Genomic DNA, 72,089 nt, shown 5'->3' on the forward strand with positions numbered 1-72,089 from the left:
TAAATTCTAATCTTAATCTAATACCTAAGATGATGACAACAACAACAACAACAAGGGGATGACGGTTACAAATAATCCGTGACCCGTTTGCCTAATTTGACCCATGCTTAATAAAGTCTTATCTTAATCAAATACCTAAGATGATGACAACAACAACAAGTGTAGATTATCTTTTTAATAGTTAAAGCTATATATTATATGTTCCTTCAATCATGCAGTAGCTATATAATGTACAGACAAACGAAACGTGAGAGGTTACCACGTCTAATGGGGCTTTTGACATGCAACATGTTTTGAAGCATTCTTGATAATGTTATTATCTTTCCATACTTGATGTAAGAATTTGGATTAGAGACTACTAACAAAACTCCTCTCTCTTGCAGTGCTAATGCAGCCTCAAGTGCTATTACCACCTCACCCATAGTCGGGCGGTCTTTGGGTCGAGTCTGCAAGCATTTATCTGCAAGTTCCACAAATGCTTTCAAGCAATTAGGCATGATTTGAGCCTTCATCCTTGAACAAGGGCTTAGCGCCATCAAACTCGGATCAATTATATGGTTTGATGTTCCTTCTTTGATGAACCGTTGGGCCCAACCAACTAGACCAAGATCATTCTCAACAAGATTTGGATCAACAGCAGGCCTCCCACATAGCACTTCCAATAATACAACCCCAAACGAGTAAACATCAGATTTTTTTGTTAATCTCCGGGTCAAGAAATAGCTAGGATCAAAATACCCAAATGAACCTTTGACATCTGTGCTCACATGAGTGCACCCTTGGTCCATCTGACTAATTTTGGACAATCCAAAATCAGATACCTTAGCTGTGAAATTCCCATCCAAAAGTATATTTGAGCTTTTAACATCCCTGTGTATGATATGGTGGCGGATACCTGTGCCAGTGTGAAGGTAGTCTAATGCACGTGCAGCCCCTATGCAAATCTTGAGGCGATCTACCCACGAAAGAGACTTCTGACTTGACCCTTTGACTTTATGCAGCCGTTCTGCTAGGTTTCCACCAGATATATACTCGTACACAACGATCATCTCATCAAACTCATCACAGTATCCAATAAGAGACACCAGATTGCTATGTTGAAACCTAGAAAGCATCTTGATTTCTGTCCAGAATTCGCTTGCTCCTTGTTTAGAACTAGAATCTAAACGCTTGATTGCTACCATCGTTGCACCATCATCCATGACACCTCTATATACGTTACCGAATCCACCTTTGCCTATGATCATAGATTGATCAAAACTGTTTGTTGCCAACTGCATCTCAGAAAGAAGAAACCTGCGGCACAGATGTTCGGTTGACAAAGATAATGGTTTCTTATTCTCCCCTAGGCTTGTTTCGTGAAGTTGCCTCAACTTATAAACAATTATATTGAGCAATATCAAGACAGCTATCACACCAGTGAATGCTTCTTGCCCAAGATTGGTACCAATATAGCAGCAATCATGCTTTTCAATTGATGGGTTACGGGTATCTAGAAAACTAACAAATGGTATGCATAATAACCTATGCAGGAACATCATATAACATCCTCTGCTTGAAATCATCTTCCACAGTTACAGTTGACTGCACATGAACAACTTCCGCAAACAAATAATCTACAGATAAGTCTGTCTGTATGATCAGTCAACTGTGATGAAAATAGGTGTGAATTTAACATTTTTGATATGCAGACGAAAATTATAATATTTGGCTAGTCTATGTGAGTGGTTGCTTATAAACATAAATTATATATGAATGAGACTGACATTCCTGGGACTTTGACATTTCTGGTTGCGTGTACAACAAGTAATGGTAAAAATTATGGGGAAATGATGGGCACCTAGACTGCAGGAAGTAGTGGCGTTGGTTGGGCGGATGAAGCCAGCCAACGCTGGCTAACCCACTCTGTGGTGGCGTTGTGCTTGGCGTTGCCCAGCCAGCGTCGCTATGAATCGCTATGAAGTCTGGGGGGATGAGCTGGCTAGCCAGGATTGGTGTTCATTTTTTACCGTTAGCCATAGCCGTCTGGCATGCGGTTTAATGGTAAAAATCATTTAAAAAAAACTTACAAATTTTTACCTATAAATACCCCCCCCCCCTCCTCCTTCAATTTTTTACAAAATTCTTCAACCAATCTAACCACAAACTTACAATTTTTTCCAACCAAACAATAAAACCGAAAATGGTGAACTGGACGGAGGAGGAGGAGGAGATCGCGCTTGTCACTTCGATCGTCGACGCACAGGGTACGTTGCAGCACGGTCAAACCGCGTATTGAGGACAAGCGTTCCAACAATACCAAGAACACGTTGGTAACAATCGCCACAGCCTAAACGCCTACCAACACAAGTGGCGCGAACTAAAACCGAAGCTGGGTCGGTTTAAAGTTTGTTTCGATCGTGTACCTGCGGGGGACCTAAACCACGACGATCGAATGGAGATTGCGAAGATCGAGTGGAGACACGACGGGAATCCAGAATTTAAGTGGGTTCCACAATTTAATATTTATAGAACTTTGTAATTTTTTTTAGGAAGTATTAACTAGTTTTTTATTTTTTAGGATTTAATAAGTAGTTTTTTTTTTAATTTTTAAGGATGTTATGTAATTTTTATTTTTAAAAAAATAATATAAGTTTGTATTTTATTTTATAAATCTCATTTATATAAAAAAAAAATAAAGTCACCCAAGCCAACATAGCAGCCCAACGCCGCTAACACACGCCGCTTCCACACTCCACTTTTTTTGGGGTGGTCCAGTGAAGCCCACAATCGCCACGTGTCGAGCAAAGCTTCCAACGCAAGCCCCACCACTCCCCGCAGTCTTAGGACATCTCCACGACGCCCATAAACTGATGTGGATGAGAATGAAGATATCAGACCACTTCCAGATCCTGGTTCACAATCTAGACCCGGTTCATCATCATAACTAAAAATTCAATTATTTTGAATTTCGGTATCGAGTTAAATGTTATTTTAGTCCATGTGGTTTGGGTCATTTTGCCGATTTATCTTTACGTCAATTTTTTTTACTTTATTTTTTTAAATTACATGGATTTTGTCTTTGTTTTCTTGTTGATGCACTTTTGTGTCTGTAACTAGTCTTGTATTTACGATATATTTTGTACGGTCTTTTGTCGTTTATCGAGTCTGTATTTGCCGTCGACCAAGTCGGATATCCTCCTATCCGCTTGTGTCCGACTTGTTTGTCTCTGTTTTGATATGTAATGATATATGAACGATGCATGTTGCATAAAGGGTATTTCTGTCTTTAGTTTAAGTGTTTTTAAGTGTTGCTGTTTGCTGTCTGTTTGCAGCAAACAGCTTACAAAATGCATCCTTCGACGAAACGCTTTCTGTTTCGTCGAACACATAACGACGAACAGAATATTGACCATTTCATTTTGTTTCGTCATGATCAACGACGAAACTGACTTGTTTCGTCATCTGATTGGGCTTCTTCAGGCCCAATGTCTGGCCCAGTCTGTTTCGTCGAGCCGATGTTGGTTTCGTCGAACTCCTTAGCCCAGGCTGCTATATAAACACCCTGTGTTTTACTTAGAAACTAGAGATGAGAGAATACCCTTAAAGTTACTCTGTCAAAACTGTGTGTGTATCAGTTGTGGTTCTCATCCCGTTTAATCAATTCTCATCCCGTTTAATCAATCGATTGTATTTCATTGATTAAACTGTGTTGTTCTTTCTTATATGTTTGATTTGGCATAGTTACGTGGATTCCGCACACGTAACTCTGTTTGCTATAAACAAGGATTTGGTTTTGTTATCGATCCTCTGATCTCGGGACCTACAAGTGGTATCAGAGCATTAGGCTCTTATCCTTGTTTAAAAGCAAACATAGTTCGGTTTTCATCAAGTATTTGTGGTTGTTTTTCTGAAAAGTGTTCTTGAAAAATTCATATTTTCCGGAAAAAGTTCCTTAAAATCTGCCTAAATATTGTTGTTTGCCTAAGGGTCTGTTTGGTATGGGGTAATGGAATGGACGAAGGAATGGAATGTACGAGGTAATGGAATGGACGAGGGAATGCAATGGATCATTACCATTCCATGTCTTGTTTGGTTACCATGTGTGAATGGAATGAGTTATTATTGTGTATTGTTCGGTAGGCAAGAAAAACGGAGTAATAAAATCAGCGGTGAGTGGTGGTGGTCGGTGGTAGTGATTGTGGGTGGTTATATGTGGCGGTGGTGGGTGTCGGCGGCGGCGATGGGTGGTGGTGGTGGCGGCGAGTGGCGGTGCGGCGGCGACGACGACGAGTGGTGGTGGTGGCAAGGTGGTCGTTGGTGGTGGGTGGCAGCAGAGGTGGCGGTTGGTGGCGGCGGCGGCGGTTGGTGGTGGCGGTGGTGGTGGCGTCGACAATGGTGGTAGGCGGCGACGGCGAGTGTCGTTAGCGGTTGGTCGCAGTTGTGGGTGATAACGGTGGCGAGTGGGTGGCGGCGGCGGTGGCTGTCGGGGTGAGGTAGTGGCGGGTGGCGGCGATGGCGTCGGTGGTGGTGGTGGGTGGTGGTGGTGATGGGTTGTGGCGAAGGTGGTGGGTTGTGGTGTTGTTGATGAATGGTGCAAGAGGGGATGGAATGGAAAAAAAACATGGGGGTGGAATGAATGATTTTGAGGGAATGGAATGCATTTTGGAATGGGTGATTCCATTCCATTGACCAACCAAACATCATTTCCTTCATTCTGTCGTAATCATCCATTCAATTCCAACTCTCATTCCTGCATACCAAACACTACCTAAGAGTTTTATCAAAAACCTTGTTAGATTGATTGTTCTTGTGATAAACCGGGTTTTTAGTGAAAGTCTTGTGCAATTTCGTGTTTCGGGAAGTTAGTCAGTGACCGGAAAACTCATAATTTCTGGGTTTGGGCTTCACATCTTCAAAGAGACCTTCAAAGTGTTCATCAGATTTTCTTTGCATTTAGAATTAAAAAAAATTGAAAAAGAATTAAAATGGATTAAATATTGGTGACCATGCTGGTTGGTAAGCCGAGTATGTTGTAGGTTGAAATTGGGTGTACCTTGTCAGTAAAAAGATAAGGTTTGGGTTGAAAAATCTCACTAACCATTTCACCAACTCTCTGTTACTTTATCGACGAAACCGGTTAACGACGAAACGAACAAGCGACGAAACTCAAGCGTTTCGCCAAAAGCATCTTCGACGAAACAAAAGCGTTTCGTCAAAAGAGTCTTCGACGAAACACACTCTGTTTCGTCATAAGCCATTTCGACGAAACAAAAGTGTTTCGTGGAAAGCGTTTCGTCGAGTGTGTTGTCAGTTTTAAACAGAAGGTTTGTAAAAGTGTGATAACATTGTGTTTTCAAGTATTTGATCAGGTATTCTACTTCCTACATCAAATATGAGCTGCACAAGTCCGTGGGATTGGAGTGTGGACCCACAACCAGGTCAAGATCAAACTTCGGCAGCCGCGTGGGCAAGAAGTATGTTTCCTCAACCATCCATAAGTGCAAGTCAATGGGCCTTGGTATCAAATCAAAATCAAAGCATTCAGAATCTTTTGCTTAGCGAGAGTGAAACAGGCAGCAACAATCGCCCACCAAAGCTGAATCACATGAACGACTTTCCATCATGGAAGGGTCGTTTCCACATATACGTTCAAGGGAAAAGCACCGAACTTTGGACGTGTTTCACTACTGCATGCAACCCTGCCCTCGAAGTAGCAGCATCAACTACAGCGGGTTATAATAATATACTTGAAGATGACAAGAAAGCCTATGACTTAGAGAAAAAGGCATTTGCTATTCTTACACAAGCGCTTCACAAAGAAATCTATCATCAATTCTCTTACTGTAAAGACACGAAAACATTAAGGGATGCCTTGGTAGCGAGAGGAGAAGGAAATGCAGCTACTAGAAAGTCACGCCATGATCTATTAAAGAAAGAGTTTTAATCATTTCAATTCTTGGAAAATGAAACCCTAAATGATATGACTACACGTTTTTATCATTTGATTAGTGAAATGTTTGCTTATGGGGTTATGGCTACACAACAGGAAATGGTAGCTCGATTTGCTGATGCTCTACCTCCAAAGTGGAGCCCATTCATTAAGCTTTTAAAGCATATGGGCGTTTTAGATGCTCCAAATGTCAATATTTATGAATTCATTCAGAAGAAGCTGGAACACAAGAATGATGAAGAAATTTGGAAAGCTAAACGAATTCCTGCTCCTCAAAATACCGAAATGTATCTTGGAGGTTTTATCCAGTTAGCTAGTTCCAGTTCAGCTCAGCAACCGAAGTTACAAACGGCGTTTATGTCAAATACAAGCTCTTTTCCGTTTCCACAATCAGTTCCACCTCCGGTTTTCGATCCGAGTGCCTATCATCCGCCAGCGCATATGAGTGCTCCAGCTCAGGCTTATTCTGCACCTTGTTTGAGTAGTCCTTATATTCCTATTCCAACACCCCAACCTCCACCTCAAGTTAATACTACTCAACCTCAGTTCAATCCGAGGGCTTACATTCCTGTTCCATCACAACCACAAGTCCAACCACAACAACAAGCCCAACCACAACAACAACAAGCTCATTATACCAATAATCCTCCACCTCTAAACCCTAACACGGTCCGAGTCGATACTTCAAACCTCTCACAAGTTAGCATTGAAGTAGCAAAGGAGCATATGGAACTCATTAATACAATGGTCAGTGCTTACTGCGGTTTGGTCGCAGGTCAAATTGGAAACATCAATATGACCAATGAAGATTATCAACAGATCGACCATGATGAAATGGAGTTGATGGATATAAAGTGGGCGTGCGCAAGTGCAGTTAGAAGGGCAAGGGATTTCATGAGTCGAACGGGAAGAACTTCGTTGGAAAGTAAGAAGGATACGAAGTACGGGTTTGATAAAGATGTGGTTACATGTTTCAATTGTGGCGAAAAGGGGCACTTCAAACGTGAGTGCACCCGACCAAGCAAACAAGGCAATCAGAACCCATTCAGAAATCAGACGAGTACTTCCAATGTCAATCAAGAAAATCGTGAAAGGAGGATGGTAGCAGTGAACAAAAACCAGAACCAGTCCGGACCATCAAACACCAATCGAGCATTGACCGTTCAAGCTGACGAAGGGTGTAATTGGTCTGTACAGTTTGGGGAAGGTGATCAAGGAGGAGGAACAGCGTGTTATGCAAAGATCATCAATCAGATCAAGGACGTACATAAGGAAGAATTTTCTGAAAGTGACGACAGTTCAGGTTATACCGAGAGTTCTGATGAAGAAAGTTCTATTTCGGGTGATAATCATTCTGAATCTGATGTGAAGGAAGAAGAAAGTTCTGATGTTGATGACTTATTAAATGAAGCAGAGGAGTTGAAATGTCAGAAATCAGTTCTGATCAAGAAGGTTGTTGTAGCATCTAAAGAAATGGAGAAGTTCTTCTCTGAAGACGGATCTTTTTCTTTTCAAACTGCCTTTATGGCAAATGTCTCAGCCTCTACGAGTCTCCTAGTGTTTGTAATTCTTATGCAGATTTGAAGCTTGAATCTGAAAAGCTTCATAGTCATAATCAAAGTTTGGTTATTGAACTGTCAAAGTGCAAAGAGGCAAATATGGCTTTAGTTAGAAATGAAAAGGAATTTAAATCTGTAATTGAAACCTTAAAGAAAAGTGTTTCCGAAGTGAACAAAGTTGTTTATCATAAACAAGTTAGTATTAATGATTACATTAACATCGTTGAGGAAACCAAAAAGGAACTAGCCATTGCCAAATACGAGCATGATGCAATCAAGCAAAAGTTGGAGAGTTATTCTAACTCCCGATTTGTGCTTGATCACATCATTGACGTTCAACAACTGAAAGGAAACAAGAAAGGCGTAGGGTATGAGAAGTGTCCGCCCCCTTTAAGACATAATTATACTCATATGCCTGATGAAGAGGATATGCCTCGATATGAACCCAGTGTGCCTCTTAATTATGAGGAATTTTTCTACTGGCCTAGGGTTCAAACCGGACAGTTCTTCAAGAACATCATCTGAGCAACCAGAAACTTCAACATCTACGAAACAAAGTCCTCCAATCATTGAGGACTATGAGTCATCTGATGATGAATCAGAATCAGATATAAGCGATCAGGATAAATCACTTGACAAGATGAAAGGAGTAGAAATTCCAATCGAGAATCATATTCTGTGTGATCCTCCTACTCCTGCTGTTCAACCAGTTGTCAAACAAGTGATAGATCCTGTCAAGAATGACAAGAAATCTGTGTCTACCATTAAGAGTAATAATGTGTTGTACACTTTGGTTGGTGATTCTAAATTCTATTCAGATCACGATTTTCCAATTAAAAATGTCAATCCATCTTCGATTGATAAAGTTTTTGAAGATAATACAAACAAGTTTTTGGGAAAGACAATTCCAGGAGTCATTGTAACTCAATGTGACCCAATTCCAAAAGCTGAAATCAGGAAACAATTTGGAAATCAAAAATCACCAACAAAGCAACAACCTATTGCTTCTAAGGGTAAACAACCAGAAAGGCGAGCTCAAAAACCTAACGTTTCTGAATCAAAATTTGAAACAAAAGGAGCTCGTTATCAGAAGAAAAACAGTAATGTCAGATTTGTAGCATCAGAGGGTATGGATAAAATTGAGACTTCTGAAAACAAATCAAACACCGATTTTGTCCAACAAGTCAAAATTTTAAAACGTAACAGTCAAAACAATTACACTCAACATACAAATGGGTGTGATGAGAAAGCAAGTACCTCAGTTCTACGGGTTCGACATCTGTTGGTCGATCAGATTCTCCTAAGTTTGTGGAAAGGAGAATGTGTTTTAAATGTGGGGAGTTTGGGCATATCATTAAGAACTGCACAAACACTCCAAAAGATAAATTTGTTGAGAAAGCACCTCCTGAAAAGGTTCACCCTCAATGTCGTCCCGTTTCACCAAAACATGATAAAAGAACTGTTAAGGAACAAGAAACAAAACAACGGCGTCAAAACATCAAAGCTGTTGAAAAGGCTTTAAAATCTGAAGTCAAAACAGACAAAAGGGAACCAAGTTCTTCACAACCATTAAAACCAGAAGTTTCAAAATCTGTTTACAAAACTCAATCTGGTAAACAAAAACAAACTTGGAAACCTAACACGGGTGATAGTTCAGGGGGAGCTGTTGTTTTTGAAAATCATCAAGAAATCGAGATCACTTTTCGTGATGCTCAGGGACGACCCAAGACCACTAAGGCTTGGGTCCCATCCTCAACTGATCTTTGAATGATATGTGCAGGATGTTCCAGGAGGAACTATTAATAGTCATTGGATTGTTGATAGTGGAGCATCTAGGCACATGACCGGCGACTTACGGCTTCTATATGATGTGAGAAATATTAGAGGAGGCTATGTCGCATTTGCTGGAGACAAAGGCGGATACATCACTGGAGAGGGAATAATCTCCAATGGTGTTGTATGTTTCGATAAGATCAATTATGTTCGACAAATTGATCATAATCTTCTCAGTGTGTCGCAAATCTGCGATAAAAAGTTCACCGTGCATTTCGATGATGCCGGTTGTTATGTGCTTAAACCTGGTTTCAAAATTCCACAAGAATGGATTCTCTTATCGGCTCCAAGAGTTAATGATCTTTATATTCTTGATATGAGCCAAGCGATTACGACATCTGCGCAAGTCACATGTTTTGTCTCAAAAGCCACAGAGAAGGAGTCTATATCTTGGCACAGAAGAATGGGGCACATTCACTTGAGGAAAATGAACCATTTGGTGAAAAACAATCTTGTGAATGGTGTGCCTTTGAGAAGTTTTCATCTACAAGATATCTGTGTTTCGTGCCAGAAAGGGAAGCAAACAAAGAAGTCTCACCCTTTGAAGAAAATCAACACTGTTAGCATGCCTCTCGAACGTCTTCATATGGACCTGTTTGGTCCTACGAAACACAAGACAACATTCGGGGATGCTTACTGTCTGGTGGTTACTGATGATTATTCTAGATTTTCTGGGGTATCTTGTATGGCACATAAGAGTGATACTCCTGGCATCCTCAAGGATCTTCTTACAATGTTGGAAAATCTCTACACGTTGAAAGTTAAGAGGATCAGAAGCGACAATGGAACTGAGTTCAAGAACCGTGTGATGGATGAGTTCTGTACTTCTAAGGGCATTCTTCATGAATACAGTTCTCGCTATACTCCACAACAAAACGGTGTCGCGGAGAGGAAGAATCGGACGATAATTGAAACTGCAAGAACGATGTTGGTAGAGTCGGAGCTCCCTGTTCAATTCTGTGGGGAGGCTGTGTCGACTGCTTGGTACACATTAAACTGAGTTCTTACAGTTAAGAGGCATGGCAAAACTTGTTTCGAACTTCTACAGAAAAGGAAACCAGATCTTTATTACCTAGAACCGTTCGGTGCTCCATGTACTATGATTGAGCCGGATGGAAAGTTTCGCGCGAAAGCTATCGAGGGTTTCTTCCTTGGATATGCAACTCCAAATTTTCGCGTATGGAATCTGGCAACCAAAAAGATCGAACTATGGAGTGAAGTAAGGGTTCAAAGGTACACAAATCCTGTTAGAGCTCCGGGTGATCCTTGGATGTTCGATTACGACGGGCTATTCGACTCCTTTAATCTACCAACCTTTGACGAAGAATCTGCAGCTGCTAGAATGTTATTCGATAGTGATAACGCTGCTGGCTCGCCATTGGTTAGACTTGTTATCGTTAACCCCCAAGGTTCTAATTCGGTTAACAATACGGTACAAAATGAGGTATTTGAAGATGCTGCTGATTACAATGAGTCATCGGAAGATGATGAATATCATGATGCGGCAGAAGGATCTTCAGCTCAAGTTGCTCCTGTTCAAGGTGCTTCTTTAGAAACTCCTCATGTGCAGAATGTAGATACTGCTGAAGGGAATGCATCCACTTCTACACATATTCCCGGTGTGGAGTTGGTGGTTGATCTTAATATTAACAATTTGGGTATTAATGCTCGTGTTCCTGAAAATCCTAAAATGAGGATTCACGATACCCATCCACAGCAGAACATTATAGGAGATGTCCAACGCGGTGTGCAGACGCGTAATCAGCTGAGAAATAACCAGAATGCTGGTTTATATTCAGCCATTAGAGAATTTGGTCTTCAAAATGATTGGTCCTTTGCGTGTTACGTTTCACAAGAAGAACCGAAATCTTGGAAGGAAGCCTTAAAAGATAATTCTTGGGTTGAAGCCATGCAGGACGAACTGCAGCAATTTCAAAAGCTAGGTGTTTAGAAGCTTGTTGAAAAACCGGAGAATTACAAGAAAATTGGCACTGGCTGGGTTTTTAAATGCAAGAAGGACGATCTTGAAGTAGTTATTCGTAACAAGGCGAGATTGGTTGTTCAAGGATTTCGCCAGATTGAAGGCATTGACTACAATGAAGTTTATGCACCAGTTGCACGTCTGGAAGCTATTCGGATCTTTCTAGCTTATGCTTCTTTCAAAGGATTCAAAGTCTACCAGATGGACGTCAAAAGTGCTTTTCTTCACGGTATAGTCCAAGAAGAGGTGTACGTCGAACAACCTCCAGGTTTTGAAGATCCTATTCACCCCGATCGGGTCTGATTGCTCAACAAAGCTCTTTATGGTTTACATAAGCACCTAGGGCTTGGTACGCAACCTTATCCAATTATCTTCTGGAGAATGGATTTCGACGAGGTCTTATTGATTGCACACTCTTTATCAAGGAACAAGATGGAGATCTTCTGCTGGTGCAGGTATACGTTGACGATATAATATTTGGTTCTACTAATGAGTCTTTGTGCAGGCAATTCAAACGTGTTATGCAGGAAAAGTTCGAAATGAGCGCTATGGGGGAGATGAATTTCTTTTTGGGCCTACAAGTTCAACAAACCGAGTCTGGGATATTCATCCATCAGACTAAATATGTTGGTGACATCTTGAGCCGGTTCCAGATGTCGGATGCAACGCCCATTGGTACCCCACTTCCACAGAATCACGGGATTACTCTGGTTTTGAAGGGTGAAAGCATCAACTCCTCATACTATCGCGCTATGATTGGATCTCTCATGTATCTCACTGCTTCGAGGCCTGACATCATGTATCCAACGTGCCTGCTTTCAAGATATCAATCCAACCCGAAGGCCTCTGATCTGTCAGCTGTTAAAAGGATTTTTCGCTATTTGAAGGGTTTCCCTGACACCGGTCTTTGGTACCCTAGGGATGATAGCTTTAACTTAACTGCATACAGTGATTCTGATTTCAGTGGTTGCAAAATTGATGGCAAATCAACAACAGCAGGATGTCAATTCTTAGGAAATCGCCTGGTTACATGGAGGTGCAAGAAGCAAACATGTGTTGCTACATCAACTTGTGAAGCAGAATACATTGCTACCTCCAGTTGTTGCTCCCAAGTCTTGTGGATACAACAACTAATGTGCGACTAGGGTTTTGAATTCCTATCTACTCCTATTTTTGTTGATAACAATGCTGCCTTACAGATCACTAGAAATCCTGTGCAGCATTCCAAGACCAAACACATCGAAATTAAATATCACTTCATACGTGATTGTTTTGACAAAAGATTAATCGATGTCGTTTATGTCACCACCGATCACCAACGTGCCGACCTGTTTACAAAATCTTTTGATAAATCACGTTTTGATTATCTACTTTTGGTCAATGGCATTAAGGTGATACCTGAGTAAACTTCTTTGGCTAATCGTTTTTGTAAATATTTTCTTTAAAAACTCTAAAAAAATACAAAAAGATTTTCGTTTTCGTAACCTTTTAGCATTTTAGGGGGAGTAAATTCAAGAAAATACAAAAACATTTTAAAAACCAAAAAAAAATCAAAAACATTTGAAAAACCAAAAATCCAAAAAGATGTCTTTACTTTCTGTCTTTTCGTTTCAAAATTGAAAAATAAAAAATTAGAAAATCAAAAATGAGTTTCTTGGATAAAGGGAGATGATGATACTCACTGGTGTGGTCGGTCAACGTGTTCAAAAATGTAAAACAAAAAAATTGATGAGAAATGATAAGTATCTCTACTAACGATGTATCGGTAGGCTCACAATCAAACTAAAATGTGCAGGATGATACAAACCTAACAGACTTCAAGTCAGGTGGGAACCATTCATTGGCATATGGTCTTAGTACCGGAATTTCGTTTGATTGATTGCCGAGGTTCTGAGATATTCGGTCTTTATGCTGCTTATCATCTGGGTATCATGGTTGTGTCTTTTTTCCGAAAAATAACGGGGATGCAAGTCTAGATCTTCCATGATACCATACATACGTGTACATATTGCATTCGACCTCAATAAGTGATCAACAATCACATGTCCCTCAAATAAGTGATAAAATATCACATTTATCTGGGAGTTAAGTTCGTCTCTCTGCTGTACGAAAGTACTGACCTGTTCACGGACTTGCTCCTGTGCCCTCATGCATCGAAAATCAAGTTCCTCATCAATAAGTGATTCTATCACATAGGGCTTGTTTTCAAACAAAATAAGTGAGTTCGTCACATTCTTTTATACGGTCAAACAGATGATAATCGGTATACTCACCGGTAAGATGAACTCTCGTGCATACCTTGATACGGGAATGTGTCGTGAGTGGATTCACATTGACTTGTAAGTATAATCCTTACCGTAAATCGTATCTCCTAATTGTGATTACGTTTGATTAGCTTGAGTTTATATGGACAACAATACCGATAATCAAGGTAGTATACTTATCCAGAGCTTTAAACAGAAATCAAAATCATGTTGACTAAGACCGTAAGCTGGTATGATTCCTTATCCTTGAAACTCGCAAAAAGTTTGCACTTGTACAGTCATTTATTGCTTTCAATAGCTTTTCGTTTAGTTTTCCGCGCTTTAAATTTGTTTTTAGTGTAATTTGTAAAGTTTGTTTTGATTAAGCCGAAGTTGTTGCTTGGTGTTTTCTGCCGGAAGCCTGAAACCTACTTCATAAAACGTCCTTGCATTTGAAAACTCAAACAAAATGGAAATGTGTTCAATTAATCAAATTTGTTCAGTGTGCAAAATTTTCCTACCTTAGTGTTTTTGGAAAAATGATGTCGACGAAACAAAATGTAAGGTCGACGAAACAAATTGTATCAACGAAACGAAGGCTGGTCAAAGTCAAAGGTCAACCTTGGTCAAACTTACTTTGGTAATCGACGAAACAACTTGTTTCGTCGAGGTTACGACGAAACGCAATGGCCCAGCTTTGTTTCGTCGTGGGCTAAGTTTTAAGGCCCAAGTCCAGCCCAACTTATCCGTTTCGTCGAAGCCCAATATCTGTTTCGTCGAGATAAGTGATTCGCCGAAGTAAGGCGGTGTACTTAAAGGGTCCCAGGTCAATTATTGTTCACTTTTTCAAACAACACTCTGTTCATCTTCTCCAAACACTCAACTGCCATACCCCTTCACCATACCCATTCACCATCTCTCAAAACCCTCATTTTACCTTGAAATCTTACAAAAAATCAAAGGTACAAAAATGTTCATGATCATGTTTCTAACATATTGAACCGTCTGTTTTTGTCCGAAACCCTCGGAGACCCTCTTTAGTTGTTGTGTTCATGCTCTAATCATGTGTGTGTTTTGTTTTCTCATAAAGACACATAGATTTAGGATATATATGATGATACATGCTTTGATTTGGGTTTGGGTTTCTTGTAACACAAAACAGGGGATATGGGTTTGTTTGTTGTTTGACGTGTTTTTTAGTGGGTTCGGTTAAAATTGATGTCGATGTTGAATCTAAGATTATTTTCTGTTTGTCTTGGGTAACATAAGTATCAAATAGATGGGTTATGTGCTTATTGATCATCGGTTAAACATGATCGGTTAAACTCCCTTGTTTAGTAAACCCCCAAAATCGACGAAACGGAGAAACCCTAACTGTTCAAAAACCCTGATCACGACGAAACGAGATGAACGACGAAATGAGATGAACGACGAAATGGATCTGTTTCGTCGAGGTACTGTCGACGAAATGAACTAGTCGAAGGTCAACTCTGTTTCGTCGCACATAATTCTGTTTCGTCGAAGTCACTCCGTTTCGTCGTCCATGCCTTAGAAAAATTTTCAGTTTGGTGCTTGTTTACAGAACATGTGTAATTGTGTGTTAATTGTCCACTTGATGGTATATCTTGTACACATACATGTCCAAGACACATACTGTATCTCAGTTACTTATTGTGGACGTTTTTAGTTTCAGATGGCACCAAAAGAAGGCAAACGGAAACCCGCGACAAAGAAAGAGAACAAGTCGGAAGAGGAGATTATGTCTGAGAAGCGTCATAATCAAATTGCTTATCTGGATCCGGAAGAAAAGCTCGCTGAACTGAAAGATATCACTAAATGGATAAGGGAGTCGCGGATCAATTATGTTGTTACTTTCTCGACGATTGTTTACAAGTCTCTTATCAAAGCTTTCTGGGATTCCGCAAGTGTTGTGAAAGTGGATGGAAAGGAAGTTATTAGGGGTCGTGTGAATGATTTGGATGTCATAGTCTCTCTGGGTATCTTGAACGAGGTTTTACAGCTACAAGACCATCCGGATGCTCCAGATTCTATACCTATCATATGTACGCGAGGCTGCTTATTACGAATGAAGTGTACAGGAGACATCTTCAGCACTCAAATCAACAAGGGTGATCTACCGTTATGCTACAAGTTCCTACTACATGTTCTCATTCAGTGTCTTAGCAATAGACGTGCCGGATACGATATGGCTGGCAATGATCTATTTGGTTTCATGGTGGCGTTGATGCTAAACAAACCGTTTAGCATCTCAAAGTACATCTTCGCCAATATGAAGGAAAATATGACGAGGACTGGAGGTAGAATAACCGGGAACAAGTTCTGGATGTATCCGTGGTTTGTTCAAATGATTATGAATGTTCAACATCCTGGTCTTCCTAAAGCTGACAACGACATTCTGAAGATAGAAGCGATGAACTTCAATTCATTAAGGATAATCAAGAACCTAGCAGCCAAAAGATACAAGGAAAGCGATCCTCCAAGGAAGTTGATCGGTGCGCTAGGAAATCCTGATTACGTTGCTCCTGAAGATGATAAATGGCGTCACAATGATAGCCAATCCGATAACGAAGAGCCGGAGTTGAAAAGAAAAATGATTGAAAAGTTTGGTCCAGATCCAGTTGATTCTGATATGTCAAAGAGTGGTAGTGATGACGAAGGTGATGATGGTGGCGATACAGGTGCCGTTGGTGCATCTAGTGCTGGTACAGCTGGTGGTACATCAGCAGGTGGCGATGACGAGTCTGATTCTGATTCGGATGATCATCTAATCGAGCCTAGATACGAAATGTATCTCGATGAACGTGGTGTTAAAAGATACAGGAAGATTAGACAGGAAGATGATCCAGAATACGTTCCTTCAGATACTGAAGCGGAACGTTCAAAGAAAAGCAAAGCTGAGAAAGTTGCTGAACATCAAAAGAAGAAGAAAGCTAGAAAATACTTGAGTACCTCTGCTCGGCAATCTGTTCCTCAACAGCCAGTTCAAGAATCTCCTGTGGTATCATCAGCTCCTGAAACTCCTGTGGTATCTTCAGCTGCTGAAACTCCTACAGTAACTCCTCGGACTGTTCCTCAAAGATCAATGGTTGCTGCAATTAGAGCAACTACTTCTCAGCCTAGTGCTGACCGTCAAAGGATATTCTCTGAAATGTCTCAAGACCAGAAGAACAATTTCTTATTCTCTCAATATGAAGCGGCGGCAGATCGTATTCAGAGGCAGACTGACTTCATTAGGATCATGAAAAATGATTAGATCAATCAACAGGTGGAAATAAATCAGTTGAAGTCCACTGTTGGTCAACAAAAAACTGTGATAGAGCACCAACAAGCTGAGATTGATCAACTTAAAGCTGAGAATGTACGTTTGAAAGCTGCAGACGAAGAGAGACATAGAAGCAGCTCTATACTTCAAAAGTTGGCTGAAGATCTTAAAGGAAGATGTGACTTCATGAAAGAATGGTACGAGTCACGAAATACAACGATAGCTGAGGGAGTTAAGAAGATAACTGCTGGCTATGAGTTTCTTCGAGGTCGGGTTGCTACTCTGTGGGATGATCGATGTAAGCAACAAGAAGTTATGAAGAAAAGGGATGATGATCCTGAAGATCAAGGGAATCCTGATCCTTCTACTACATCACAGCAGCCGACAGCCGCTACATCTTCTGCAATTGTTGTTGTTCAGCCACCAGCAATCGAATCTACTCAAGGAACCTCTTCAGGAACAGTTGAAGAAATACAACAGATTGAAGGTACATCTTCTGTTCATAGCAGTGTTGATCTTGCATTGCATGTTATTCATCCAATCACTGGGGTTTTACTTGAAGAAGGTGAAATTATCGAGGATCTTTCACATGAGCAACTGATTGCTCTAAATGCAATGAGAGAGATTGATGACGCTGAGATTGATAAGATGTCGAGTGAGCCTGAAACAACAAATGTTGACGATATTGAAGAAATTGTATTTGAAGGAAATGAGTAGAAGTCTTCATATGTTCGACAAGACGGGACTGAATTCGCCCCTTTCGATGAAAAATGGCTAAAAGAGAATGTGGAAGTCATTGATGAGCATTTAAAGAACTGTGATACATCTGAAAATGCCACAGATGCATTCTCCGTGTGGCGACAACAGTTCTTATCGAAGGTTTCCAAGCCAGTGCCAGACGCTGCTCAAGTTGATTACTTAAGGTTTGAAAAAGAGAAGCCTAGTGGGCGAATCCTCTGTTGGATGTTCGTCAAAGAAATACATTGCGTCGCCATCAAACGGGAATTTGGTATTCAATACTTCTGGTCGTTGCTGAGCATTCTATCTTTGCCTTTTTATGATGTGGCAGCATTGACGAAGATTGAACTCATAAATCGCTCAAACTTTGATGGTGCAACTTTATTCGAGCGACTGATAAAGATGAACAAGAGGTCTGGCTGGAAAGACGAGTCGTACAAGCCTCGGTTCCCTATTTATCAACAAATCAAGTTTACTCTTGATCCTGCAACCAACACTGGCAGATACAAGCTTGTTTATGAGCCAACGAAAGTGGTGGATAAGATACCCTTGATGCCGATGAAGCAAAACTTTCTTGGAGAAATGAGGCTATGGTGTTATGACTCCGATACGCACGAGGCGGTGATTGTTTTTTATGGTGATCGTGAAAATTTCAGAATGTTGGATCCGATGTGGATCGTTAACATGTCCGCGTCCGACAATGACAAGTTATATCGGCATGACATTTTCTACGAAGACAAGGACGCGCATCAAGCGTTGAAATTTCAGCGCGTCGCTTGTTTGTGCTACTACCGGGGAATTCATGCGGGCAGTTCGTGGTCCGAACAACACTGAAGAAAGAAGATTCGAAGACCGAAGACGAGTAACAGACAAGGGGGAGTTTGTTGATGCACTTTTGTGTCTGTAACTAGTCTTGTATTTACGATGTATTTTGTACGTTCTTTTGTCGTTTATCGAGTCTGTATTTGCCGTCGACCAAGTCCGATATCCTCCTATCCGCTTGTGTCCGACTTGTTTGTCTCTGTTTTGATATGTAATGATATATGAACGATGCATGTTCTGTCTTTAGTTTAAGTGTTGTTGTTTGCTGTCTGTTTGCAGCAAACAGCTTACAAAATGCAGCCTTCGACGAAACGCTTTCTGTTTCGTCGAACACATAACGACGAAACAGAATATTGACCATTTCATTTTGTTTTGTCATGATCAGTGACGAAACTGACTTGTTTCGTCGTCTGATTGGGCTTCTTCAGGCCCAATGTCTGGCCCAGTCTGTTTCGTCGAGCCCATGTTTGTTTCGTCGAACTCTTTAGCCCAGGCTGCTATATAAACACCCTGTGTTTCACTTAGAAACTAGAGATGAGAGAATACCCTTAAAGTTACTCTGTCAAAACTGTGTGTGTATCAGTTGTGGTTCTCATCCCGTTTAATCAATCGATTGTGTTTCATTGGTTAAACCGTGTTGTTCTTTCTTATATGTTTGATTTGGCATAGTTACGTGGATTCCGCACACGTAACTCTGTTTGCTATAAACAAGGATTTGGTTTTGTTATCGATCCTCCTATCTCGGGACCTACATTTCTTTTCTTCATTAAAAATATTCAAATTACAAAATCATAAATAACTAAATGAGTATTTAAGATTACATGGCCTTGAAGTTAGAGGTGAATGGATCTCCAAACCAGCACTCGTCAAGCGTGAAGTTCTGAGATTTTATAGAGATCATTTCAAGGAAAACGTCACTATTCGGCCGAGTATACTTTGCACGGGTTTGAAGCGTATTAATGAACAAGACGGTTTGTTTTTTATTGGCACGTTTTCCAAACAAGAGATTAAAGATGCCGTGTTTGATTGTGGTTCTAACAAGTCGCCTGGTCCAGACGGTTTTAATTTTCGCTTCATAAAGCAGTTTTGGAATCTATTGGAGGAGGATTTTTGTAAGATTATGGAGAAATTTCATAACACAGGTATCATCAATTCGGGTTGCGGTTCGGCGTTCATTACTTTGATCCCTAAGGTTAAATCGCCTGTGGGACTCAAAGATTATAGACCTATTACCCTCATTGGGATGATTAGCAAGGTTCTTTCTATAATCCTTACTAATCGTCTTAAGAAGGTTTTGGGAAAGGTGATTTCAGAGTCTCAATCGGCGTTCTTGTCTGATCGTTTTATTCTTGATGGTTTGCTTGTGGTTAATGAAATTATGGAATGGTTGAAAAAAGGAAGAAAAAGGCTTTTCTCTTGAAGATAGATTTCGAAAAAGCCTATGACAATGTCAATTGGCATTTTTTGTTATCTATGATGAACCAAATGGGTTTTCCGTCGAGGTGGTGCACTTGGATTAAAGGTATTCTCGTTTCTAGTCGTGCTTCTATTCTTGTTAATGGGTCGCCTACTTTCCAATTTAATAGTGAAAAGGGCCTTCGTCAAGGTGACCCATTATCTCCTTTTTTATTCTTGATTGTCATGGAATGCCTCTCGTGGATGTTGGAGAAAGCGAAAGATATTGGAGAACACAAAGGTATTAGATTGTCGACGAACGAAGTGGATATCAATCATCTTTTCTATGCGGATGATGCCCTTATTATGGGAGAGTGGTCTCGTGATAATCTTCAATGTACGGCTCGAATACTTAAAGTTTTTTATTTATGTTCGGGTTTACGTATAAACCTTCATAAATCTAATTTATTCGGGGTCGGTACCGATGACGTTGAGGTGGATAATATGATGGAGGTTTTGGGATGTAAGCGAGGTGCGTTTCCTTTCGTGTATTTGGGCATTAAAGTGGGAGCTAAAATGTCTAGAATTAGTCATTGGAATTAGGTGGTCGACGTGGTAAAGAATCGATTGGTTTCATGGAAAGCTAAACATTTATCTATTGGGGGGCGCTTGATCCTTATTAAATCGGTTCTTGAGAATTTGCCTATTTATTATCTCTCTCTTTATAAAGCCCCTAGGGCGGTTATTGAGAATATTGAAGCAATTATGAGGCGTTTTCTTTGGGCCGGTTCTAGTGATGATAAAAAGATAAATTGGGTAGCTTGGGATATTGTTACTCTCCAAAGAAGGCGGGAGGCTTGGGAATCACCAAGTTGCAATATGTTAATGATGCGCTTCTTCTTAAATGGACGTGGCGTTTTAAGAATGGTCGAGTAGAACATGGACTTTGTTGCCATGTACTCCTTCGGCAAGTGGATGTTGGAAACAGATTGTTAAAATAGGGGAAAAGAAAATATGGAATGGAAATACGCTCAATAGCTACTTTGTTGGTGTTGTGGGTGAAGGGGCGACGATTAATTTTTGGGTAGACTCTTGGCTTCATGACGAACCGCTTCGCAATATTTATCCTCATCTATTCAGAATCGAAAAGAACAAATGGGCGACAGTGTCGGACAGATTGCAAGTTATTAATGGGGTTAAAATGCTGAATTGGGACTGGTGTGTGGCTCCTTCCACACCGGAGCAGATTACCGAGTTGTTCAGTCTTCTTTCAGACATACACGATTTTGAATGAAGAGGAGGCGCAGATGGATGGAAGTGGACTGCAGATAACAAAGGTTTTTTCTCGGTGAACATGGCTAAAAAGTTGATGTTGAGCGATTCTTCGGAGAGTAACAATTGGCATATGAGTTGGAAAGGTTGGGTGCCTTTGAAGTGCAAAATAATGGCTTGGAGAGCAACGATTAATCGTCTACCAACGAAGACGGAGCTGCTCAAACGAGGGGTTCCAGTGCCGAATGTTGTGTGTGCTCTATGTAACTCGGACGAAGAGACGACGCTTCACTTATTTACTGGTTGTTTCTATGCGACTGAGATTTGGTCAAGGATTCAAGATTGGTGTCGGTTGGCTCCTATTTTTGATTTCGAAGTTTCGGACCTTATAAAGATGGTGGATTTACAAACTACTACCAAGCAGTTGGATACATCTTGAGAGGGATAATTATTACCACTATGTGGGCGTTATGGAATGAAAGAAATAATAGAATCTTCAAAGGTAAAAGCCGAAGAGCACTTGAATTCGTGGAGAACATAAAAACAACATCGTATTTTTGGATTCGGAATAGGTCCAGATTTAAAGATATAGATTGGAATGTTTGGTGTAATTTTCCTTTGAACTTGATGTAATGTCGTTTTTATGCCCTAGGGTCCTTGCTTTGAGCCCCATTGTGGCGTTTTTTGAATGAAATTTACCTTTAAAAAAATGAGTATTTAAAATTAAATTGATAAATAATTAAATGAGTATTAAATTTTATATAATCCTTAATTTATATTTTAATTTTTGATCATTAATAATTAAGGGACTATTTGGCAACTTCTGAATGGTTAAGTGCTGAACGAGTAAGAGGTCTGAACCATTAAGTGTTGAACCAGTGAACCATTAAGTGCTGAACCAGTAAGAGGAGGTCTGAACCATTAAGAGCCAGTATAATGTTTAACCGTTCAGAGGCAAATGTCTGGCCAATTCAAATTAGAGGTCTTAACTATTCAGACCCAGTATAATGCTTAATAATTTAGAGGCAAATGTTTGAACCATTCAGACATCTGCTCGTGAAACAAATAGTCTGAATCATTAATTGCTAAACCAGTAAGTGGTATGAACCTTTAAGTGCCTCATTAAGAGGTAAACAAACAACCCCTAAGTTATTTCTAATTATTGTAGAAGATTTTTATATAGCATCTTGAGTTTACATTTGATTAGTGGGATAAACTAAAGGGACAAATTTGATTTGCTTTAGTTATTAACAATAACAAATATATAATTTGAAGTAATAATTACTGAAATCCCCTATGCAATTCGGCGGGAATTCTATTTCGATCGATATCGGTTTGGTTCATTACGGTACGGTAATGACACTCTGTATAACAACCAAAAGAAAAAAGCCAAAGATATAAAATCGTTAAACTTTAAAGTATAAAAATTTTATGGTCATTTTAAAAAATGTTTTTAATATTTTTGTCAAAAAAACACAAAAGAAAAGAAAATATTATATTAAAATGAAAACCGTTAGTGAATCTTTGCTCAATTTGATGTCTAACATTTAGAAGTACTAGCATATTATTCATGCTAGTGTTCTATTTCAAATTATTTATAATTCAAGTTGTCTAAATTGTACGTTTTAACTTATATATTTTATAATAATTACCAATAATTATCTGTTGTATATTGGCCTCTTAATATGTGTAAATTTATTTCAAAATATTATATTTTTCTCTAAATTTCAAAGAAAAAACTTTGACACTTTCTTGATTATGGTGGTTTTAAGCAATTTTTGTATGATATTTATCCTCTTTAACTTAGGTAAGATATTTTTTTTTATTCAGCTCATATAATACATCGGTCTATAACCTAGTATATAATATAATATAATTTACTAGATTAGAACCCGTATATCACACGGGTTGGATAAAAGAAATATAATTAGTAATTAAGACTAAAATATTATAAAACGGTATTTGAGATAAGATATTATTTATTTTTTAAATTAAAAAATAGAATCTGAAAGTAAGGTTATACAAAAAAACCGAATTAACCAATTCAAAACCTAATTAACTAATAAAATTGAACCGACAAACCGAACCATATCAAAAACCGTTGGGTCGGTTAATTATTTTTCTGAAAAATGAAAGTATACATAAAATATCACACGCCATGATAGTGCTAGGCTATAAGCCGTTTATCGTTTATGTAGTTTAATTTGTTTATCACCCTGATTATAATAACACATAATACAAAAACATTTTTAAATTAATAACTAGAATCTGAAAGTAGGGGTGTGCAAAAAACCAAATTAACTTATAAAACTTAACCAAACCATATCACCATCAGGTCGATTAATTATTTTTCTGAAAAAACAAAATATCACACACCATAATAGTGCTAGGCTATAAGTCGTTTATCGTTTACGTAGTTTCATTTGTGTAACACCCTGATTATAATAACATATATGTACTACAAAAAATTTTTAAATTAATTAATAAACAGAATATGAAAGTAGGGGTGTGCAAAAAAACCGAATTAACCAACTCATAACCGAACTAACTGATAAAATTTAACTGAGCCATATCAAAAACCGTTAGGTCGGTTAATTATTTTTTCTGAAAAAACAAAAGTATACATAAAATATCAGATACTATAATAGCGCTAGGCTATAAGCCGTTTATCGTTTATGTAGTTTCATGTATATAATAACACACACACACACACACACATATATATATATATATATATATATATATTACAAAAAAATTAAAGTAAAAAATAGAATCTGAAAACAGAGGTGTGCAAAAAAGCCGAATTAACCAATTCATAACTGAATTAACTGATAAAAGATAACAAAAAACCGAACTATAACCAAAACGAATAAATGACATGTGTCACTTATTGATTTCACTTTGTCGCCAAATTCAAAAAAAAAAAGCCTAAACATTTTAAAAGGATAAAAGGTATTGGCACTCAAATTTAAACTGTTGAATTTTAGTATATCTGTAATGAACTTGATAATTATATAATTTAATATACTTAGAAGTCGTAGATTATTTAATTAACAAAATAATTATGTGTAATTGGGTAGAAGAGAAAGGCGAGTAAACTAAAAAAATAAATACGTTTTATAAATGACACGTGTCACTTATTGGTTAATTTATTATATAGTATAGATAGATATAGATATAGATATAAATATACTTGCCTCTCAAGAATTTAATGATTAATATTTAAGAAATTAGAGATGTTAAAATCTAATCCGTTAGGACACCCTATCATTTTCACATAACTTTTACAATTTTCTTGTTGTACACGCACCTAGAAATGTCATAGTCCCATGAAATTTTACAATTTTCTTGTTCCACCTTGGCAACTTCCTCCATCCTTCTCATGTATCACATATGTTGACACATATGTAACCACCCACATAGACTTTGTCAAGCACAATATTATAATTATAGCCCACACATCAAGATTTTGAATATTACACACATTATCTTGGTTGTTGACTTATACATACAGACAGACTTATGTTTTGAGCATTTGTTTGCTGAATTTTTTCATGTGCAGTCAACTGTAACACTGGATTCTGGAAGATGGTTTCCAGCAGAGGATGTTTTTTGATGTTCCAGTTCCTGCATAGTTTATTATGTATTTCATCTGTTAGTTTTCCAGATACAAGTAAACCACCAGTTGGAAATCATGACTGCAGTTGTTTAGGTAACAATCTTGGCCCGATAGACGCCTCTTCGACTCCAAAGAGTCGAAAGCAAGAAGCATTAACCAGTGTGATACTCATCTTGATTATGCTTAATATAATCATCTATAAGTTGAGGGAGCTTCACGAAACAAGCCTCGGCAAGAATAAGAAACCACCATCTTTGTCAACAGAACATCTATGCCGCCGGTTTCTTCTTTCTGAGATGCAGCTGGCAACAAACAGTTTTGATCAGTCTATGATCATAGGCAAAGGTGGATTTGGTAAGGTATATCGAGGTGTCATCGACGATGGTGGCAATCAAGCGTTTGGATTCTAGATCTAAACAAGGAGCAATTGAATTCTGGACAGAGATCAAGATGCTTTCGAGGTTTAGGCACAGCAACCTGGTGTCTCTTGTTGGATACTGTGATGAGTTTGATGAGATGATGCTTGTTTACGAGTATATAACTGGTGGAAACCTGGCTGAACGCTTGTATAAAGTCAAAGGGTCAAGTCAGAAGTCTCCTGTTTCGTGGGTAGATCGCCTCAAGATTTGCATAGGGGCTGCACGTGCATTAGACTACCTTCACACTGGCACAGGTGTCCACCAGCGTATCATACACCGCGATGTTAAAAGCTCAAATATACTTTTGGATGGGAATTTCACAGCTAAGGTAGCTGATTTTGGATTGTCCAAAATCAGTCAGACGGACCAGGGGTGCACTCATGTGAGCACAGATGTTAAAGGTTCATTCGGGTACTTTGATCCTAGCTATTTCTTGAGCCGGAGGTTAACAAGAAAATCAGACGTTTACTCGTTTGGGGTTGTATTATTGGAAGTGTTATGTGGGCGGCCTGCTGTTGATCCAAGTCTTGGAGACCATCTTGGTCTAGTTGGTTGGGCCCAGCAGTTCATCAAAGAAGGAACATCGAACCATATAGTTGATCCGAGTTTGATGGGGCTAACCCCTTGTTCAAGGGTGAAGGCTCAGATCATGCCTAATTGCTTGAAAGCATTTGTGGAAATTACAGATAAATGCTTGCAGACTCAACCCAAAAACCGCCCGACTATGGGTGAGGTGGTAGTAGCACTTGAGGCAGTGCTAGCACTGCAAGAGAGAGGAGACGCCTTAGTAGTCTCAGGTCACTATCACAATCAAAATTCTTACATGAAGTCCGGAAAGATAATAACATTATCGAGAATGCTTCGAAACATGTTTGTTGTCAAAAGCCCTGTTAAACCTGGTAACCTCAAGTTTCTTGCGTCTTTACATTATATAGCTACAACATATAATAACGTATAGTTTTAACATATTTGCAGCAATGGGGGATGTAGAACCTCAGGGGAAAAACAAAAGACAGAATAAGTGGTGTGTTCCCAATAAATTTTCTAACAAGGAAGATTTACTCACTGAAAGTGGAGATACTTTCCAAGTTAAAGTTGGAGATTCTGGTTTGAAAATATTCAGTTTAGATGCACTCAAAATGGCCACTAAGAACTTTACTGATGATAGGGTTGTGGGTGAGGGGGCTTTTGGAAAAGTTTACAAAGGTTGGGTCGAACAAGAAACATATGTTCCCTCAAAGATTGGCTTTGGGATTCCTATTGCTGTTAAAAAGCTTGATACTGATGGTTATCAAGGATTTGAAGAATGGCAGGTAATCTATTACCAGTTATAATTTTATTATTATTATTATTTTATTTATCATTTATATTTAGGTTTATTTGTTAGTCATTGTTAATCTATCTTTAGTTTGAATATTAGGATAATTATTGACGTTTTATCGTCCTTAGTTAGTTAGTGTTATCATTATCCCTTTCATTGTAATTTGTCTGTCTAAAATGGTCTGGTTTTCAGTTATTAATGCACAGAAAACATGTATCACCAATACAGTTTTTAGTTCTTTTGAATTCTTTTAGTGTGTCACAGTGTATAAATGATATTTTTGTAACATAGTATCCCATATGCGCGCAGACAGAGGTGAAACTTTCAGGCGAATTGAATCATCCAAATGTAAGCAGGATATTAGGATATTGCTCACAAGATATGGAGTTACTCCTAGTCTACGAGTTTATGCATAAGGGGAGCCTTGAAAATCACATATTGACTCGTAAACTTACATCTGTCTCTTAATCGACAGAATATATTGATAACGAAATGGTCATTTAATTGAAAGATTTTTAATACATGCAGAAAGATTTGGGGAAACACTTTCATGGTCAACGCGTGTCAAAATAATGCTAGGAACAGCTAAAGGCATTGCATATCTGCATTCTAGAGAGAATCAAATCATATTCCGTGATTTGAAGACTTCTAACATACTGCTTGATCAGGTATGGCATGCTGCCTGCTAGCACTCGTTAATTAAGGTAGTATTAGAGACTTTATGTTGAGAATTCTGTTGACTTTATGTTATGCGCCGCATTCTATTTACTATTTTTCCCCAGGATTTCAATGCAAAAGTCGCTGATTTTGGGCTGGCTAGACATGGTCCGATAAATGGTGAGACGCATCTTGTTACACAGGTAATGGGCACATACGGGTATGCAGCTCCAGAGTATGTGGAAACAGGTGAGTTACTTTGTTAGTACCATGATGTGCCATTTTTTAATTTGATTTTTACGCTTATAACATATGGCATGTACAGGTTATTTGAATGGAAAGAATGACATATATGCTTTTGGAGTGGTGTTACTGGAAACTCTTACGGGCCTACGAGTTTTTGACAAAGCTCGTCCCAAATATGAGCAAGATCTTGTGCAATGGGCAAGGCCGATGCTGCCCAAGAAAAAGAAGCTAATGACTATAGTAGACCCGAGTCTTGGTGATGACTACCCACCAGAAGCTGTATATCAATGTGGTAAACTTATTCTAAAGTGTACTCAAGCCGAACCGAAAGAGAGGCCGTGTATCGAACAAGTGTTGCAGAGATTAGAAAGAATTAGTTGTGTTAAAACATAATTGTTTTAAGAGATGGTTAGGAATAATATGACCTGATTTTTGTTTTCTAGATTAGTTATGAAACATACTTTGTTTTAGACCAATTCTAATGGCTTTAGAATACATGTATGGATGTGTATAGTTATACTAATAGACAAGTAGTGCATTTGATAGATCTATGATGAATTAATATTTTTTATTGAAATGAACTCAAAAAATAACCATGTTAAAGGTTGTTGTCTTTATATACAATGAAATAAGATTAACCAATCACTAACAAACCATTAACTAACTGACTAAACTAATAACAAACTAAAGTAACATAGTCAACATCTCCCCTTAAGTTGGAGGTGTTGCTAACCCCGACTTGTAAATTAAATCATAACTAGGATATAGCCCCCCCCCCCCCCCCCGGTGATGCGGCAGGCTACCACATACTAAAACATATACGCTGATTATTGATTTTTAGCTACGCCGTTAGCTTGTATTGTAAATTAGATCATAACTAGGATATAGCCCTGCCGTGACGCGACAGGTTTTGATAGCGTTAACTACAAGCAAAATGTACATTTATTACATTGATTGTTAATATTAAAGATACAAAATTTACAATCAATGAATAAACATACTTAAAATCAGTAGAAGCTTAATTTTCTTATCTAGTGATATTGTTATTATTTAGGATAGACTCATTTTGGTATTGAGATGTATTGTAATTATGCTATGATTCTATTTCCTAAATTAGTGGTAGGGTTATCATGTAAAGATCCCTATTTAAAGGGCTCTCAAATTAGACTATGGGGTATGGGGTAGGGGTTGGGACGTGGGTTTGGTACAAACGCCCAAGTCACCACTCCGAGTGGGCTTGAGTTTCGGCGTGGCCCCTTGGGCGGGGGTTTCAGCCCGGGCGAGGGGTGGAGCTATCAAGATGACATGGCGGGATCTCATTAGCCAAGACAAGTAGGCGTTTGGGCTAGCCGTTGGCCAACGGCTATGTCTTTAAAAAAATTATTTTTTCACTATAAATACTCACACTTCTATTTATTTTTTTTACCACAACTACTCCATCTCTTCTATAATCATCTCTATCTTATTTAAAAAAAAATTCTCATCCAACCACAATACGAAAAATGAATCCTCATAATCGTGGTTTTGACCCGAACAATCCGTGGGCATTCCAAGAAACACCTAGCCCACCATCCAATCGTCCAATTGTTCCATTTTTAATACACTCCACTATGCCGGATATGGTTGGTTACGCATCGTTTATCTCGAATCTTTTGTATACTAACTTCCCTCACACCAACGATTCTATACCTAGCCTGATTCCACAAACGCCTATCAACCTTTCACAAACGCCCATCAACCTTTCCCAAACCGAAACCGTCCCCGAAACTCAACCCCCCATCGATGGTTCTTCCGCATCCAAACCCATCAAGAAGAGAAGTCACAAGAAAAAAAACCGCGGCCGAGAAAGCACTTGGAAGCGCCAAACGAAAACAACAAAGATGGGTTCTTAAAGAAGAAGTTGCATTGGCGAGGCTTGGGTTCAGAAATCTCTACATCCAATTTTAGGTATTTTTAAAAATTTTGTAGCCCTTATTTTAATATGTATGTTTTTTATTATATAACTTTGTAATATATTAAATGATGTTTTTATTAAAATAGGAAATTCTCAACATAGAAACCGTTTGTGGGACGCGGTCAGTAAAGTATTCCACGAAGAAATGGAAAGGGATCTTTATCGTGAAAGTGAAATGATAGCTTATCCTCGAAGTAGACCGAGATAAGCGGGCAACTCACCAAATTTATTGGATATTTACATAAGGCAAAGCAAAACCCAAAAAGTGGTGAAACCGAAGCCGACTTTGTTACAAATGCATTGGTTACATACAAATCGAATGTGGGGAGCGACTTCTGTTTCATGCATTGTTGGGACATTTGTAAGTTCCATCCCAAGTGGGCGAATATCCCCAGTGGTAGCAACTTCCGTTTCATGCATTGTTGGGACATTTGTAAGTTCCATTCAGAAATACAATACCATAGAAAGTTTCATGGTATTAGAGCTTCGGTTCTGATTACCGTACCACTTCTCTCTCCTTTTTTCCCTACCGATCACGCCTCTCTTCTATTTTCTCTAGCTAATAACACCATACATCATGATATTAGTTCGTTTTTCTTAAGGGTTCCATCTAATACCCTTACCAGTTGATAATACCATGACTAAACCCGATGATGGTCCCTCTTCCAAGCCAACAAACCCATCCCTACGTCCTGCATATTCTGTAACAAACATCCGGTCTAAAATTCGTACCCTAGATGGCACAAAGGTCACTTATTCCTCTTGGGCTAAATTGTTGAAGTTCTATGCAGTTGTTTACAAAGTTCTCGGTCATCTGGATGGTTCTCCTTAGCCGGCTTCTACGGATCCAACATATGATGCTTGGAAGGGACTTCATGCACTCGCTTCTTAGTGGATCTACAGCACTGTATCCGATGACTTGCTCACCCGGATACTAGACACCGACTTCACAGCCAGAGACTTGCTCACATGGCTTAAACTCGAGAAGATTTTTCTCAGTAACAAAAGAGCGAAGGCAGCCGCACTGGAAACCCGGTTTGTTAACCTAACCCTTGCATCTTACAGCTCTGTTGATGACTACTGTCAACAACTCAAAGAAATTAATCAACTCACCGATGTTGATCAACCAGTTATTGAATCACGGCTAGTACTTTAGCTGGTCCGGGATCTCTCAGCCGAAATCGATACCACGGCTCATCTAATTAATTCTCAAAAGGCTAATTGGGATCTTGCAAGAACTATGTTACATGATGAGGTGATGCGCCTGGAACCATGGCAACAGTGATCCTCATCGGTTCTTGTCACACCCATGGGTTCGTCCTCAAACCCTACTCCAACCAACAACCACCCGCTCCCAATAACAACATCAGCGACCAGTACTAATCTTACAGGGGCCGTGGATGGGGTCGAAACCATAATTATCGTGGCCGAGGCAGCAGGGGTCACAGAAACCGCATGCAGAATTACAGTAATTCGTGGGCTTATCAAAATTAAATGGGCCAGCAATCGTATCCGCAATGGGCCTGGTGGAACACTCAAACCTATAGCCCAACATCCCAAACCCATACCCATCAAACACCCAAAACCCCATGGCCAACTTCGCCGGATACACCAACCCAAGCCCACAACAGCCCTACGGCCTAGGTCCAACACCTATAGCCCTGAGTGCAGCTTTCAACGTCATGTAACTCAACTACACGGATCCCAATCTAATCATGGATACCAGAGCTGAACGCCACGTTACCGACAACCGATGTATGATCCAACACCCTGATTCATCTACTGTCAATACTAAAATTTTGGTTAGAAATGGTAATTATTTACCAATTGAGGATTCCAGTACCAGCTTCCTTCCCATTCAAAACCATACCTATATCTTACCAAACATTCTTTGTAGTCTTAATTATCAAAAACCTTTTATCAGTCTGTCGATTTACACGTGATAATAATGTTTCAGTTGAGTCCGATCCTTTTGGTTTTTCCTTGAAGGACCTCAAAACTGGACGGCTCCTTTCCCGCCATGATAGCACGGGATATTCATATCCGGTCACGCCATCAACATTCCCGCCTCAAGCTTGCTTCCTTGCATCTACAACTTTACCTTGGCATGGTCGACGAGGACATGCTGGGAATCAAGTTTTAGATGTTCTATCTAAACGTTTTGATTTTTCTTGTAATCATAAAAAGAATTTTGAATTTTGTCATTCTTGAACAGGATTGTCTCCAATCTCTTGTGCACCGTTCTCAGTCACATGAGCAACCACTGTTTGACCAAAGTTAAACCACTGTTTGCAAAAAAAAGTTTGTTTAACCAAAGTCAAACCACCGTTTGCAAAACTATGATTCTTAGTGGTTCAAAAGTCTGTTTGACCAAAGTCAAACCACTGTTTGCAAAAAAAGCAACCACTGTTTTCTCCACAAAATACTGTTTTAACCCAATAATGGGTTCAAACATCTGTTTTCATCCATCTGTGGACCCAAGTCAACAGATGTATCAACCAATGTTTTATTTTCTAACATTTGTTCACAACAAACAGAGGTTTCAAAACATAAAACAGACATTTGCCAAATACATGTTTCACAACAAACAGAGGTTTTGCACTTTGATATCCTCCAACTTAGCAATAGTTGATAGAAACTTTGATATCCACTTAAGTAGATATATAAGGCTTCTGCCCATAATCTGCATTTACAAAATGATTAAAATCACCAAATGATAGTTATTTTTGAAAGGCAAACTAACCTACTCATCATCTACTCTCATTAACCATTTAAGTACGCCTCAAATTCCAGAATCAGAAGTAATTACTACGAGATAATAACTCGAAATTTAAGACATAACTACCTGCAACAGCTCAAGAGCCTTCAAACCCTCTTGTAGATCCTAATCATCATGCTTCAAAAATCAAGCAATTTCAGATCATTAATAGGTTAACATCCATTGAACACCCACACACGATGAATACTCAACACGTCTCCGACAACAACTATTCGGACAGAGGAAGCCATGAAGAGACTGCAATTGAGGAGGAGCACTACTGCACTACTGCAATATCAAAGAAAACAAATGTCGGCAACCCTAATTCACCAAAAAGCAACAAAGTTTAGATCCAATATCATCCCAACATCCAAAATCAACTAATTAACAACAAGTTCTTATAAAATATTATAAACCCTTGAAACTTTATACCTTTTGTCTGATTTTTTAAGCCAACATTTTCTTCCCCGAACTGTTGTAATCTTCAAAATCATGCTTCAAAAATAAGTAATTTCAGATCATTAACAGGTTAACATCCATTGAATACACACACACGACGAACACTCACCACGTCTCCGACAACGACTATTCTGACAGAAGAAGCCATGAAGAGACTGCAATTTAGGAGGAGCACTACTGCAGTATCAAAGAAACAAATGTCGGCAACCCTAATTCACCAAAAAGCAACAAAGTTTAGATCCAATATCATCCGAACATCCAAAATCAACTAATTAACAACAAATTCTTATAAAATATTGTAAACCCTTGAAACTTTATACCTTTTGTCTGATTTTTTAGCCAACATTTTCTTCCCCGAACTGTTGTAATCTTCAACATCCTGTTTACCAGGAGAAGCCCAACAATAACTGAATTTCAAACTTTCAATCAATCAACAACACAATATAAACAAAGAAGCTTCTAGAACAATCGAATAACAAATTGGAAATATATATAGTCTAAACAGATCGAATCGAATATTGTAAATGAAAATACTTAAAGTGTGTTGATTATTGAAGTTATTGAGTTGATTATGTTGATGATGATTGAAGGATGTGTGTTTGAAGGGAGGTGATTGTGTTCTTACCGGAGAGAATCGATGGTGGAGGAGGAAGTTCTAAGGTTTGCGATTGGAGTCATCGGAGAGTTGGGGATTGGTGGAGATGTGTTTAATCGCTCTCGTGGGATGAAGGGATAAAAAGATCTTGAATTGGTGGACGATTTAATCTCTTCAGATCTATAACTGGCATTGACATGGTTTTGATTCAGATTCAAAATTTGAAATCGTCTGGTGGAAAAGAAGAATGAAGAGTATGAGAGAAGATGGGAGGTGTATATGAATTGAGAAGGGGGCAGGGAGAGATTAAAATTCAAATTACCTGACATGCATTAAATGCATAATACATATCCCCCAAGTCTCTCAAAATTCAAATTACCCCCCATTTAATTATTAAGATTAAAATTAATGTAAATGTATTAAATATAATCTGAAAATACATATTTTATGATGCAATCTAACTATTATAATAAAAGAAACCAACTTTTGGACACACTGAAGGTATCCTCAAATTTATATTTATCTAAATAAATAAATAATAAATTAATATTAAATCTTATCATACTTTAATAAAATATTATCCTCAAATCTAAATTGTTAATTTAATATATTTTTAAAACAAATACATCTCTTATCTACTTATCTTATATTAAATATATAAATAATAAATTAATATTAAATGTTATCCTAATTATTTAAAAACATAACTTTTTTTTATTATTTGGTATACAAAATTATGTTTATTCAACTCGAGTAAAACGTGAGGTTTTTAAAGATATAATTTTTTTTATTATTTGGTAGATTTTTCAACCCAACTATACACGGGTTTTTTTAAAGATACGACGTTTTTAGTATTTAATATACAAAATTACATTTATTTAGGATATAATTTTTTTTATTATTTGGTTGATTTTTCAACCCGACTATACACGGGTTTTTTAAAGGTATGACGTTTTTAGTGTTTAATATACAAAAATACATATATTTAATCTGTGTAATACACATGGTTTTTAAAGATATAACTCTTTTTTATATCTATTCAACACGTGTAATATACGGGGTTTTTAAAGATGTAATTTTTTATCATTTGGTAGATTTATTCAACCCGATTATACACGGATTTTTTTAAAGATAAGACGTTTTTAGTATTTAGTATACAAAATTACATTTATTTAATCTGTGTAATACACATTGTTTTTAAATATATAACTTTTTTATTGTTTGATATATAAAATTACATTTATTTAACCCGTACAATATACAATATTCATAAAAATATAAATTTTTATTATTTAATATATAAAATTATATTTATTTAACCCTTACCTACTAATAAAACGTTCAGAGCTAGCTAAGGGGCTGTTTGGTAGCCTCTGAATGGTCATTAAGAGGCTACCTCTTAATGGAACCATTAAGAATTTTACCAATGAGAAGGTAGAAGAATGTGACATGTGATGATTTACCATTCAGAGGTTACCTCTTAACCATTCAGACTTAAGGTTACCTCTTATTCATTCAGAGGTTTTAAACCATTAAGAGGTAGCATGTCATTAAGAGGCTACCAAACAGCCCCTAACTCTCACACCAACTTTTCTTATGTGAGCAGCATTTGAAATTATAGATATAAATTATAGATTTAGTACACTAAAAAAGTTGATTCATGATTCGTATTCTTCATTCTCCATCACCATCACATCATCATCTCCCCTGACACACATTATTCCCACTTCCACAAACCTTTACCAAAATCCTCAATGAATTCTCTGCAAAACCCTATTTCTGATCCTCACACAATCGACCCAGAATTACTTAAGAAACTGGTTCATGATGCTCTTGTTTGGAGTTCTCTTCATGGTCTTGTTGTAGGAGACAGAAATTCCCACGTGGGTATTTGTTCTTTAAGTTTTTGTCACTAATTCAAAGCGTTCTAAGGTGAGGTTTATGGTTTTGATTATGCAGAGATCAGGATTGGTTCCTGGTGTGGGAATGGTTCATGCCCCAATTGCATTGTTGCCAAATTCATTTCCAGAAAGTCATTGGAAACAAGCTTGTGAATTGGCCCCTATTTTTAATGAGTTAGTTGATAGTGTTAGTTTGGATGGCAAGTTCTTGCAGGATACTCTTTCTAGGTAATCACTAATTTATATAGAAAATTACTTTATGTTTAGTCAATTCTGTTTATTTGTGTTCATTCATGTTTGTTCAGTTATGTTCATTTGTGTTGTTCTGTCAATGGCGGGCTAGCCCATTAATTTAGGGGTATCCGGTATCCCATTTTTTTTTACCGTGCAATCATACAATAATAAAAAAACGATAATCAATAAAGTAAAAAAAAAAATCTCTAATATATTTGTCCTCTTTTTTTCATAGCTTGAAATCGTTCTATCAGACGTCTTTTACTTTATCAAAAGTTTCTTTTTCGATCGCGCAAATCATAGCATTGTTCAAGTATTCCGGGCCCATTCGATTGCGTAAATCCGTCTTGACAATCTTCAATTTAGAAAAACATCTTTCAATGGTAAAACCAAAGTTAGCTTCACTACCCGATAAACCAAAGGACAGGACGGTTTCCACCATAAGACGAGGAAGATCATTTATTCAATTATAATATTGTTTTGGGTTTTGGGCTAACTTTATCAATTATATTTAGGGCCTCCTTTGAATTCTATTATTGTTAATTTTGGCTTATTTTATCATTCAGGCTTAATTATTCTACAAGTTTTCGGGTTGTAATATGTTTGGGCTTATAAAAAAATGGGATTTTAGTAGTATCAAGTATCCTATTTTTTGGTTAGAGATATCCTCGTATTTTTTAGGGGTGTCCTTTGTATAAAACCGAAAAAAAATCACTACGAATACGGGGTCGAGCCGTTGCCTATGCTACGACTCCTAACACTGTGGTTCCGCCCTTGTTGTCTGTTACATTATGTTCGTTTACGTTCGTGAACTGTTCGTTTAAGCCTTAAACGAACGAACATAAACGAAAACGACCATGCCATTTTCTTAATAAACGAACATGAACAAAAAAATGCGTTCGATTATATGGCCGTGTTCGTGTTCAGATAAAGTTAAATGAACGAAAGGAACATGCCTCTGTCCATGTTCGTTCAGTTCATTTACAGGCCTAGGTCTATACGTACACCATCTGACGTCATCATACATTCATACGGATTGTATGAGAGGCGAAAAATGATCATACGGGTGTATGACTTTGTCACTGGTGTACACCATTATATTAGTCACCGTTGTGTCGGTGTAACCCATCATTCGACATGTATGATTTGAGCGAACAACAACTCGTATGACCCGTATGATGTGTCAGTATAACACACCATACGACCCGTGTGACCGTGTTTCGTCTATATGACAGGTCAGTAGTGTGTGAATAGAATAGTCTTTCGTTAGCATTGCCCTTTATAAATATGTATCTTCAGCTATGTAAAATTCTTATTTAATTTGCTTAGTTTGTTGAACTTTCTTTAAGATCTTTGCGTACCGCATGTGTTATTATTGATACAGAGTTTAATTTTTGCAACTTTCAATTCTTTTTTGATAATTTTGATAAAAAAAAAAAATAATATGTTTTCAAACTGCCTTTTTTACTCTTGAAATTGCAGAACGAAGAAAGTAGACGCCTTTACCTCCAGACTTTTAGATATACACTCCAAGATGCTACAAATCGGCAAGAAGGAGGTATCTAATACAAAAAAAAAACAATTTTAAGTAGAATACTGAGAGAACAACATAAACAACTGCATTGAATGAGATTAATATAATATGGTATCTTATTCAGGTTTGAAGCAGTTACTATTTTTTCTAAATCTTTAATAGGATATTCGCTTGGGACTACATCGATCCGATTATATGCTTGATGAGAAAACAAATTTACTTCTCCAAATAGAACTGAACACGATTTCATGTTCATTTTCTGGGTTAGGTTGTCTTGTCAGTGAGCTTCATAGGTAACATATGATATATATATATATACCAAAAATTTTAAATTAATAACTGTTTCATTTTTCTTGATTACTGTGTATATATATATTTTCTTGCAGAAGCTTACTTTCTCATTACAAAAAACCCCTTGGGCTTGATTCGCATAAAATTCCGGTAAACGCTTCAGCAACGAAGTTTGCTGAGGCATTGGCAAAGGCGTGGACTGAGTATGGCAATCCAAGGTTCATTTTTTTCCTCATTTGTGTCATTTTTGTTTTACTTTTATAAATCGCGCTTTTTAAAAAGATTAAATTATTATGTTATACAGTGCTGTAGTTATGGTTGTGGTTCAAGCTGGAGAACGAAACATGTATGACCAACATTGGCTCAGTCAAACCCTCAAGGAAAAATATCCTTTTTTCAGATAACTGTCAATGTAGAAGTTCCATCCACCGGTCTAAAAAAAAACGTATTTTTAGAAGTTATAGGAGTGAGCAATAACCGAACCGTTAACCAAATCCGAACCGACGAAACCGAAACGAAACCGAATTAACCAAAAAGCGGTTAACGGATATTCTTTTGGACCATCGGTTAACCGAAATTAACCAAACCGAACCATTTATATTTTAATATATTTCTAGCTTTTATACCTTCATTTCATGTTTTATACCTCCATTTCATTTATTTATACCTCCATTTCAAGTATTTATACATCTATTTCATGTATTTATACATCCATTACATGTATTTCTAAGTAAAAAAAATTAGCCCTTGTTTGGTTTGGTTATTAACCGAGACGAAAATCGATAAATTAACCGAACAAACCGAACTGATTAACCGATGACTTCGGTCACGGTTTCGGTTAATGCGAATAACCGAACCAAACCGTGCACACCCCTTGAATTTCAAGGGGTGTTCGAATGTGTGTTTAAACAGGAACTGCAATATAATCAATTTTTTGTTTGTTTGATAAAACTATAAAAAGTTAATATTGTAATGTGGTCCTGAGCTTATCAATCAATACACATAATGTTACAAGTATCCGGAAAACACTGGCAGAAATCGATGCACAAGGGAAGATCCTCTCAGATGGAACTCTTGTAGTGTACGTATCTTAATTTTTTCGAATCTTAAAAAAATTGTAACAAAATTTAACTAAACGTTGGAAGGTTTCAGGGACGGTGAAACCGTTGCAGTCGTATATTTTAGAGCAGGATATGCACCCAACGATTATCCTTCTGAGTCGGTGAGTACACGTTTTTAACAATCGTGTAGCATGTTCTATACGTTTATATTTACGAAAGGAAGCAATGTAAGTATTTATTATGTATAGGAGTGGAAAGCTAGGCTATTGGTAGAGGAATCATCTGCCGTTAAGTGCCCGTCAATCGCTTATCATTTAACTGGCACCAAGAAAGTTCAACAGGAGCTTGCAAAACCGAATGTGCTCGAGAGGTAACGGTAAACAAGTAAAGGGGTATTTTGGTAAATTGGGAATTGATCGTTGATCGGTTCTTGTTGTGGGAACAGGTTTCTTGAAAACAAGGATGACATTGCGAAGCTTAGGGAATGCTTTGCAGGATTGTGGAGTCTGGATGATTCAGATGCTGTCGAGGATGCTATTCGGCAACCGGGGGCATATGTCATGAAGCCACAAAGAGAAGGGGGAGGTCATACTACATCTTATGTATATAGGGGCATGTTCGTTTCAGAACCAATAATATGTTGAGAATCGCCAGAACCGCATAATGCAATTTTACATAGTGCATAAAAGATAATCAGAGATAGGGGTGCAAACGAGCCGAGCTACTCGAGCTCGGCTCGAAAAAAAGCTCGAACGAGCCGAGCTTAAACGAGCTCCAGCTCGAGTCCGAGCCTAAAAACAAGCTCGTTTAGTAAACGAGCCCGAGCCCGAGCTTCGCTTATCGAGCTTGAGCCGGCTCGCAAGCCTAATCGAGCTTTCTGTTTATATATTGTTTTATTAATATATTAAACATATATTTATATAATAATAATTACCATTTATATAAATATAAAAAAATAAGTAAATTATATGTATAATAACAATTATAATTAATATAAATTAATTAATAAATACTAAACAAGTTGAGCCCGAGCCGAGCTCGAGCTTGAAAAATTACCTTCGAGCCGAGCTCGAGCTTCAGAAATAAAGCTCGAATCGAGCCGAGCTCGAGCTTTCATGTGTTAAACGAGCTCGAGCTCGAGCCTGGTCGAGCTCGGGCTCGGCTCGGCTCATTTGCACCCCTACATTCAGAGATATTGTGTCATATTAAAAGGAATAGGTGCAAACGCATTATGCGCCTCTCAAAATATTATTGGTTCTAAAATGAACATCGCTCTCTCTCTCTCTCTCTATGAACCTTTTTTTAATATGTATAATGTAATTAAATTTTTATATTGTATTATATTTTTTTAACTCAGGGAACAACATTTATGGAGATGATGTTAAGGAAACACTTTTAAGATTGCAAAAAGACGGGTCTGAAGAAGAAGCGGCTTACATCCTCATGCAACGAATCTTCCCAACTGTTTTCCCAACAATTCTTGTAAGAGACGGTATCGCCTACAAAGAACATGCTATATCCGAACTTGGAATATTCAGTGCTTATTTAAGGTATATATCATACTTTCTGCAACATCCTATGTTATCTACTATTTTGACATGATATTAACTGAGCATATATAATGCAGAAACAAAGAAACAGTAATTAGTAACGAGCAATGCGGTTATCTCATGCGTACTAAAGTTTCTTCATCAAATGAAGGCGGTGTTGCTGCTGGTTTTGCGGTTTTGGACAGTTTATATTTGACTTAAACGTCTAATAATTTTCTGACTCAATCGAGGTTTTGATCCTTGCCGTATGAATTATGTCGGATACCAATGTTTGCTACATCTGCAACATACTCGCGTTCTATTCTTAATTGCTTATTGTAACATTTGTATAATTGTCCAGGAAATAATCTCACCAGGTATTATATTATATGTATGAGTTGATTACGTTTTCCGTCCTGTGGTTTGTTGAAAATAACTATCATAGTTCATTAGTTAAAAAATTGTCAAAACTTTGTAACAATTACAAACAATATTGTTTAAATTACAAACTAAAGACATGGCCCACTGGTCTAACATCTACTTTTCAAAACAAAGGCCACGGTCATTTCACCGAGACTTAACTGAATAAATAGATGGAGTTAACGAGATGAATAGTAATTGTTGCAAAAGTGAAAGTACCGATACTGTTTGTTTTGACAACTTTTAAACTAAAGGATTGTAATGGTTATTTTCAACAAATCACATGAACGGAAAACGTAATTAGCTCTATATGTATGCATATATATAGTTTGTGTGTGGATCCAGAACGCGTTCAATACACAACCAATTTTAAGTAGACAATTGTGACAACCGCATAATCATTGTAATATCTTGCACATGTTTTGTTCTTCATCAACGCTTACATTGATTAAAACTATACAAGAATAACGTAATCGGTTATAAACGGTAAAATTATCATCAATTTCATTAAAGATCAATGCAAAGTTTTTACAGTAACCTAAAAAAACTTGTGCTTTTGCTACAAATTCAAGCAGTTTCATCTATTTCCTCCTCAGAAAAAGACAATAACGGAATCAACGGGTCACGTTCTTCAGATTCTTCATCATCGTCATTGTTTATCTCAGGAATTTTCCATCCCAAATGGTTGACATACACTTTATCATATGCTTCAATATTCAATTCTGAAGCTACAAACATTTCCAGCTCGTTCACAAATCGATCGGTTCTCCCTCTTAAGAAAGGTTTTGCAGCATCCGCTACCATTCTCTTGAACTCTTCTTGTTTCAATTCAGGTGAAATTTTACACCCTTTTGGCTCATTTCTGCAATAGAAACCGTTGATACAAAATCTACGTAAATAACAAATCCGTATAGTGATGCACAATAGAAACGCTTGATACAAATAAAAAGAATCAACCTTACCTTCTCCATGAATCAATGACCCCAACAATGTGATGCACAATTATATCGACGTCTTTCTCCTACGAAAAAAAAAACAATTAAATACGTATCAATAAAAAAAAAATAGTGAGAAAGATTATGTGTGTATGTCCTTGAAGAAGATAATCAAAAAAGCATAAATGAAATAAAACAAAATCAAAATACTGAAATGAACCTGAATCAAAGCTTGAATTTCTCTGCTCACCCAGCGATATAGCCACTGGTTTGGTTGACGGTATTTATTAGACTTCCAATACCGCGTTATGTTGATATTACCGATTGAATTACCTGATATACAAAATTTATAATTATATAGAAGAAAATAAACATTTAATATCATGGGTATTGGGTCGTAATATAGAGGTAGAACCTCGACCCATTTATATGAAAATGGGTCAATTCAGGATGTATTTACATGTAAACGGGTCAAATGGGTAAAATTAAAAAAAAAAAATCAAAATGGAAAGAGGTTAAGCAGATCATAGATCGCCTAACGTGGATTCAGAAGCTATTCATGTCCAAATCATTTTGATAAAAAAGGTGATATAGGTATTTAAATTATGTTGCATTACTAAATCATTATTTAACATATCACGTATATACAAAATCCACAAAAACGACAACTTGACCCTCCTGACCCAATTCATTTTGATCCAAACATAATTTAACTAGTTACCCGACCCTCCCAGTCCCAAACAAGAATACCTGACTGAACATAATAGCACTGCAATCTGTACTTGTGGGCTTTTGTAAAGAAGTTGCTACAAATACAATGCATAGAGCAAGTAAGCTTACAAATTTAAACACGAAAGTGAAGCGAACAAACTATGCAGTTATAGCGGTCAAGGTCCGCTATATGATATATAGGTTATAGCGGTGGTATAGCGGTAATTTTTATATCATGCATATTTTTTGTATTTATATGTATATAAATATATATATTGAAAAATATTAGTAATAATATCAAAATTTATAGTAATATCATATTATCATGCAAAATATTAGTAATAATATCAAAATCCAAAACATTCACTGGGGAAGTCCAGCGATTTAGAGATTTAGGTTTAATTTTGTTGAATGATGAACTGATGAAGAACCAACGAATGAAGACTTTTGGTCTCGATTTAGGTTTAATTTTGGGTTTGGGCCTTTACTTTTGGGTTTATTTATAAACAAAAAGTTAATTAATGTGGGCTTTACCTTACTTTTGGGCTGAAATAAGAAAAGCCGCTAAAAGCAGTGCTATGACCGCTATACGGGTTTCAAAATAGCGGTCCAATAGCGGGATTTAGCACCGCTAATAGCGGGACCGCTATTTGGACCGCTATTGGTTCGTATGTCCGCTAAGCGCTATAGCCGTGCTATAGCACCGCTATAGCACACTATTGACTGCATAGCGAACAAACTAAATAGTATATATAAACCTATGTTGTCAAAAGTGCGTGAGGCGCGCGCCTAGGCGCTGGGTGCAGCAAGTGGGCTGCGGCTGGTGAGGCGCGCTTTTAAGCGCTGAGGCGCAAACTCCTGCCAGTTCAGGCTAAAAGTCGCCTGAAACCCCTAAAACATCCTAAACTAGCCCTCAACAAACCTAAAACCTATGCAGTTAATGCGGTAAAATATTGGATATCGGTCAAGGACCGATATTTAAGATATAGGTTATCTCGGTGAGATATCGGTAATTTTAATATCATGCAAAATTTATATATATAGCAATTTAACACTAACATTTCAGTGATATATTGGTCAAATATCGGTGATATATCGGTCAAATATCTGTCAGTATCGCCTATAATATCGGTACCGATATTTTGACTGATATTTTACATGGGGACCGATAACCGATACATCACCGATATTAACTGCATAACCTAAAAAATCTCTAAAGCCCATAAAAATGTAATTTATGCTATGCGCCTAATTTAAAAAAGCCCTCGTTTTTTACGCGCCTAGATTCGGGGTCGGTCTATGCGCCTTGAGTGTGCCTAGGCAACATAGATATAAAGTTAACTTACCTAGTCTCTGAATTCTGATTAATAAGATGTTGTTGAAAAGAATTTCCATCATAGTCATATATAACAGATGAACTTTTCCTCTGCATCATCACAAAGACAAAGTTAATTCACCAAGCACAGTCCAATTAAAAAAAAAAATTAAGAATTATTAACTAACCTTACAAAGGGGACACTTTACAAAAGATTGTTGAGGGGAATGCTTACTCCGAACAAATTTCGCCCATTGCAGGATGCAATTGTAGCAAAATTTATCTGCAAAATAGTAATTAATCCTCAAGATAATTGAGATTTGCACAGGGGAAATAAAAGGCAATTAATTAAAATAAAGGGTGATACAAAACTCATGATAATTCTATGGAATTGACGATTAATAATGGTCGGTCCGTTTGACCTTAAGTTTGAAATTGGGTATCCTGATTATGCATGTAGAAAGAAAGAAGAAACAAGTGTTGAGATGAAATATGAGAAAAAGAAGAGGAATACGTACGGAAACATTGATCCAAGTAAGATTCTTGAAGAATGGGTGAGAGGCATATGGGGCAATTGTCCGACCTGCTATGCTCCTCTTCTTGCTCCATTTTTATTTTATTTTTGGGTCCGAAAAGAAGGCTGGGTGGGTGTTTAAACCTTTACACTGTGTTCCAGAGATCTACTTAACAGGGGGAGGGGAGGGGAGGGGAGGGAAAAAGGTGTTCCAGAGATCCACTTAACAGGGGGAGGGGAGGGGGAGGGAAAATGGGGTTTTTTTTGCCTGAAAATAGTCTTTCCAATTTGGAAAGACATGGAGGGGAGGGGAGGGGAGGGGAGGGAAGGAGAGGGATTTTTAACTCGGGAACACACCGTTACAGTGACTTAAATTAAAGAGAGAAAAGAAAGGATTCTTTCAATTTTCTTTTCTTTTTTCTCCGGTTCTTTCCAAATTGGAAAGATTAATTTTAGACAAAAATTCTCTCCTTTAATGAAACTCTGGAACACAACTAAAAGTTATTTCCTTCCAAATCTTTTCTTTTCGCTCATTTAATGAAATTCGAGAACATAGCGTAACGATGGGTGGGTTTTTTTTTAATCTTTTATAAAAAAAAAGTCCATACCATTTACAATTTTCCTCTTATAACATTATTTTTTTTTCTTATTGAACACATAAAATCAATAGTTTATTTTTCTTTCTTTTGAACTGAGAAACATGAAATGAAATTATACATCTTCATTTCTGTTCCTTTCTTTTTTCTCTTAAATTCCCTTTCTCTTCTTTTCTTTCCTTCAATTAACTTGGGAACATAGTGGTAGTATCGACAGAACAACACCATCCTCAACTGTTGTGTCCATTAACTTAACATGGATGGATATGAGACGAGGATTGACAAGTTCACCGGTATCTACAACAAGTTCATGACACAGCGAAGTGGTTAAAGGGCTATGTTCCTAGACAGTCGCAGGCCGAGGATCATACATGTGTCGAATGTAAAAAACAACCATCTGGTCATAACAATCCACCTGTGTACGCGATACCACGCCAGTACGGAGGAGACATATGGTACAAGGTGAAAGTGACTTGCAGCCAATCACTGCTTGCCAGGCACTATACCATAAAATCTCCACGATGTGCCATCGTGCAAGAGACAAAAGGTACAGCTGAGAGCGACATGTGGCCAATCACACACGACGCCAGTCCACATATCCTTAACCTCCACTAACGGCTGACGACCAAAAAGACAAGAAGTACATCAAGAAAACGACGTGTGGCCAATCAAGGCACGCTGACGTACTCCTACCTTTGCAGGCACTAATTGCCACGACAGAAGGGACGAAATGTATATTCCTTGACAAAGACACCTCGTCTAATCATTCACCATTCTTCTCCAACTTTTGGCTATAAATATTACATTTCTCCAATGGTTTAAGCATCCATCATCCTACTCTTTATACTCTCATTCTAAAGTTGCTCTCTTTCTCTCTAGAAAGAACAATACTTGTTCTCACGTCTGATGGTGCTTACGAGAAGAACTCCCACCTCTCTTTCTCGTAACGAGCTCACGGTGTTTGCTAGTTTGGCAGATTCACTATGTGGCTTTAAGCTTCTGAAGATCAGAAGATATTACCCACTCGGTTGAACATTTGGATAGATCCCATGCGGACTAGACCCGTGTTTCTTCAGTGATCAATAAGATGTGGATGTGTTGAGGGTGACAATTAAAGAATTTATCGAAGCATTTAACTTGGAGTAAGCTGGAATGTTTGGTTGGTTTAACCGTTTAGCGATTTGGTTTAACCGTAGGACGATCCTTAAGTGTTATAAATATAATGAAAACGTGTATGCTTAAGTGTTTAATTCTAAGGAATTAGATGACTACGGTGTGCTTTGTCATGTCAGGTACAAGAAGCGTAAAAGATGCAAAGAAAAAGAAAGCATGGCGGATATCGGAAACAGGATTGGAAAGAAGCGATTGAAGAAATCAAGATGGTGGGAAATATGGGCTCTACCGTAGCTTACAGTAGCCACCGTAAGCTACAACAGTCTTTTTCCCAAAAATCCCCACCGTAGTACAAAAGGTCCTCACCGTAGGAGTTTAGTGGCCACCGTAAGCTACGATAGTCACTGTAGCTTACGGTGGGACCAGACGCAGAATTATTGTTTGCTTTATAATCAACATTGGGTGTGACCTTTCACTATCTTTTTCATATTTTTCATACCAGAACTTGTGGGAGGCGAATTTAGGGTTCCAAGACAATATTTTGGGTGTTTTTATTGTTGCTTTATCATCCTATATTCACATGAACAACGGATTTGAAGTTATGATTGTAATGCTTCACATTTTAGTACTTTCCTTGTTTAGAAAGTATGTTTGTATTTCTATTTTTGGAAACTTGTAATCTTATTGTATTCGTATTTTTCTTTCCAAACATTGTAATCCGAGGCTTTGATCATAATGAAACTCGATTCTTTATACATTATTTAATACATACTTGTTATACGTTGTAACATTGATACATGCTCATACAGGAAACTCATACTTGTGATACTTGAAACATTATTTATACATACATTATACTTATACACTACACTTGTATGCTTGAAATACCTAAAATCGGCTAAAATCGCGAAACCGGCCAAACTTAACTCCTTTATGCGACTGGACTCCCTTCGTGCGAATGGACCTTCCATTCGTGCGAAGAGGCCAGTTTCCATCCACACCAGACTCTCCTCGCCTTATAAATACGAGACCTCACCCTCACTTGACACTTTCCAGCCACTCCAAACTCTCCCAAACGCTCTGAACTCGTGCATTTCGGACATAACTCTCCAGCAAACTACTAAGTGAGTTCTAGCTCACTTGCTTATCTTTTTCTTCAATATTTCTTCTACTTTTTCTAGTTTCTTCAAATATTCATGTTTGGAAAACCTCTAGGATGGCTTCCACAGACTTGGCTTGGCAGTCTATGGTGGAACCTCACCATTTTGAGGCCAACACGAAGATTTTACATTCTGTTTTTATTCAAACTTTTATGCAATACATTCTGAACTTAAAACTTGGTGAAATCTGGAACCCACCGAGCTCACAGCTAACTTCATAACTGTGGCTTTGTATTGAGGTTGATAGTCATCAAGAAACGGGCTCAAAACAGAGGTTTTCGTGAAGAACCAGGTCCTAGTCGCACATAGCAGTCCCTTCGCACGGACTGACTTCATCCGCGCGACTGAAGCCCATTCGCACGAATGGACCTTCTGTTACTTTCCGTTCATGCAAATTTCCAAATGTTGACACCATCCAGGATTCCCCATCTTCAATATGGACGAACCTGTGTTTTGGTAGAAGTGTGAACCGTGGGAGCTTTGGCTTTCCAAACTAGTTCCACTACCTCATTTGTACCTTGCAAATGAATACCCAAGCGGTTTCCTAGAATCAAAGTACGTTAACCCCGCCTCGCCTCCACCACTCGCCATGTTGGGAATGACACGCCCGGGTTGCTCATACTTAACTGCTTGGGTAATTTTACGTATTTCTGTTATACTTATTATTCATGACCAACCAGGTTTATCAACTATGTCGATAAACTTTGAGCTTTGGTGAATCATACAATGAGGCGTTAGTACCTCCATGCTTGAAATTCATGAACTCTCTGACATTAATGGACTGATAATAATATATAATATGATGTAATATAATACATAATCCTAACCGAAATCAGAACGTTAACCGATTTATGGTTAAGAGTCTCGAACATGCCCCCTTCGCACGAACAGGCCCTTTCGCACAACTAGAATTTTCCATTCGCACGAACAGACACTTGTTCGCACAAATGGATCTCTCATTCGCACGAACAATGTTGTGAGCTTCGGTTTAAGGTTCCGGATACGTGAAAGAAGACTGTGGGTTCGTTCTCGGATTTTATTTATTAAAATCATGAATATGGTCACCAACTTGCCATTCATAAATAACAAAGGCTAAATTACGAAAATAGCCGTTGAACACCATGACTTTCAGAAATAGCCACCTCATGCATCCTTGGCATCATGCAAAGGATGCATCTTTGAATTGGAATTGGACATGTACACGGGATGCGTCTTCACATCTTCTCACATGCGTCCTTGGAGCGACGCATCACGCATGGGATGTGTCTGGACGGACTTGTTGAAAATGAAGCGTCTCCGGCGAGATTTCAGTCATCTCCGATGAGTTGAGGACATCTCTGGCGAGTTGTAGACGTCTCCAGTGAGTTGCAAAGGCCTCCATCTCCGGCAAGTTGCAGACGTCTCCGTTTCCGGCAAGTAATGGTGACCTTTTGTTATGGCATTGGTTTTCTTTCATATATGTTGCAGCTTTGGAAAACCACAACAGCATTGCCAAAGATGAAATCCACAATGCCATAAATGTCACAACCATGACATCCTCAAGTTGCAGATGGCGGTGCCGGAAACGTGCTCCGACCGGCGACGGGGTGGGTGCGATTGTCTAGATGCTCCGCGTGCGAATGTCTGTGAATTCTTGGAAGATGAATGTTTGGAAGATGAATTCTTGCAACTAATGTGAATTCTGGTAAATGTTAGAAGATGAATGTTTGGAAGATGAATGTTTACAGATGCATGCCATCATCAAGTGCAGACGCATACCATCCCAGTACACTTGGGCCCACCTGTCCATTTTTTATTATGCAGATATGTCTGCAGACTTCTAACTGATATAAAAAGAAAACAGTAAGAATTTAATCTCAAATTGAAGGTTTGGCTTACTAGTTTAACTGTTGCTTTTCAAGTCACATGTTTGATACCTGTGATTAGCGTTTTTTAAATTAAATTCAGGGGCAATTTGATTATTTTACCAAAACTTAACAGGATAAATGGATTGAGTTAACAAAGATGGACTGTAATTGTCACAAAAGTGAAAGTATAGAGACTGTTTTGTCAATTTTTAAACTAATCAAGTGTAATGAACTCTGTAAAACAGCAAAAAAAAAAAAAAAAAAAAAATTCTAACAAAAAAAATCTAAAGAAAAAACGTAATTAACTCTATAAAATTACACAAAGAAAAACAAAATAAGCATTAATTAATCGATGGGTAAAAGCCGAGTGTTGATGTTCAACTGTTTATTACACTTCCTCCGTCCGGCGTCATGAATGCTCCACCACCGGACTCCGCCGCTACTCCGCCGTCAACCCTAAAAAATCAACCAACACCACCTCGATCAACTTAGCTGTCAGCTATCTCTTCTCCAATTTCTGCTGATCAATTTTTAATTAAATGATTTGTTGTATAATATAATCATTCATTTTTATGAGAAATTGTGATTGTGTTGATTCGCTATACTATACATAACTGAGATTGTAATGTGTGATTATATTCTCTAAATTTGTTAAAACATGCTTTGTTTGAATTTTGAGTTCATCATATTGACAATGAATATGGATCCTTTTAATTTTTTATTTTTATTGAATATGTATTATGTTCTACATGTATTATACTAATATGTATTATTGAAAATCTTTGCACAAAATTTACAAATTAATCCTATCATCAAAAAAGGAAAGAGGATTTTATGTAGATTCTTAATAAGCTACTGCTAAAAGTATTTCTTTTTATTAATGATGTCCCTTGGGTGAACAAAATAAACCGGGTTGGGAACCGGATTTTAACCTGAACAGAAACCGAATTTGAAACTGGTTTGGAACTGTCCCAAACCATGGTAAACTTATACTTTGAAACCAGTCAAAGCTGAACCGAAACCAAGTTTAAACCAGTTTGGATGGAACTGGTTTAGAACTGACCAGAACCGAGTGTTGTAATAGGTTAGTAAACCTATGCTTATACCAGTCAAACCCGAACAGAACCAGTTAAAACCCAGTTTCAAAACCGAACCATTCCATCCCTTCTCAAAAACTAGATTCAAACTGAACCAGTTTGACCATCTTTGACCCAACCCGAACCGGTTTGGGCCCAGAAACCGATTTGTGCACCTTAGCCTTGGGGCTTGGGATTTATCTGGAACTACCTTACCTCCGGATTCAGTTATTTTGGTTGAATCGGTTACAGGTCAGTCAATCAGTGTGATGAAACTCATGTCGGAGGTGGGTCACGTGGGGCGGACCCACATTGAACGGGTCGGGGTCCCTGGACCCCAATGTTTTTAAAAAACTAGTAGATCCGGTATATTAAATTTTATAAGGACCCCATAAGTACAATTAGGTGGGCACCATAGAAAGAAAAGGAACACTAGTGTAGTGGTAAACTCCCCTCTTTATCAACAAGAGGTCATGGGTTGAATCCTTGTATAGCCCGTTTTTTCTGTTTTTTTAAATCTAATTCAAACCTCACTCTGACCCGACCCGAACGAGGACCGACCCGAAAATTTTAACGTTTTGTGATGAAAATTTTGAACACCGAAAAAATGGACCCCATTGGAAAAAAAATCATGGGTCCGCAACCACTGCACGTGGATCAAACCTGGTGACAAAGCTAGTGATATTCTTTTGTCTGCAGGACGTTTGGTTACCTTTATCTCCACCAAGATTGAAATGATTTGTAACATATCCTTTGTATAGTTGCACCATTATTATTCAAGTATTGCACTAAATGGTTAAAAGAAGTACTACAACCGATCAACTTTTCCATTTGCAGATCAATGGAGAGCGCGCTCTCGATTACAGAATATCTAATCGACATTAAATCAGATAATGATGACAACTCAAGTGAAAGAACACTTACAGATGATCAGTTTTTCCTCTTGTATTTCATCATGGGCACCTACTTCGGGCCTGATCTCAATCACGAACCACAAAAATCCGTTTTCCAAAGACGGGCCGAGGATCTTCCACCATACAGTTCAGAAACCCTAGCTAATTCTTGCATGAAAACAGTAGAAGTAGAAAGAATTTACTACCACATACTAAGAAAAGCCGACAAATCCGTTGTACTAAAACTACCTTTTCTACAACAATTTCTTCACGGAAATCTTTCAACCTCTGCAAAAACGCAAACACCACCTCACCCACAATTTGATGATCTGTTTTCTCCTAATTTGCATCCGCATTCGATCTCCAAAGGTCAGTACGAAACCATAAACAACATTGTACTCATTAGCGACCCGCAGATTGAATACATTAGACCGGAGTACCTGGAAAGGTTTAAGCGGTTAACTAAACTAGACGATCTCCGTTTGGATAAAGACGAGGCCAGGTTTCATACATTTGTTGACGGGAAAGTTTTATATAACATAGACGTGAAGGAAGCCGGATATCATAAAGAAACAAGACCAGTATCTTGTACTGATACCCAACCGATACATACAGACAATGGTGCACTGAGTCTATGTGGTTCTGGTCATTGCGTGTCAACTGGTGTGAATGTGGGTGCATTGGCGGAACTTGGGTCGGATATGATTTTTGTTCGTTCTAAACCGAGTAGGGAAGAGTGGGTTAATATGTTGAATGCAACTAACGGTGGATGTTTACTGACCGGGAGCGCTACGATGGGTCAAATTGGTCAAAGTATAGGGAACATCGACATTGGGGAATGTGAAGACTCGTACCTGTTTCGCGTGTCTCTTCCTGGTGTTAAACGAGACGAAAGTAAGTAAGAAGTTGTTTTGTTTGTTGCTTGTTTAAGTTTAAGTTATTATATGATATTTATTAAATAGAATCAGATAATCTGGTATTATGATTTTTTGTTGGGTAAATATGATATTATATATCGAGTTTTGAGGTTAAAAGAAGGGGCAAATAGGTAATTTTATCATTTTTATGAACTTGCTATTCGAACCTAGATAATCAAAGCGCATTATTTTGTGTATGCAGGAGAATTTAGTTGTGAGGTTGAAGATGATGGTAAAGTATCTATAAGGGGAGTAACAGTTACTGGTGAGAAAACCGTGTGTCGGTTTGATCAGATATTTGAGATGCAGTCTCAGAAACTTTGTCCACCGGGCCACTTTTCTGTCTCATTTAAGCTTCCGGGTCCCGTTGATCCTGAACAATTTTCTGGGAATTTTGGGACTAACGGGATACTGGAAGGTATAGTGATGAAAGCGCGAAAAAAGATTAGAAGATGATTAAGATTTTTCATGTTGGTTGATGCATTTACTGGTATGTTATGTATTGCATCATAGGCTTTTCTCTTGTAGTTGACTCCTTATGAGTTATGATGATCAGGTTAGGTGTGAAATGTTTTGTTGGTGACAGACTATAGCTATTAGTAGATTTGCGTGCTGAATGTTGCATGCTTATAGTTTTTAACAAAAAATTATGAAATTTAATATACGGAAGCCACTTCGGGCATTGCTCCCTCTCATAGACTCCATCCGTGGCCGTTTCTCACAGTCTCCTCCTTATGTAGTGTGGTATTGGAGTTGAGGTGAGTAAATATGATTGGTTGTGAATTTAAAAACACACACCCATACATGGTGGCCCTCCGCCTCTTACTTCGCCCCCACACCTAAAGCCCTTGTGTAAGGCGAATGTTGACCAAACGTTTCGAGGGGGCGTAAAGTCATGAGACCCAAAAAAAATTTTCCTATGTTTCAGGTCGTTGGGCAAGGAGGCGTTTTGATGACACACTATACACTTTTGAGTGCCTTTATGGTAACTGTGAGTTTTGATTTGCACCTATTGAATTGCAAGGCAACAGTTTGATTCAAGGGTTTGATTGGACATTTCGTATTGGTTCATTCCAACCGTTTGGTTAGGCATCGCATCGCATCGCATCCCTTTATGTTTGTTGGATCAAACAGTCTGTTGGTTCGATAATAGATGACGACAACTAGGTAGTGGTGACAGTTTGCAAAACAGGAGGCTCATGGTGGTTGGTCGCCATGATTCGTTATTCATGTTATAAACGAGTACGAGCCAATTCCAAATGTGATCATGCTTGAAATTTGGTTCGTTTTTTGTTTAACATGTCGTGAGAAAAATCGCAGAAAATCGTATCTAAAGAACTAGTGTTGTTCAAACATCAGGCAAATTTGACTGAGAGTGTAACCCTTAAAATAAAGATTTGTATTAAAACAACTATTATATACAAACTAAAATGAACAAATTGTTTACATTAACTACAAGTTCTTTGAGAATGGCTTGAACAATTCTTTCCTTCAGCTGCCAATGTATAAGCTACATCATTTTTCCTAATTCTTAGTTCCTCCGTATCATATGTCGATTACAACCAGTATCGGATATGCTTGTACATTAAGAATAGTAAACAGTTGTATCATATAGATACCACAAGCACTAGTCCCTAGCCTTCTATTGTTTCAACTTCTTCAAGCGCTAGGGGACGTATTGCCTCGGTGCACCTAGCGCTTTTTAAGTCAGCACTGCATACAATCTTTTAGGCGGTGTTTTGGTCGTCTACTTAAAGACTTGCTAAAAATTTAACGCACCCCCATCATATGGCGATAGAATGTTAACTCAGAACAATCCACTATAACTACATAAAGACTTGTACGTAGTGATAAGAAGACGGTGGGAGAGAAATTCAGATTGGGAGGTCGTTATTGGGTTACATAACCGCCTTATGTATCACACTCAATCAAGATTGTACACATACCTTGCAATGAAGACGATAAAAAATGACTCGTCTGCTGTCTGCCTCTCTGAAAAACATCTGAACTAAGAAGCAAGAACATCCCTGCTATTATAACATAATGGCTGATAAACCGTAAGCAAGATTTATCTATTCATGCAATATCCATCTTTTCAGTCTTTTTGGTCTTCGTTATTTCAAACACGCACATAACCAGAAACAATTTGCTTCGATACAAACACCCTAAACAACTTATCTGTTCAGTTCTATGAATTTGCAATACACAAGACACGATAAGCAGATACTGTGGGAGTTTACAGACACTAAAGGAGAAGTTAAGCAAGATGAATCATCATCATCATCATACTCGTAAATCCCACCAATAACAAATCTAAGGTAGGGTCTGAGAGGTTAAGATGTAGACAGCCTCACCTCTACCCCGTAGGAATAAAGAAGCTGCTTCCAGTGAGACCCCCGGCTTGATAGTAGTTTTGCATCAAGCCTTAGACATAAGGCACATAACACTCAGCAATTGAAACAAACGCCGATTAGTGCATGTACCCCCTTGTCTTTCGGCTATCAACGCCACCACATAATGCATGATTAACCATCCGCCTCTTTTAACGTTATTTTCACGAAATTCGTAAAATAACGTTAAAATTAGTGCACTTTCACTTTTGCCCCCGAGCGCGCACACATATATACATTATATGCGCATACATTAATCAAGATAAATCACATTACAATATCCCAAAACCAAGCAAAAAAACGCACTCGTAGAATCACAATCAACGCAGCACGAATGCCTACAATACCCTCGGGCGAACAGTTCTCCACCAGAATATAAACATACTAACACATTGCAAAGTAAACTGAACCGATTCTCGGAAAAACCGCTTGTTAACCATACCCTCATTGCAAAAACTCAAAACCATCAACAAAACTGTGAACAAACATTGCATCATCAAGAAACATAAAGAATACAAAAACAAAGGTTTTTACTTGATCTTCATACGACGCCGCGGTTGTCTTCTTGAAATCCCCATAGTCTTGAACCCCCTAACAACCTTCTGCAACTCATCTTTCTTATCAACCAACACACCTACAACAACCCCACCACCACAAAACCCTAACACCCATTCAGGAACGCATACATTCCGAACCAAAACCAAAAACATCGACAAACACATCGCCCCTAACACGACGTCGTTCTTCTCCAATCGTCCGGTCATATTCAACCACCAAAACCCTAGACAACAAGCTACTGCAAACCCTAACAACCAAAATTGAGACTTTTTGTTAACTCTTTTCTTTCTTCCACCACCATCGAACCCTCCCCACCCAAACCCCTTCCAATTGCTGCCGGAACCGCCGCCGGAGCCGCCGCCGAGTTCTCGAATTACGGAATTGAAGGGCTCCGGTAACACATGGTGAAAATTGGATGCTGCAAAACGGGCTAATTGAATTAGGGTTTTTCTTGAGCGTTGAGATCGGAAGAATCCTTTGTTGGTGCTCCGAGCACATGTGATTATGGATTTACGGGAGGGAGATTGGACATTGGGATGGCAGATTCTTGCAGAAAAACAGTTGGTTGAGGAAAGTGGATCTAGGGTTAAGGAATTTGAGATGAGAAATTGAGGAGACTGCATCATTGGCATTGAGCCCATGATTTTTCGAACAAGTTGACCGTTGAGTGTATGATGTAGAAAATGCAACCATTTGTGGTTGTTGTGGCCTTGAAAAGAAAGGCTGGATTTCAAAGGCAAGGTATCGGACCGCCAACTACACATGTATTTTTTGTGATTGTATAATTTTGGTTTTTTAATATTTATTTAATTTAATTGTAAATAAAATAAACTCATGGGATTCATCGCGCTACGTGACGGGAATTTGGTCGGTATCATTTCGACTTATTATAGTTAGTAAATACACCCGCTTTGACAATAGAAATTGAAACCTAAAAAACTAAATGTCTAAAAAAATATCGACAAATGTTTATTCACAAAAACAGATATCGGTACTGGTATGGATGTCGTTTGGTTAGTGATTTGGTTCGTCACAGTACTAGTATGGACACGTGTTTTACATCAACCGACTTGGGTACATTTAAGAGGAAAAATGTCTATGTGGTTGACATTTTTTCTAACTTCACATCCAAGTAACTAATGAAGTTAATTTTTTTTATTAAAATAGTGTAAAATTCTTTTTTCACTTTTGATTATAAAAAAAAAAAAAAAAGAGGATTATCTATGTAATTTACTGGAATTATTCTTATTCATACAACCATAATTGTTATTGTTATTGTTGAGATTACTTTAATTATAATCAATTTGAGAGGAAAAATGTCTATATGTAACTTCACATCCAAGTAACTAATGAAGTTAAATTTTTTATGTTAAAATAGTGTAAAATTCTTTTTTCACGATTATAAAAAAAAACATGATTATGTGGTGGAAACCCTATGCTCTCTCTCCTTTAGGCGATTTCCTGTTCATCATGAATCCTTTGTTTTTCTTTGTGATCTTGTGCATAACAGTCTGTGATTAGAGTTTTGAGCATTCAAAATTCTATAACGAACTAGTTAGCATAAGGGATCGATCCAAAACTAGGGTTTTTTTGTTTTCTTTCAATCGCCGCCTTAGAGGTTAATTTCGAAACCCTGATTTATTAAACTGGTTGTCATTGATTGCGGTTAACTGAGATTAATTTAGCTAGATTGATACTCTGGTTTAATTGATTAAGGGTTAAGGATTGATTCTAGGGTTTAAAGGATTAGGGTTTTTGGTTGTTCTGTCTTCTTTTGGTATTCTGGTTCTCTGGTTTTCCGTTGCATGCTGGGTTATTGTTTTGGTGTTAGTGAGAGTTGAATCTTCTGGGATGGATGAACGTAAGAAAACTGGGATACAAGGGTTACGAGTGAAGCCTCCTTTGCTGAATAGGGTCCTACGAATAAGGGATTTACCATTGACGGCAACCCCTTGCTACCGAAGAGGGGTGTGTCGAAACCCCAACAAAATTCTGAACCCAGATTGATAAACATTATTGATGAATTAACGAAAGTAACGAATTTGGTTCGAGGGGATAATGCACCGATAACTAGTCCCGAATCTAGTCTGCATGATTTGGGCAATATGGAAGCTGATAAAGTCATACAAGATTATGGAGGTAATATTGTGAAGCCGAAAACCTATGCTGAATCAGTGGCAAAAACAAACGACGTAAAGGTAAACTTTAGGCATCTCAAATCTGCTGAAAGCCATAATGGTTGTGATTTGGTTCTCCCACTTGAATCGGTAAGAGTAGTTCAAGAGAAACTTGCAAATACCTTGTATGGTTATTTTTTGGGAAATCGAGTAGCATATCCGGTAGTGGAGTATTATGTTAGCAACAACTGGAAGAAATATAGGATTCAGAAATCGATGATGAATGCAAACGGCTTTTTCTTCTTTAAATTTGCAGACCACAAAGGAATGATAAATGCTCTTGAATCAGGACCATGGATTATCAGATCGCAACCCCTTATTTTGAATGTGTGAACTCCTACCATTAAGCTGGAAAGGAAAGATGTTAAGAGAATTCAGGTCTGGGTAAAAATTCATGATGTTCCAATTGCGGCTTATACGGAGGACGGGCTAAGTTTAATTGCCACGGCTATTGGTGAACCGAAAGCTTTGGATTCTTACACAACTACTATGTGCATGGATGCTTGGGGGAGGAGCAGTTATGCTCGAGCTCTTATAGAAATTTCTGCGGATCAAGACTTTAAAGAGGAGATTACTATGGCTATACCAGATATTGATGGTGAAGGTTTTATAACAGAAAAATGTATGTGGAGTATGAATGGGTACCACATATATGTGATCATTGTTGTGTGTTTGGTCACTTACAGGATACATGTCCGAAGCAAATAAGAGCCACTTCAAAAACTGTTAAAAAGTCGATGAAGAAGGTTATATGGAGGTTAATAAGCGTAAAGTGGCAAAGAAGAATGGAGTTCAGATTAGTAAGCCAAAGTTCGAGTATCGGCCTAAAACCCAAGCTCCTAAGGTGAATCAAGTGAATGAGAAAAAGGTAGATGCTTCGAGAAACAAACAAATTTCAATCACCAATCCGTTTGAAATTTTAAGCAATGACCCGGAGACTATTCTTAAAGAAGGAACTGGTAGAAATTTTGCTTCCACTAGCAACAATCGGGGAAATGAGTTTATGGATGATACGGATGGTGAGTCAGAGGACGAGGAAGTGGTTGAAGTTCATAATGAAACAGCTGATTTCATGACATCAAACATCAAAACAGGGGCAAGCACTCCTGCTATGGAAGGTTTAAATGGTTAGTATCGCCTCTTGGAATATTAGGGGGCTAAACCGCTCGCTAAAACAAAAGGAGGTTCTTTATTTTGTTAAAGAATGCCAGCTAAGCATGTGTGCTATATTGGAATCTCATGTTGATGTTTCGGGGCTTGTTAAAGTTTGTAAGTGTGTCTTTAAAAACTGGGATTGGACGTCAAATGGCAACCAATGCCCGAAGGGAACTCGTATTATTCTTGGGTGGGATCCGCTAATCATGGATGTTATGGTTCTTGACCAATCGGATAAAGTTATGCATACCCAAGTGTTATTCAAGAAAGAGCAAAAGGTAGTTTTCTGTTCTATAATTTATGCTGATAATTATTACATGAATCGAAGGCGTTTGTGGGATAGTTTGGTTCGTCATAAGAGATTTGTTGTGGATAAGTCGTGGATATGTATGGGGGACTTCAATTGTGCTTTACATCTAGATGATAACTCCATGGGATCGTCCAAACTATCTACAGGTATGCGGGATTTTAAGGATTGCATTGATAATGTGGAGTTGTTCGATATAAATAGTACTGGGATGCATTTCACATGGAATCAAAAGCCAAAGACGGGTATGGGCATTTTATAGAAAATAGATAGGATCATGTGTAACGTGGCTTTTACGGATATGTTTCCGACTTCTACGGCTACTTTCCAACCTTATAGAATCTCGGATCACTCCCCTTGCATTCTAAAGTGTCCAGGTATGAATCAATGCAAACCAAAGCCATTTAAATTTGCAAACTTTCTGGCTCATAAGCCGAAATTTATGGACATTGTTAGTGATAAATGGAAAGAAACAATTGAGGGTGTTCACCAACTACGGGTTGTAATAAAGCTTAGACTTCTAAAAAATCCATTTAGAGCGATGTTATATGAACAAGGAAATCTTCATGACAAAGTTAATAACTTGAGGAATGCTATGGATGAGTTGCAAAAACAAGTTGATTTGAATCCTTTGGATCCAGAGTTGAGAGATAGAGAAGCTAAATGCCTTCAAGAGTTTCAAGAGGCTTGTTTAGATGAAGAGCTTTTTCTTAAGCAAAAATCGAAAGTTAAATGGTTAGCGGCTGGGGATTCGAATACTTCTTTTTTTCATATGACTCTAAAATGCAAAAATCATTATAACATGATCAATATTGTTAAAGACAGGCACGGCAAAATGTATGAAGGTGGGGAAGTTCCAGAGGCCTTTGTAAATCATTTTGAAGACTTTTTGGGATCTGTAAATGATGTATCCTTAGAACCGGCTCCAGATTTATTCTCGCATAAACTTGATGATTTAGTTGCTTATCATATGGTTCGGCCAGTTCAAAGTGAAGAAATAAAATTAGCCAAGTTTTCTATAGCGGAGAACAAAGCTCCAGGTCCAGATGGCTATACTTCAGCTTTTTTCAAAACGGCCTGGAGTGTTATTGGGGAAGATGTAATTAAAGCGATAAAAGACTTTTTTGATAAAGGGAAGCTGTTGCAAGAGTGGAATCATACGGTTGTAGCCCTAGTCCCAAAAGTTCAGACGCCGTCAGTGGTTACAGACTACAGATCGATAGCATGCTGTAATGTTCTTTATAAATGCATAAGCAAAATTCTGGTGGATCGAATGAAGGACTCTTTATGTAGCATTGTTAGCGTTAACCAATCGACATTTATTCCTGGCAGGAAAATATCAGACAATATTTTGTTGACATAGGAACTCATGGACAATTATCATAGGTAGAATGGTCCTCCTAGATGTGCTTTTAAAGTGGATATCCAGAAAGCCTATGATACAGTGAACTGGAGTTTCTTGAGGAAAATTTTGATTGGGTTTGGTTTTCACTTGAAAATGGTGGAATGGGTTATGACATGTGTCACTACGGCTTCTTATTCTATTTCGGTTAACGGTAATTTGCATGGGTATTTCAAGGGGAAGAGGGGGCTTAGACAGGGTGATCCACTATCACCGTATTTATTTACTCTTGTCATGGAAATTTTCACGTTGACGTTGCAGAGAGCTGTTAGTGTGGATAACTTATTCCGGTATCACAACAAATGCGAAAAGCAGCGAATTATAAACTTATGTTTTGTCGATGATCTTTTTCATTTTGCGAGAGGGGATATTGACTCGGTAAAGTGCATAATGAGGTCAATTAAAGATTTTACTAATATGTCGGGGTTAGTTCCAAGCATTCCGAAGAGCATTGTCTATTTTTGCAATGTGCCGGATCATATTAAACGGGCCATTCTCAGCCAAATGCCTTTCGTGGAAGGTAATCTGCCTGTTCGATACCTCGGAGTTCCTTTGATTTCATCTAGTCTCAAATATGCTGATTGCAATGTTCTAGTGGAGAGACTAGATAAAAGAATTACATCCTGGAAAAATCGGTGGCTCTTGTTAGGGGAGGATTTTCTAGCAATTAGTGATCCTTATTTGCTATCCTAATAATTGATCCTTACTTCTGTGACAGATAGTGATCCTCAGAAGAGCTTCAGGATCAGGATCATGGATCACCCTATGGATCCTCATACTAACGATTGGCTGTTTGTGTTTCGTATTGTTTTGCAGGAGTATTGAGCTTGACTTGGTCTTGGCAACGTTACTATGGAATATTCAACGGGTATTTCGCACACATTTGAATAGAAATGGACGTTGTGGAGAACGTGGGAGCATGGCACAAAAGTCGGACAGTTAGTTAACTTAGTTACCTTTCATTTTTGAAGGGGTGACGAGCTAAATTTAGAACACTTAGCCATTTTCGTTTACACACACACTCTTGTGCAATTGCAGTCTCAAAGCTCTCAACAAACACTTAACAATTCTCACACTTTTACACGATTAACCATAGTGATCCTTGTACTTAGCTTCACTATCCGAAGTTGTAAACTTTTATTGATTTATTTGAGCTTGGTGATCGGTAGTTTCCATCACCCGAGGTTTTTTATGCCGGAGATCATTCATTGATCAAGGGCTTTTTCCTCGTATAAATCCTTGTGTTGTTTGTGCAATTTACATCGAAGTGATCCTTATTATTGTTCTTCATTTAAAGCATCATTCCCCATAACTAAGAGTTTGGTTGCATTATTCTCATTAGATTTTTAACCAAAACACTTTGGCGCCCACCGTGGGGCAATTGGTGCTTCATTCCTAAGGAGTTTTTCTGTTGGTGATAATTCCGGTTCATTGCATACAAATATATGGCTTCATCATTGAAGAATACCTCTACTGCAATGTCTGCGGTCAATTCATCTCAGGGCATTCCACCTTTGCCTCCACCACCTGCTGGATCTCAGAAAAACGCTGAGAAGAAACCAACTCCCATTTTCTCTAAACCCCTAACGTCTTCTGCTCCTTACACTCCCACTACTAGTGACATGTTTACTTTGATTTTGCAGATGAAGGAACATATACAGCAACAGGATAAGACCAATGATAGGATCCTCAAAGAAATCGGAGATCTCAAGAAACAAAAGAAAGCGGCAGTGGATCATTCCCCACTGGTGCCCAGATCTTTGAATTTTGACACTCCGGTGATTACTTCTCAGCCGTCAGAGGTTCCAGATGTTCAATATGTGGGTGGACCAAAAGGAGTGCACTACGGTTCAGCAATAGTGACTCAGGCATCAGGTTCATATTTCCAGCCAGCAGGATCCTATCCTCAGCATATGGGATCCTTCATGAATTCAGGAGCGCAGCAGATTCAAGGATTTTCCTCTGTTCCAGGATCATCCCAGGTTCAAGGATCCTCCTTTGTTCCAGGATCATCCCAAGTTCAAAGATCCTCCTTTGTTCCAGGATCATCCCAGGTTCAAGGATCCTCCTTTGTTCCAGGATCATCCCAGTTCCAGGGACCCTTCCAGATGCCAGGATCCTTGAGGAGTTTGCAAACAGCAAGTTCAGATGTCCATCAGGGAGATTTTATTCCGATGCAGACCATTGCTTCCACTGGTCCCTCCATAATCCCAGAGTCCCAGCAATATGGATTCACATCCGGTGTTCCTAACTTGAACCCAATGGGAGGTAACACTTTTAATAATTCTCTTACCACTAACCATGGATTCATGCAGGATACAGGTATCAACCATGCTATGGCCAGAGAGTTGCAAAAACTGAAGGATGTGATATCAAGTGTTCCAGGAGTGGTCAAACCCATCCCGGAGATTGCAGATGGAAGCCACAGGATATCTCGTTTTGCACCACCAATCTGTGATGCTGAGATACCCAAAAGATTCCATGTTCCAACTGTTAGGGCTGGATTTTTACGACCTATGATCCTTACATGTGATCCTAACCAGTGATCCTTGTTTCTTTGGCAGATAGTGATCCTCAGAAGAGTTCCAGGATCAGGATCACGGAGCATCCTAGGGATCCTCATACTAACGATTGTTCTCTTTGAATTTAATGTTGTTTTGCAGGAATTTCGAGTAGGATCCGCTCTTAACAACGTAAACAAGGAACCTGTCACGCTACTTTGGCATATGCATAATCAAAGATGGACGTTGTGGACGATATGGAAACTCAGCATAATTTAAGGGCGATAATTTAGGCTAGATTTACTTCTATTCCTAAAGGGGTAACGAGCTAATAGTTAGGTTATTTACCTAAAATACGACCATTTACACTTGTATAAATAGCACTCTTCCACATTCGGAAGACACAACACATTTCTCACACGCTTTAGCACACGATACTATAGTGATCCTTGTACCTAGCTCGTTACCATCCAAAGTTGTAACCATTATTTGTTATATTGAAGTTTGGTGATCGGTAGTTTCCATCACCCGAGGTTTTTTATGCCGGAGATCATTGATCAAGGGCTTTTTCCTCGTATAAATCCTTGTGTCACTTGTGCATTTTACATTTAAGTGATCCTTCACTTTGTTCATCATACCAAGCATCATTCCCCGTTTACATAAAGTTTGGTTGCATTATCCTTAAGTGATTTTAGACCAAAACAGTTTGGCGCCCACCGTGGGGCAATTGGTGCTTCATTCATAAGAAAGTTTTTCTGTTGGTGATCATTCCGGAAGTGTTGCATGGCTTCATCATTGAAGAATACTTCCACAGCAATGTCTGCAGTCAATTCATCTAATGGCATTCCACCTTTGCCTCCACCACCAGCTGGATCTCAGAAAAATGCTGAGAAGAGACCAACTCCTATCTCCTCTAAACCATCATCTTCTGCTCTAACTTCTTCTATTCCCAGTACTAGTGATATATTTACTTTGATTTTGCAGATGAGGGATCGTATGCAGCAGCAGGATGAAACTAATGACAGGATCCTCAAGGAAATCGGAGATCTCAAAAGACAAAAGAAAACGGCAGAGGATCATTCCCCACTGATGCCCAAATCTTTGAATTTTGATACTTCGATGATTACTTCTCAGCCATCAGAGGTCCCAGACGTTCAACACATGTGTGGATCAAGAGGAGTGCATTTCGGCCCAGCAGTAGTGACTCAGGCATCAGGATCATATTTCCAACCGGCAGGATCTTATACTCAACATATGGGATCCTTCATGAACTCAGGATCCTCCTTCGTTCCAGGATCATCCCAGGTTCAAGGATCCTCCTTCGTTCCAGGATCATCCCAGGTTCAAGGATCCTCCTTCGTTCCAGGATTATGCCAGGTTCAAGGATCCTCCTTCGTTCCAGGATCATCCCATATTCAGGGATCCCTTCAGATACTAGGATCCTTGAAGAATTTGCAAACAGGAAGTCCAGATGTCCATCAAGGAGATTTTATTCCAATGCAGACCATTGCTTCCACTGGTCCATCCATCATCCCAGAATCCCAGCAATATGGATTCACATCCAATGTTCCTAACTTGAACCCGATGGGAGGTAACACTTTTAATAATTCTCTTACCACTAACCATGGATTCATGCAGGATACAGGTATCAATCATGCTATGGCCAGAGAACTACAAAAACTGAAGGATATGATATCAAGTGTTCCAGGGGTAGTCAAACCTATTCCGGAGATTGCAGATGGAAGCCATAAGGTATCCCGTTTTGCACCACCAATTTGTGATGCTGAGATACCCAAAAGGTTCCATATCCCTACTATGAAGCTGTATGATGGTACAACGGATCCGGAGGAACACATAGCACAATACAGGGAGAGGATGGAGATCAATCCAATTCCAGAAAAGTTAAAGGAAGCATGCTTATGCAAAGGATTTGGATCCACTCTTACTGGATCAGCTCTTAAATGGCTGCTAAGTCTTCCCCCTTACTCTATTACCTCATTTGCTAATCTAGTTAATTTATTCAATAATCAATTCTCTTGTAGTAGAAAATTTGAAAGATTGACTAGTGATTTATATAGGGTAACTCAGGGTCATAATGAATCATTAAGGGATTATATAACCAAATTCAGTAAAGAATCCTTAGATATTCCCAACTTGGATATGGCCACAGCTGTTGAGGCCTTCAAAATGGGATTGCTTAGGGATTCATTGTTCTATGATGATCTTGTTATGACACCATGCAGGAACCTAGATGAAGTAAGAACTCGTGCACTCAGGTTCATCCGGCTAGAGGATGACAAAAGGATCCAGGAAAGACAAGTAGGATCCTCAAAACAAGAAAAGCAAGGATCCTCTTTCAAAAGCAACAGATTCAAATCCTACAATAGGAATGACAACCAAAACGTGCATGCTGTTGACCAAGAAGAGGATGATGAGGATTATCCTCCGATTTCTGAATATTGTTTCTCTGTTGATAATCATGAACTAATCCTTGCAATGCAGAATCTAGGAGAAAAAGCCAGATGGCCTAGAAAGAATGACAAACCAGCCGGAACTAAAGACAAATCGAAGTGGTGTGCATACCACGAGGATTTTGGGCATTTAACCGAAGAATGCATCGCGTTAAGAAAGGAAATTGGATATCTGCTAAGCAAGGGGCATCTAAAAGAGTTGTTGGGAAGAAAAAAGCAAAGGACTTAGGATCCTGAAAGGATCCCTGAGAAAGCTCCAACTCCTCCAGCAGATGCACAAGTGATCAACTTTATTTCTGGAGGATCAGACATATGTGGTACATCCTTATCGGCAGCTAAGAGGCATGCAAAGGAAGCTAAAATGGATAACGGAGAAAGACCCATTCGAACATCAAGTATCTCGGAAGGAAAAGCGATAACCTTCGATGAGGATGATCGCATTAACATTCAGGATCCTCATCACGATAGTTTAGTCATCACTCTTTTTATCTCTAACCATTTTGTCCGCAGGATCCTTATTGACGGAGGAAGCTCAGTAAACATTATCTAACTTGATGTCCTGAAGAAGATGGGTATCCCTGAATTAGATATCACTCCAAGATCCTCCGTGCTTGTGGGATTTAGTGGCGAAACTAAGAAAACTCTGGGGGACATCAAACTCCCAATCTATGTGGAAGGATTACATAATTATCAAAAATTTTGTGTTATTGACTGTTTGTCTTGTTGTAATGTTATCCTTGGCAGGCCCTGGATACATGATATGAAAGCAGTCCCATCCACCTACCATCAATGTGTGAAGCTCCCTAGCCCATGGGGAATAATCAAGATCGACAGTGATCAGCAGGAGGCTAAGGATTGTTATACCTCATCAATGAAACCAGCCTCGAAGCCAAGGGAGCAATAGCAATTGCAGTATCCTCCAAGGAATGTCTTGGAGGCGAGAGAACAGGATGTGGACGAAATCCTTTTGGATCCTAATGATCCTGAATCAAAAATCTATATCGGATCAGGGATCCTTGGCAAGATGAAAGAAGACAGAATATCCTTCCTCAAAAGAAGAAAATCCACCTTTGCATGGAAACATGAAGATATGACAGGTATATCTAAGGATATTATCACTCATAAACTTGGCATTGACAGGTCAATCAAACCAACCCATCAAAAAAGGAGGAAGTTTGCACCGGAAAGAAATGCCATTATCCAGGAAGAAGTAGAAAGATTACTTCGAGCAGGTATGATTAGAGAGGTAAAGTATCCAAAATGGCTAGCCAATGTGGTCGTTGTTCAAAAGAAAAACGGAAAGTGGAGGGTATGTGTCGATTTCACTGATTTGAATAAGGCATGTCCCAAGGATCCTTTCCCATTACCCCACATTGACTCCATGGTGGATGCAACGGCGGGCCATGAACTGTTAACCTTTATGGATGCATCATCTGGATTCCAACAAATTCAGATGGAGCCATCTGACCAAGAGGATACAGCTTTTATGACCCCAACCGGTTTATATTGTTATATTGCTATGCCTTTTGGATTAAGAAATGCAGGTGCAACATATCAAAGACTGGTAAACATGATGTTCAAAGATCAAATTGGACAAACTATGGAAGTATACATAGACGATATGGTTGTAAAATCCAAGAAAGCTGAGGATCACCTAAGGGACTTGGAGGAAGCATTTGATATCCTTGATAATTATAACATGAAGCTTAATCCTTCAAAATGTCACTTTGGTGTTAAAGCAGGCAAATTCTTAGGATATATGGTAACCCAGAGGGGCATTGAAGCAAGCCCGGAACAAATCAAAGCTTTGGTGAATATCAAATCCCCTGCCAACGCTAAGGATGTGCAAAGGCTAACAGGCAGGATAGCAGCTCTAAACAGATTTATATCCAAATCCTCATAAAGATGTAAAGAATTCTATGATATCCTAAGAAAGAACAAGAAATTTGAGTGGATTGAAAAGCATGAGAATGCTTTACAAGCCCTCAAAGAATACATGTCCTCAGCTCCAGCATTGATGAAACCAGAAAAAGGAGATGTGTTATCCTTATACCTCGCGGTATCCTCAAAAGCATTAAGTGCGGTCCTTGTTAAGGATCATGAAGGTACACAATATCCTGTCTATTATGTAAGTAAGAGTTTACTTGATGCTGAATCCAGGTATTCACACCTTGAAAAACTTATCCTTGCATTAATTATGGCATCTACTAAACTAAGACATTATTTTGAAACCCATGTTATTGTTGTTAGAACTAATTTTCCAATTAAGAATGTCCTCAGGAAACCAGAGATGTCCGGAAGAATGGCTAAGTGGGCAGTAAAGCTTAGTGCCCATGATATAAGATATGAGCCCAGAACAGCCATCAAATCTCAAGCATTAGCAGACTTTGTGGCTGATTTCAGTAGTGATCTACAAAAGGAAGCCGAATTGGAGGTCCAGCAGCTGGATGAGACCAAGGATCCTTGGATACTACATACTGATGGATCCTCAAATGTCAAAGGCACAGGGCTTGGTATACTACTAAAATCGCCACAGGGGGACATAATACCCCATTCCATAGCTTGTGAGTTCCAAGCCACTAATAATGAGGCTGAATATGAAGCCTTAATCGCTGGCTTACAAATTGCTAAGCATATGGGGATCAGGTATCTTGAGGTATACGTGGATTCATTGTTAATCACTAATCACTTTAATGGATCCTATGCTGTGAAAGGTGAAAAACTAACCAAATATTTAGAGATAGTCAAAGAATTGGCACTCTCCTTTGTTTCTTTCAGTTTGACACAGGTACCAAGGGAGGAAAATACAGAAGCTGATGCATTGGCCAATCTAGGATCATCTTTGAAGATCCCAGAGGATATAAGTATCCCCATCATCCATATCCTGGCTCCTGCTATCGAAAATCAGGTGGCCATGGAAATAGAAGAGGATTCTGCGATGATCCCTAGTGAGGATACTCAATCTTGTTCAGGATCATGGATCTCACCAATCATGAGATACTTACAACACGGGGAGATTCCTATGGGAGAAAATCCTAGGGCTTTCAGGATTAAGGTATCTCAATTCACAATCTTAAATAATGTGCTATATAAGCGATCTCTTGCAGGACCATATTTAAGATGTATCGAGGATCCTGAAGTTCAAGAAGTGTTAAAAGACTTCCATGAAGGAGATTGCGGAAACCACACTGGGGGCAGAGCATTGTTCTCAAGGATCTTAAGGACAGGATACTACTGGCCAACTATGAAAAAGGATGCTGTGGAGTATGCTAAGAAGTGTGATCCTTGTCAAAGACACAGCAATATCCTTCATCAGCCGGCTGAATTTCTACATCCTATCCCATCCTCTTGGCCATTTATGAGATGGGGGATGGATATAGTTGGCAAGCTCCCTAAGGCACCTGGTGGAAAAGTATTCATGCTTGCTATGACTGACTACTTCTCCAAATGGATAGAGGCTGAAGCTTTTGCCCAAGTCAGAGAAAAGGAAGTTATATCCTTTATTAAAAGAAACATCATAACTAGATTTGGCATTCCTTCTGAAATTGTATGTGATAATGGTTCCCAATTTATTGGGAGCAGGACTACTAACTTTTGTGACAGCTGGGGGATTAAGATGATAACATCAACACCAGTCCACACACAAGCCAATGGTCAAGCAGAATCATCCAACAAGATCATCATCAACAATCTGAAGAAGAAACTTGGATCCAAGAAGGGGAAATGGGCAGAGGAATTGCCTTATGTGCTCTGGGCTGATAGGACAACCCCCAAGAATGCTATTGGTCAAACACCCTTCTCTTTGGTGTTTGGGGCAGAAGCAGTGATCCCAACAGAAATGGTGGTTCCAACTGCTAGAACAAGTACCCGTGATCCTGAGGAGAATGATGCAAACCTGGCTCAAGACTTGGATACTATTGAAGAAATCAGGGATCTGGCTAGGATAAGGATGGCTAGCTACCAACAAAGAATGGCTGGTGCTTACAACAAAAATGTCAGGATAAGGAAGTTTCAAGTTGGGGATATGGTGTTGAGAAAAGCATTCCAAAACACCATCAATCCTGCTAATGGGAAATTGGCACCAAAGTGGGAAGGCCCTTACTTGATTGAAGCTAAAGCAGGAAAGGGGGCATATAGATTGCTAACCATGGAAGGAAATTTGTTACCAAGAGCCTGGAATGCTGTTCACTTAAAGAAATATTTCATGTGAACAGGATCCTCCTGGCACATATGATCCTTACATTGAAAGCATCCTCGAAGGATCCCAGTGATACCAATGATCCTTACTCTGGTAAAGTCCTAATCCTAAACTATTCCATTTTCTTATTTTTACCTGAGGATAAGGATCATGTATCCTTCATCCTTCTCTCACGAGATTTTGAGTTTTGATAAGCACAGGTATCCTTAGCACAATGTTGATAGTCTTCAAAAAGCATCACAGATCCTTGGGTTCAACCCCAGTTATCCTTGGGCTTGTCCCCAGTTCTCGACTGTAGCGCACGATGATCCTGGTATAGTTCATGTCTTTGGGACCAGTACCCACTCCAGGGGCTGATAACCTCATCGTACTGGCTATGCCTAGGATCCTACATATAATGGTAGACGTACCATACATCCGTTCCTAAGGTTTCTAACGTTTTCACGTTAGCTAAGGTTTTGGCATTTTCATGTCACTAAGTATGGATAGTCGCCAGTAAGGGCCATACTCCAGTTTACATACGATCCTTGGGCTTGTCCCCAGTTATCCTTCGGGCTTGTCCCCAGTTATCCTTCGGGCTTGTCCCCAGTTATCCTTGGGCTTGTCCCCAGTTATCCTTTGGGCTTGTCCCCAGTTACTAACTTATCTTTTATATTGGCTTAGTCCCAAGTTATATTCCATTTTTTCAGGTTCTCGAAGTTAAACAATTAAGGATCCTTAGTCCTTATTATCCATTAAAGTTTTACTTATGGTTATCCTGATTTAAAGGTTAGGATCCTAACTTGGATCCTCAGGTATGATCCTTAACTATTTTTAATTTCATTCATTATTCATTTGAATAACCCTTAGACTTTGACAACTGAACCTATGATCCTTAAAATAAACTACTTTGAAAAATTTCGATTATAGGATATTTGATCTAGGATCATATCCTAAATTTCTTAAACATAATTTGCTCAACTTTTCTTACTCAAACGAACATGTATCAAAACAATTGAAGATTAAAAGGATAACAATACGAGATAAGCCAAAAAGATTAGAGTTATTTTATTAACAAAGGTTTGAAACCCTTCAAAGTTGTCAAAATTGCCAACCCACGTTTCTACCAGCAAAACGTGGCCCGTCCACATGGGTTGGCAAAGGGTGTCCATTGTTTGTGCGGTCATAGCATGCAGGTAAATAAAAGGCGGCAGGATCACAATGGCTTCATCCCCCAAACAGAGGATCCCTCCACCATTTGCAATCCTACCTATTGTTTGAAGGATCCTGGATCCTTAATCCTAAAACTATTGTTCAAAGTTACAGACCATAATTGTTTAAAAACATCAACAACCACAAAAAAAAAATTGGGCTCCGGCTATGTCTAGAAGTTTCCTTTATCGCCCAATCCTGCAGCTCAAGCCTTCGCTGCACCATCACCACCAGCTCCACTTGCCTCTCCACCCTGATCCTTGCCAGCATCACCACCTTCAAGCATCGGGATCTCCTCAGCCTCCTCATCATCCTCCAACTCTGCCAGCCTCGCCTTCCAGCCCTCAACGTCCCACGTGCTCTTGTCGAAGGCAGGATCCTGAGCCTCCGCAGCCATCTGCAGCTGGATCTTATACATGGTTATCGCAGCAGAGACCTTGGCATCCTGGGTGATATCATGCTTCTCATAATCAAAGTTGATCAGCATTTTGGCAGCTTCATCCTTGGTAGCCCGGAGCTCCTTCTCAAGATCAGCAATCTTGAGATCCTTCAGCACACCCATCTGTTGGAGGTCAGCAATTTGGCGATCCTGATCCTCGACGTGGCCAACATAAGTCTCTATTTCAGCAAATTTCTGCAAGGAAAACAAGGCATAATGTCAGAAACAAGTGATCCTCAAAACTGTCAGGATAACAAACAGGGGCAGTGATCCTTACCTCGTTGAAGTAGTCCAGAAACTGTTGGCAGAGCAGGGGCAGGCCTTGTAAATCCTCAGAGGCCTTTCTCTTCTTTCCTTTACCCCTAATAGGTGCTTTTGGGGCCGACGCACTTGGGCTAGCAGCAGGAGTCTTCTTCCTTGCAGATTTGACATTAGCAAGATCATCAATGCCAAACTTTGAGGCAGACTTAGAAGATTTTCCAGCACCTACACAACCAAAATGAGATAAGTATTCTAATTAAATTTGAAATCCTACACAGAATTACTTTATAAATATGAATACTTACTTGACATTGTGACAGAGGCAGAGGATACTTCTTGGGAATCCTGGGTAGCAACCTGGAAAGTTCTTGTCTCCGGATCAAGCTTCTTGAAGGCCAAAAGTCTCTCTTTTGCAGCAGGAGTCAACTTAAGATGAGCAACGGATATAGCTGCACAACAAACAAGAAAATATTAGTGATCCTCACCCTAAGGAACAAATCTTATGGTGATCCTTCCAGGATCCTCTATCCTACCATGAGTAGCCCACTCTTTGGGCAGATCCTTCCCATCAGGGATGGTATCTCTCCTAACAAAAAAGAACCGATGCTTCCAGTTTGTGTCGTTCTTGGTGACTTTGAAGACAGGATGATCCTCTCCAGCTTTTCGCTTAAACAAATAATGATGGGATCCGAAAGTGGTAAGATCATACATCTCAGCCAGCTCCGCCATACCAAGGTCAATCCCCTCTTGTTCAATGATCCTCTCAAGGGTATATAACACCCTCCAGATCATGGGCATAGCCTGGATATAGCAGATGCCGGTAAGAGAGAAAAAGGATTGAGTGAACTGCGGGAAAGGATACGAATATCCTATCAAGAACGGAGTAACCGGGAAAGCTACCCAAGTATCAAAAATAAAATCACTCAAAGCAGTGGGGGTAAAAGATTTGAAAAGGGTGTTCACCGGAAAGCAATGACGAATTTTGTCGATCTGAGAGTCAGTAAAACAACACCTCTCAGTGGGAGAATCCTTGATGATCCCTTGACCCTTCAAGGGACTGTTCTTCTTAGGATCCTTATGCGGGGAGTTCCGGAGCAACATCTTTGCAGAATGATGGAAAGAGATAGAAAAACAGAGTAAGAGAAGGAAGAAAGAGGAAAAGAGATACCTGATTGATCTTCGGACGAGAATATAAAGGGAGTCTCTCTTGAATTTAAATGCAAATTGATCCAATCTCTAACTCCTATTTATAATGATGATTTGCAGGGCTGTCACTTCTGTGACGTAAGGTTTGCAACGGCTAGTCCGTCTCCAACGGCTAGTTATCCGTTAACTTGTTGCGGATAGGATCAAACAAAACACAACTCGTTTATTTACAATATTACTCCGTATATTTTGGGGGCAATTGTTAGGGCTGGATTTTTATGACCTATGATCCTTACATGTGATCCTAACCAGTGATCCTTGTTTCTTTGGCAGATAGTGATCCTCAGAAGAGTTCCAGGATCAGGATCACGGAGCATCCTAGGGATCCTCATACTAACGATTGTTCTCTTTGAATTTAATGTTGTTTTGCAGGAATTTCGAGTAGGATCCGCTCTTAACAACGTAAACAAGGAACCTGTCACGCTACTTTGGCATATGCATAATCAAAGATGGACGTTGTGGACGATATGGAAACTCAGCATAATTTAAGGGCGATAATTTAGGCTAGATTTACTTCTATTCCTAAAGGGGTAACGAGCTAATAGTTAGGTTATTTACCTAAAATACGACCATTTACACTTGTATAAATAGCACTCTTCCACATTCGGAAGACACAACACATTTCTCACACGCTTTAGCACACGATACTATAGTGATCCTTGTACCTAGCTCGTTACCATCCAAAGTTGTAACCATTATT

At 38.7% G+C, this 72,089-nt stretch overlaps 5 protein-coding genes and 1 pseudogene across 5 annotated transcripts in view; 3 read left to right on the forward strand and 3 right to left on the reverse strand.

Moving 5' to 3' along the window:
- LOC110881737 overlaps positions 1-1,600 on the reverse strand; it is a 3,322-nt gene extending 1,722 nt beyond the window's left edge. Inside the window, exon 1 of the mRNA XM_022129904.2 lies at positions 260-1,600. Coding sequence (XP_021985596.2) covers positions 260-1,565 — 1,306 coding nt within the window. The 5' untranslated portion in view covers positions 1,566-1,600. The remainder of the gene's footprint in view (positions 1-259) is intronic.
- Positions 1,601-24,499: 22,899 nt separating this feature from the next.
- Positions 24,500-27,869, forward strand: LOC110885129 (annotated as a pseudogene).
- Positions 27,870-34,729: 6,860 nt separating this feature from the next.
- Positions 34,730-40,437, forward strand: LOC110885127 (glutathione synthetase, chloroplastic). The gene is made up of 12 exons (XM_022132820.2): positions 34,730-34,969; positions 35,046-35,215; positions 36,704-36,779; positions 36,918-37,048; positions 37,142-37,264; positions 37,351-37,431; positions 38,047-38,127; positions 38,199-38,268; positions 38,356-38,477; positions 38,553-38,692; positions 39,465-39,657; positions 39,735-40,437. Exons 1-12 carry the CDS (start codon positions 34,841-34,843, stop codon positions 39,856-39,858), a joined length of 1,440 nt encoding a protein of 479 aa, XP_021988512.1. The 5' UTR covers positions 34,730-34,840; the 3' UTR covers positions 39,859-40,437.
- Positions 40,438-40,533: 96 nt separating this feature from the next.
- On the reverse strand, positions 40,534-43,714 carry LOC110885128. Its single transcript, XM_022132821.2, has 7 exons — positions 43,536-43,714; positions 43,206-43,300; positions 43,049-43,128; positions 41,742-41,797; positions 41,212-41,324; positions 41,019-41,077; positions 40,534-40,918 (listed from the first exon to the last, which is right to left on the reverse strand). The coding sequence occupies exons 1-7, from the start codon at positions 43,624-43,626 to the stop codon at positions 40,624-40,626; spliced, it is 789 nt and encodes a 262-aa protein (XP_021988513.1). The 5' UTR covers positions 43,627-43,714; the 3' UTR covers positions 40,534-40,623.
- A 4,845-nt stretch (positions 43,715-48,559) lies between these two features.
- On the forward strand, positions 48,560-51,823 carry LOC110885125 (increased DNA methylation 2). Its single transcript, XM_022132819.2, has 3 exons — positions 48,560-48,741; positions 50,161-51,110; positions 51,336-51,823. The coding sequence occupies exons 2-3, from the start codon at positions 50,165-50,167 to the stop codon at positions 51,587-51,589; spliced, it is 1,200 nt and encodes a 399-aa protein (XP_021988511.1). The 5' UTR covers positions 48,560-48,741; positions 50,161-50,164; the 3' UTR covers positions 51,590-51,823.
- Positions 51,824-54,053: 2,230 nt separating this feature from the next.
- On the reverse strand, positions 54,054-54,722 carry LOC110881734. The gene has a single exon (XM_022129902.1). The coding sequence runs from the start codon at positions 54,720-54,722 to the stop codon at positions 54,054-54,056; it is 669 nt and encodes a 222-aa protein (XP_021985594.1).
- Positions 54,723-72,089: the final 17,367 nt, after the last annotated feature.

This window comes from Helianthus annuus, chromosome 15 (assembly GCF_002127325.2).
Source record: "Helianthus annuus cultivar XRQ/B chromosome 15, HanXRQr2.0-SUNRISE, whole genome shotgun sequence".
Taxonomy (NCBI): Eukaryota; Viridiplantae; Streptophyta; class Magnoliopsida; order Asterales; family Asteraceae; genus Helianthus; species Helianthus annuus.

Coding starts and splice junctions, on each gene's coding strand:
- LOC110885127 (XM_022132820.2), top strand. CDS start 34,841: ATGAATTCTCTGCAAAACCCTATTTCTGATCCTCACACAATCGACCCA. Junction 37,432..38,046: donor AGTCAAACCCTCAAGGAAAA/ATATCCTTTTTT, acceptor ATCAATCAATAC/ACATAATGTTACAAGTATCC. Junction 38,269..38,355: donor ACGATTATCCTTCTGAGTCG/GTGAGTACACGT, acceptor TATTATGTATAG/GAGTGGAAAGCTAGGCTATT.
- LOC110885128 (XM_022132821.2), bottom strand. CDS start 43,626: ATGGAGCAAGAAGAGGAGCATAGCAGGTCGGACAATTGCCCCATATGC. Junction 43,301..43,535: donor TTACTTGGATCAATGTTTCC/GTACGTATTCCT, acceptor ACTATTTTGCAG/ATAAATTTTGCTACAATTGC. Junction 41,078..41,211: donor AAATTCAAGCTTTGATTCAG/GTTCATTTCAGT, acceptor TTTTTTTCGTAG/GAGAAAGACGTCGATATAAT.
- LOC110885125 (XM_022132819.2), top strand. CDS start 50,165: ATGGAGAGCGCGCTCTCGATTACAGAATATCTAATCGACATTAAATCA. Junction 51,111..51,335: donor TGGTGTTAAACGAGACGAAA/GTAAGTAAGAAG, acceptor TTGTGTATGCAG/GAGAATTTAGTTGTGAGGTT.
- LOC110881734 (XM_022129902.1), bottom strand. CDS start 54,722: ATGGGCTCAATGCCAATGATGCAGTCTCCTCAATTTCTCATCTCAAAT.